Source organism: Poromitra crassiceps, assembly GCF_964638095.1.
Source record: "Poromitra crassiceps genome assembly, chromosome: 19".
In the NCBI taxonomy this organism is placed as follows: Eukaryota; Metazoa; Chordata; class Actinopteri; order Beryciformes; family Melamphaidae; genus Poromitra; species Poromitra crassiceps.
In genome coordinates this window covers 1,567,458-1,628,405 of record NC_139646.1, presented here as the reverse complement: position 1 = coordinate 1,628,405, position 60,948 = coordinate 1,567,458, and the positions used below count along the sequence as shown (strand labels likewise).

At 45.7% G+C, this 60,948-nt stretch overlaps 1 protein-coding gene across 1 annotated transcript; it reads left to right on the top strand.

The window, feature by feature from the left end:
- Positions 1–9,107: 9,107 nt before the first annotated feature.
- On the top strand, positions 9,108–31,134 carry LOC310793830 (DDB1- and CUL4-associated factor 15-like; the record flags this gene model as incomplete). Its single annotated transcript, XM_083655723.1, has 13 exons — positions 9,108–9,203; positions 9,888–9,985; positions 10,250–10,385; positions 11,119–11,225; positions 12,009–12,151; positions 12,335–12,496; positions 14,645–15,223; positions 15,355–15,446; positions 18,905–19,027; positions 21,559–21,641; positions 23,080–23,184; positions 25,626–25,741; positions 30,356–31,134. The coding sequence occupies 13 exons, from the start codon at positions 9,108–9,110 to the stop codon at positions 30,409–30,411; spliced, it is 1,896 nt and encodes a 631-aa protein (XP_083511849.1). The 3' UTR covers positions 30,412–31,134.
- Between the last annotated feature and the right edge of the window lie 29,814 nt (positions 31,135–60,948).

The following is a 60,948-nucleotide window of genomic DNA, read 5'->3' as shown; positions in this document are numbered from 1 at the left end:
CAGATTTGATGCTGCTCTGCGGACAGAGGCCCACTCCAAGTACGGCCCCTTCAAGTCTGCGCTGGCCGGGGCAGTGCTGGCCTACAACCGCCAGGACCTCCAGCTCCTCATCACGGCTGTCAGGGCCAGAGACCCAGCGACGATGGAGGTGGTGACGGACGAGGATGTGGTGCGGCGCTACATTTCCCGGGACCAGCTCAGGCATCACGTCCGGCGAGTGACCCTCGGTGCCCAGGAGACGTTTTGCCTCGTCCACCTCATCATTGAGGACTTGAAGGGTCCAGCAGGGCTTGACGAGAGCGGCGTCAGCCTCTTCAAGTCCCCTGGTAAGAAAAAAAAATACCCACTCTTGTGTACACACACACACTGAACACACACACACACACACACACACACACAAAGTAAATACTTGCTAAACGGCCACACCTCACCATATGCATGCATGTTTGTGCGTTTTGTGTTTACAGCTGCCATTGATGAGATGTGGGCCAGCCAGCAGCGACACCTGGAATGCATCCAGGACCCACCAGGCATGGCCATGTACCGGGTCGCCCGCACCACGACCATCAACGGTGTGGACGTCCCTTTCTATAAGGGCCTGCATGGGAGCAACAGCCTGGAGGGGTTCCACAAGTCGCTGCCCCATATGATTCCAGGTAATCTGTGGGGAGAAAAATGGTTTAGCTAGCAGCAAAAAGACAACACATGTCCCTTTTGTATCATTCCTTTAATACCTGTTGTTGTGATGTTCAGGTCCCCACTGTGCGGCGAGGCCTTACCAGGTCTATCTAATCAGTGGCATCGCGCGGTGGAACTCTGACCGGACATCAGACGCCGTGTTTGGGGGAAAAGGCCGGCACCACAGGGTGTACTCTGCACCACTCATCAACCGCCTCAACACACGCTGCCAGCAGCTGTTTGGGGAGACAGTGGAGGAGAACTTCCGGGTCCCAGCTGACGTCCAGTCAGATGAACTGCTTGGCCTGGAATATCTCTTCCGGCAGAGCACGGGGGAGTCTGAGCCCTTCTCACTCGAGGGCATCGTCAACGACGGCCCTGAGGAGGAGGTGGTCCAGCCTGGGCAGGCCGACCCAGAAGGCGAGGCAGACGAGGCATACCAGAGCGAGGAGGAGGATGATCCAGGCCACCTGGATGCTGCTGTCGAGCCCGGCATCATCTTGACCAGCCACGAGACTGCCACGGTCAACCCTCCTGCTTTTGTGAGTACCTACTGATAGGAGACAATACAGTGATAAATGTTACTGCTGAAAACCAAGACATTGTATGCTTTGGAACTTACCTACTTGTCTCTGTGTGTGTGTGTGTGTGTGTGTGTGTGTGTGTGTGTGTGTGTGTGTGTGTGTGTGTGTGTGTGTGTGTGTGTGTGTGTCAAGTCAAGTCAAGTCAAGTTTATTTATATAGCTCTAATTCACAAGCATGTCTCAGAGGGCTTCACAGAAAGTATGTCTAGCTGATTCTAGCTAACACACAGTAACAAGAATATACAGAATAAAGATAACATTTGAACATTTGAAGAAAGCAGGAGAGTGGAGGAGGGAGGGAGAGGGGGGAGGTGGGGAGAAAATAGGAAATGTGGAGAGGTGGGAGGGCGCAGGGGAAGGAGAGCAGTGGGAATGTGAGAGAGGGGAGAGGACAGAGAGGAGGAGAGAAACAGAGAAGGAGAGGTGGAAGGGTACAGGGGAGGTAGAGTAGAGGTAGGGTCTAGGGTGGAGGGAGGGAGGGGGGAGGTGGGGGGGAAATAGGAAATGTGGAGGAGGAGAGAACAGGGGAGGAGAGATGAGGGTGCAGGGGAGGGAGAGCCAGGGTAGGGGTAGGGTCTAGGGTTGGGGGAGGGGAGGGAGTAGGATACGGGCCCGGATTAGGGCGAGGGTGGGGAGAAATGGGAAATGTGGAGGAGGAGAGAACAGAGAAGGAGAGGGTGCAGGGGAGGGAGAGCAGGGGGAATGTGAGAGGGAGGAGAGGGCAGAGAGGAGGAGAGAACAGAGAAGGAGAGGTGGGAGGGCGCAGGGGAAGGAGAGCAGTGGGAATGTGAGAGAGGGGAGAGGACAGGGAGGAGGAGAGAACAGAGAAGGAGAGATGGGAGGGTACAGGGGAGGTAGAGTAGAGGTAGGGTTTAGGGTGGAGGGAGGGAGTAGGATACGGGCCCGGATTAGGGCGAGGGTGGGGAGAAAATGGGAAATGTGGAGGAGGAGAGAACAGAGAAGGAGAGGTGGGAGGGTGCAGGGGAAGGAGAGCAGGGGGAATGTGAGAGAGGGGGGAGGACAGAGAGTAGAGGTGCAGGGGAAGGAGAGCAGGGGGAATGTGAGAGAAGGGAGAGCAGGAAGTGGCAGGGATTCAGGAAAATAGGGGAGAAGAGGAGAAGGAGCAGAGGGGGGGGAGAATGAGGAGAGAGCAGGAGAAGGGAGGGGGGGCGGTGGGATGTGGGGGAGGAAAGAGCATGGAAAGAGAGGAGAACAAGAAGGGGGAAGAAGGGAAGAAGCGGGGAAAGGGGGAAAGAGAGGGGGGGGGGAGAAGATCAGACAACTGACTACTCTAAGCATTAACCAGAGCTAACTGGGACATAGTATCTAGCTAATCTACAGCCTAATCTGGCCTATCCTACCCTGCTCTAGTCTGATTTTAGCCTGAACACTAACAGGTCAGCCTTAGGCTGTAGCTAATCTATCGCCTACTTAAGCTGTTCTAAACCAACCGGCAGCCCTCGACCAGTGATGAAGAGCACCGATGCCCCCCGACCCGGCCCCCGCCCACATATGGCGTGGGAGGGAAGGCCAGGCCGGGACACAGCGGCACCCCCTCACCCCCAGTGAACGCAAGAAAACCTTTCCACCATATGGATCGCCGCATGGATTGCCCCAGTGACTTGGCTGAGGAGGAACCTTGTGAGGTCGTTGTGCTAGGGGCCAATTGCTGCGGCCCAGGCGGACCCAGCCCCCACGCGACCCGCCCCCCCAGCCCCCAGCCACCAGCATAGTGACTGAGAGCGTGAGAGCAGGCCACGCGGGGGACGGGCCCACCCACCAGGCCACAGCAGCGGACCCCCATCTGGGGACTCCCCTCCGAGACAGGCCGAGAGATGCCGGGCTAAACCATGCACAGAGTTTCCGATAATGAAACTCTGTGAATGGTTTAATATGGAAATAAAATGTACAAGAGAACAGAAAATTGAAAATGTAAAAAGAGTCCAACAGAAAGGATATAGAAATGTAATTTTTAAATTATCCTAAGATCAGGGAAGGGAGTTGAAAATCTAAAAAGTAGAGTCCAAAAAGAAATAGAAAATGCAGTCTTTAAGTGTTCGTAGGTTTAGAGAATACTAGTTAATTAGCTAGGTGACAAAAGGGTAACAAGATTGGGAGTTCCATGAGGATGATCTGAGGAATCCAAGAGTCCGCGTTGTTGAGGCTGGGGGGGGGGGGGGGGGGGGGGTCCCCCCCTTCCCTTAGGCAGGCAGGTGACCAGGATGATGAGGATAGGGGTCGGTGGTGGTGAAGAGCCCGGGGTGTCAGACAGTAGATGGAGTAGCGGGTAGATGGCCTAGGGTGACGACAGGTGGCTAGGGCGATGACGGCCGGACCTAGGGCTGCAGCGGCGGGGGTGTACGTCAGGCCAATGAAGGACACCTGAGGGGGAGAGAGAGAAGAGAGCGGGGGAATCTGCGCAGAGGTGGAACTAACTCTATAGACAACAATAAAATTAGGTCAAAACAAAATTTATTAGGATTTTTTAGGATGACTAATACTATACTGCTAATTCAGGTCTAGGTAGTCTAGGTCTAAGTTTAGACTGATACTGCTGGCTTGTGATAGCCCGCTCAGCAGTTCAGGACTAAGTTTATTCACCAGCTATTTGATTTTATATCTGAGCTACTGGATCGGCTGATGCCATATTATTAAATTAGGTCAAGTCTATGTTTATACTGATACTGCTGGCTTGAGACAGCCCGCTCAGCAGTTCAGGACTAAGTTTATTCACCAGCTATTTGATTTTATATCTGAGCTACTGGATCGGCTGATGCCATATTATTAAATTAGGTCAAGTCTAAGTTTATACTGATACTGCTGGCTTGAGATAGCCCGCTCAGCAGTTCAGGACTAAGTTTATTCACCAGCTATTTGATTTTATATCTGAGCTACTGGATCGGCTGATGCCATATTATTAAATTAGGTCAAGTCTATGTTTATACTGATACTGCTGGCTTGAGACAGCCCGCTCAGCAGTTCAGGACTAAGTTTATTCACCAGCTATTTGATTTTATATCTGAGCTACTGGATCGGCTGATGCCATATTATTAAATTAGGTCAAGTCTAAGTTTATAATGATATTGCTGGCTTGAGACAGCCCGCTCAGCAATTCAGGATTGTATGTACTCAAGAGCTAATAAATATTTCTAAAGAATGACATCATCAAGCACAACTATCAAGCACAGCCAAATGATTGGGAGAATAAATGGGTTTTGAGTCTAGTTTTGAAGATTTCAATGGAGCCAGCTTCCCTAACTGACAGAGGAAGCTGGTTCCAGAGATGTGGAGCACGGTAAGAGAATGCTCTGCTACCTGCTGATTTTTTCTTAATTTTAGGGACGGTAAGATAATTACCGTCCTGTGAGCGGAGAGTACGCGTGGGAACATAGGGAATGATTAGCTCAGATAAGTACGGAGGTGCGAGCCCATGCAGGGATTTATAGGTTAACAGAAGCACCTTAAAGTCTGATCTGGCCTGAATTGGGAGCCAGTGGAGGGAGATTAAGACCGGAGTTATATGATCAAACTTCTTAGTTCTAGTTAGAATTCTAGCAGCGGCGTTTTGCACGAGTTGTAATTTATTTGTGCTACAAAGTGGAAGGCCAGAGAATAAGACGTTACAGTAGTCAAGTCTAGATGAAACAAAGGCGTGTATTAAGGTTTCGGCATCCGTTGCATTTAGCAAGGGACGGATCTTTGAAATATTGCGGAGATGAAAGAAAGCTATTTTAGTGATATCCTTAATGTGAGCATCGAATGACAGAGTAGGATCAAAGGTAACACCTAGGTTTTTCACCTTTGAGTTTGGAGTAATTACGCAGTTCTCAATGTTCAGACTAAGATCAGTGAGAAATGGAAGTTGGGTTTTTGGGCCAACAACTAGTAGTTCAGTTTTGTTGGCGTTTAGTCGTAAGAAATTATTTGACATCCAGTCTGTAACAGCGATTAAGCAGGATTCAAGATTAGCGAGTTTAGAGCGATCGTCTGGTCTAATTGGTATATAAATTTGGGTATCATCGGCATAACAGTGAAAGTCAATGCCATATCTACGGAAAATTTCGCCAAGAGGCAGTAAGTAAACTCCAAAGAGTAAGGGACCCAGGACTGATCCCTGCGGTACACCAAACTTCACTGAGGAGAAAGTGGACATGATATTTTTATATGAGACACAATGTGTCCTATCAGACAAATATGACTTTAGCCAGGATAGGGCAGTGCCCCGGATACCTACGTAGTTAGATAAGCGGTCTAGGAGGATCTTATGATCGATTGTATCGAAGGCTGCGCTTAAGTCTAATAAAATGAGAAGAGAGGAGAAATTAGAGTCGGACGCGAGGAGAAGGTCATTGGTTACTTTTGTAAGAGCAGTTTCAGTACTATGGAGTGATCTAAAACCAGATTGAAAGGGATCGAGAAGTTTATTATGCGAGAGGTAGTCAGTTAATTGTGTTGAGACTACTTTTTCAAGAACTTTAGAGAGGAAGGGGAGATTTGAGATTGGCCTGAAGTTGTTAAGAACCTCAGAATCAAGGTTTGGCTTTTTAAGTAGAGGTTTGATCACAGCAGATTTGAAGGAGGCAGGGACAGTGCCAGAGGAGAGGGAGCTATTGATAATGTTAAGTAAGGGGGGGCCTAGTATTGGAAGGAGTTCCTTAATCAACTTTGCAGGGAGAGGGTCGAATAAACAGGTTGTGGATTTAGATGAAAGTACAATTTTTGAAAGTGCATTTAGGGAGATAGTCTCAAAATTCGAGAGTATAGTACTCTCGTCTAAGGTTCTAAGGACAGGGCTAGGAAAGGGGTTAGCACCCTTTGTGAGTAATAGAGAGTTGCTAATTTCATCTCTAATACAGATAATTTTACGGTTAAAGAAGTCAAGGAAATCATTAGCTGTAAATGGAGAGTTTGTATTGGGGGATGGTTTGCGAGTAAGATTTGCGACCGTGTCAAATAAAAATTTAGGATTATTTTTATTAGTGTTAATAAGATCTGATAGGTAGGAGGCTCTTGCAGCGGAGAGCATACATTTGTATTTTAATAGGCTATCACTCCAAGCTAGTCGATAGACTTCAAGCTTGGATGATCGCCATTTACGTTCTAGTTTTCTGCATATTAGTTTTTGTGCGCGTGTATCGTCAGTATACCAAGGCGAGGGTTTTTTAGGGCGACGGATTTTAGTACGTAGAGGTGCGATAGAATCAAGCGAGGCGAGTAGGATTGAATTAAATTGATTTGTGAATTCATTAATGGAGTCGATCCGCTCTGGGAGAGAGGAAAGCGGCCCTGATAACAAATCAGCGAGTTCAGTGGGAGTAGAACTATCGATACGCCGGGCGGTATAGGTATCAGCTAGGTTTGATTGCCGGAGGGGCAGGTCTATTTTAAATTGAATGAGATAATGATCTGACAGTGCTGGAGGGTAAATCATGACTGACAGATCTGAGACGTTAATCCCACGAGCAAGGACGAGATCAAGCGTGTTGCCGTTAGAATGCGTTTGTTCATGAACCAACTGAGCAAAGCCAAGGGTGTCGACTAAAGATAGAAAGGCTTTGCAGAGTGGGTCAGCTTTACGGTTAACATGAATATTGAAATCGCCAATGATAAGGATATTATCCGTGCGGGTTACGAGGTCAGAGAGAAAATTGGAAAATTCATCCAGAAAAGATGAATAGGGCCCAGGTGGGCGGTAGAGCATAACTAGGTAGAAGGCTCCGAGGCCAGCTATATTAGAGTGTCTCATAGTAAGTATCTCACAAGATAGGAGCTTATACTTTTGATCCTGTAGAAGACCTATATTTGAGTTATAAATTAGGCCAACGCCCCCACCATTTCTTGACATTCTGGCAACATGCGAATTGTCAAAGTTAGGGGGGGAGGCTTCAATGAGTGGAAGAACAACGTCCGGTTTTAGCCAGGTTTCGCATAATCCCATAACGTCAATATTATGTTCAATGATTAAGTCATTGACGAGGAGGGCTTTATTGGTGATTGATCTGATATTAATGAATCCAAATCGAATAGATTTATCATCAATATTAGTTAATTTAGAGCATTCGATACCAAGAGTAGATTTAATCTCAATGAGGTTGGTGTTTGACGTTTTGAGGGGTGGACGAGAGCGGCGTGAGGGGACGGAGCGACGAAGAGAAACTGTGCTAATTTGAGAGATCGTGGTATAATACGGAGACGGAGCGGCGGTGGTAATAGTCGGATTAATAACAATAAGATTTGGGTTAGGATATTGCAGAGCGTTTATGGGTCGGTTACTAGTAATAGTGCGGCGCGGACGGAGCACAGTCTGTATTGGATAGACTAAGTTAATTGAACTAGCAGACTCCATAACCGCACAAGTAGAACTAACAGGCTGTCTAGCAGCCTGTGGCCCTGCATGTTGTGGGTGAAACTGTCATTCAAGGATAATAGTCTGGGTTTGCCGTAGGCAACTATCCAGGTTTTTTGATAAGGTGCTAGCACCCAATGGGGTAGGGTGGATGCCATCCATCTTAAGCATGCCAGTCATGCTTCTAAAAGAGGGCCAGTTATCTAAGAATAGGTAGCCCTTATCAGCACAGTGTTTGGCCAGCCAGTTGTTGAGCCAAAACAGCCTGCTAAAAATGTCAGAGTTAAGTGTGACAGGGAGGGGACCAGAGACAATTAATGGATGCCACATGTGTGTGTGTGTGTGTGTGTGTGTGTGTGTGTGTGTGTGTGTGTGTGTGTGTGTGTGTGTGTGTGTGTGTGTGCGTGTGCGTGTGTGTTACAGGAGGATGTCTGCAGTGCCAACCCTCTGCCCGGCTTTCGGCAGCTGGAGACCTTCTGTGCCGCCCTGGTGGAGGTTGGCCTGACGGACAAGGAGCTGCTGCTGAACAGCCAGCAGAGAAACAGGGTGCTCGAGGCGTGGAATGCTGTGGAGGAGCATGACCGGCAGCCTCAAAAGTTTTCTATGCTTCCTCAGTTTGTTCCTACATGTACCCATCCCTCTTCTGTCCCACAGCTGTCGGGTGACTTTTCTCAACGCGTGTTCAGGAAGCTCCCACCTCGCGTGTGTGTCCCCTTGAAGAACATTGTCAGTGAGGAAAGGCACAAACAAATAAAACCCACCTCCTCCACAAGATCGTCACAGAAACACCTCAATACAAGCGCCTTAAGTCCCGACGCCCCTTTGCCATACACGCCCAAGATCTGGTCCACACAACACCAGCTGATATCCATGGGTCAAGGCAAGATGTTATTGTATGCTGATTTTTTACTGCTTGTTTTTAAATACTAAACAATAAAAACGTTCAAATACAGTCGTTTATTGTGTGGTCTTTGACAGCATTGTATTTCTTAGCTGCTTACTCTATGTAAGACCCATAACCCGGGGCGCTGCGCACGCGGCGACTTGACAGGGGAGCAGATGGTCTTTTGGAATCTGTACATATTGCAACAAATGGATATGTATTATAATATTGAAGTGTGCCTTATTACTTTTTCAAACTAGTAATGTTACTATAATTCTGAAGTGTGCCTTTATTACTACTCTCAAACTAGTAATGATGTGTAATAACCACTACTGCCTGATGTGAACCAAAGTGCCCGTCTGGGACATGTATTAAACTGATTGATTGATTGATTCTAAGTCATATCAGTCTGTTAAAATATCAATTATATACTGTGAAAGCGATAACATACAATAATTGCCTTTGTGGTCACTATAGATAGGAGATAGGATGTCGCCTCTGCTGTGCCCGCCTTTGTTTTTAGTGATGTGCCCACCAGCCAATGGGAGACGTCCTCTACAGACTCAGCCAATCGGCAAGGCCTTGTCTCCAACATTAGAAAACGGTGCAGTGGGAGATGGCGCCCAGCTCGAAATCAGAAAAGGACGATAAAAAACTGAAATCTCAAAGAAAGCATAAAGACAATGTCGTCAAGCTTCTCACGCGTGGGAAGGTACGCGTGAACCCACAAAATGTGGCGTAGCGTAATGCACGAGCCGAGCGAAAGACACTTGAGGAGTCCTCAGTGCCTCTGTAATGTTAGAGGCTAGCTTGCTAACTAGCTAACGCTAGGTAGATAACTCAAGATACAGTCGTAATAACCACGATTCTTGAGATGACTGATCGTGCGTGGCATGTGTAATTCATGTGACTAATTGTGAAAACCTGCATTTCGTCGTTTCCAGCGCTGTTTATTGGTGTCTGTGGCTTAGTGAGGTAGATTACTAGTTAGCTAGCCAGGCTCAGACAGCTGAGTGCAACTGGATAATCTTAGCTTGTTAGCTTTGCTAGCTAGTAAAGCTAATGTTAATAAATAACGTTCCGTTGCGGTATTTTGCTCAGTCGACGCTGGCTGCTCTCTGGCAGCTCAACAATCCAAATGTAGCCTTCAGACTGCACCTTTTTGACTTGATAAATAAGTGACTTCAACAGGCCCAAAACCTATTCGATGTCTTATTCTGCTGGACAGTGAATGGGAACTTCCTGTGTTGCTTAGCTGCTTGTATCAAAAACCAGGATCAGTAACGTTACTGAACTTATGCCAATATATTACCAAGGCCTTGTGTGTTCAGTTTAACCAATTTCTATGCTTCCTCAGTTTGTTCCTACATGTACCCATCCCTCTTCTGTCCCACAGCTGTCGGGGGACTTTTCTCAACGCCTGTTCAGGAAGCTCCCACCTCGCGTGTGTGTCCCCTTAAAGAACATTGTCAGTGAGGAGTTCCTCAGAGCAGGGTCAGTGTGTCTGTGTCTGTGTGTGTGAGTAGGTCTGTGGACACGAAGCATGCAGACCTACCTTGATTTGTCTTACATACTTATAGACAGTACTGTGATATGCTCTATGATGCACATTCAGTCCACTCCACTCGATACAAAACATGTCTTTGTCTTTACCGTGTGAATCAGGATTGTCTTTAAACTGCTTTGATATCCTATCATGATGTGAGCCTGTCATTCCTTTTATCACAGTAATGCATACTCTTACCTCTTTGGTTACAGGCACGTCTTTCTTGGCTTCACCAAATGTGGGCGCTATGTTCTGTCCTACACCAATGATTGTGGAGATGATGATTTCTCTTTCTATACCTACCATCTCTATTGGTGGGAGTTCAACCTGCACAGCAGACTCAAACAGGCAAGACATTTACACACTACCTGAAATGGCACCAGGGCCAGAGTGTATGTATTCAAGAATGGAAGACTCAAATTAGATGTATTACCATGCATGCAGCAGGATGCATGCATTATAATCATAGACGATTCATGTTTGTGCGACTGTTATGTAAGGGAACATTCACACCAAAAGTGTTTTTGGAGCTGCCAGCGTCTTTCTGCAATTCATTCTCTATGTAAGGACACGCTAGACGTGCTCCTCTTTTAATGAACGCACCTGGCGTTTAGCGCTGGTGGCGTCTTTTGTTTTTGGAGGAGCGCTGTGGGTGTTTTAAAGCTGAAAAAAGTTGAGCATTAGTGGAAAAGCGCCCTGCTCGTCTTTTTCACTCATCCTACCTTTTCTCCTCCTGAGGGATTTTCAACCTCGGCTGCTGCCAGAATTTGCAATAATCTAGCTTTCATGTTGACTGTGAACAACATCAAACAGACAAAACCAGCTGGCTACCGTCCTTGTGGTCGTTGAGTTCTGATCTGTACTGCACGCGACTACAGGGGAAAACAAACGGAGCGCGAAAAAAACGCTCCATGCGCTGTGTTTTGTGCACAATGGAAGCGCTCTCATGATTTTCATAGTGTTCTGACTGAAAAAAACGCTTTTGGTGTGAATGTCCCCTTAGAGGTGAGGTGAATGTAATGATATCTTGTCCTTTATCTCATCTGTTCTTCTTGCCTCTCTTTTTCTTTGTTCTCTCCAGGTCCACCATGTGCGACTTTTTGCAGGAGAGGAGATCTACAGTGACCTGTACCTTTCTGTGTGTGAGTGGCCAAATGACCAGTCCAAAATTGTCATCTTTGGCTTCAAGTAAGACATCATAAACTCATCCGATCCATCAATAGTCAAAGGAAGCTGATTTTGCTAGAACTGTGTTGTGTATAGACCTTATTCGATTGACGTCACTCACGTACAGGCACGCCCACTGCCGCCATATTGTCGACATAGCGCTGCAGCTCTATGTGACAACCTATGTGAGAGCAGTGTTTATAGGAAGCTAGCCGCCGGTAGCGTTACCTGTATCGTTCCTATTGTGTTCGGATGGTGACCTGCGTTAGGCATGGCTGTAGTAATGACAGCAATACAGTCCCTGTGGTTTGTTTCTATCTCTACCGTCCTCAGACACGAAGGGAGCAAGACTGGGGATACGTCAGCAGCACAGGAGATGTGTGTGGATAGTTGGGAGAGACGGGTGAAACTTTCTGACAGCTCCTCACAGCAAAGTCTGTTCACCTCGTTCTTTTGTTTATTTATTACAGGCATTAACGGCAGCATACAAACAACAACTCTTTATTGCTGTCATTACCATCGCTATTTTGTAATGGAACAGAAACGACAATAAGGCTGTTACTAGTTGTCAGCTGCAGCGCTGTGTGCGCACAGGACAGTATGTCAACAATATGGTGCCGTCCAGGGTTAGCGAATAAGGTCTATATAAAATGATAACTTATGAGCAAGGTTTGAGACTACACGTGTGTGTGTGTGTGTGTGTGTGTGTGTGTGTGTGTGTGTGTGTGTGTGTGTGTGTGTGTCTGTGTGTGTGTGTGTGTGTGTGTGTGTGTGTGTGTGTGTGTGTGTGTGTCCACCTGCCAGTACGCGCAGAAGCTCAGCCCTGATGGAACTGATCCTGAGTGATGAGAATGACAGAGACATCTATATCACCATTGCTTCCATGCCACCTCCTAGACCTTGCTCTCACTGCTGTCCCATACCTTCAGCCACTACTATACGCACAGGTAAACACAACACAAACACCACACTACACACACAACACAAACACCACACTACACACACAACACAAACACCACACTACCGTGTGGACCTAACAACCTCTACCATATGCAGTGGATCACACAAACATACACAGTACAAACCTGTGTCCTCTTCTCCGTCTTCTCTTTCCCCTGCTCTCTCTCCAGGAAGTGGTGAGTGTCTGGAGCATGGCTATGTGGTCCACAGCAGGTACCAGGTGGTGTATCCCTTCCCCACCTTCCAGCCAGCTTTCCAGCTGAAGAAGGACCAGGTCATCCTGTTAAATACCAGCTACTCTCTGGTGGCCTGTGGCATCTCCCTCTGCCCAGGTAAACACACACAGTAGTATCATCACATTTCTGTATCTCCCGCTGTTTGTATTTAGCTTACGACAGCAGTCACACTGATCCGTTGTGTCCGTCTGTCTGTCTCCATTAATTTTAATTCATTTTCCATGAGAGCTGTGTAGACGATGCATACGTCTCAAACAGATAGAGGGATGCAACAGTGTGGCAACACCGGTGTTAACAATTACACCAGGCATTTTACAAGAGAAGATATTTGTCGGCTCAATTCCTGTTTTTCCCCTTCCGTTTGTGTCTGTTTCTCGCTTTCTTCCACCGAGAAGAAAACCCAATCTCCTCAGCTCTCCTGACGGTTCAGATTTTTCATTTGACTGCTTTCTGTCTGAGTGTGGATGTGCATTGGACTGACTTTTTTAGCTACGAAAACTTAATTTATTCAGGTGGGGTCGTCGCGTTGTAGCGGACTTCTACCTAGGGTTTCTGTTAGAAAAAAACAGTGCCGGTCAACGTATCCTGCCAGATTTCAGTGTGTCGGACAAATGGGATAAATTCCAATCAAATATATCTGTTTATTGAGCTTAAAATATCTGAAGGTATGCAAATTTACAGTATACTGTAATAAAAAAATTTTAAAATGTAAAGTAGGCTACTTTATACATTATATTAGTTCCAAATAAGTCCCCTCAAATATAGACTTACAGCCCGAACACACCATACACCAGAGCTACGCTGAAGCAACACAGCGCGGAAGCAGTTTCATATCAGCATCCTTGTTAACAGGCGAGTCTGATCACGCCAGCTCCACGCTGAAGCGAAGCTGCATGCGTGCAAGGAACAGGGATCGATTGAGACTCGGCACGGGGCTGATGGCGTCTGGTGTGACTGGTGTCGCGTGGCACTCCAGCTTCCGTGAAGCGCTGCTTCTGAGTAGCGCCTGGTGTTGTTAACCGAGGCTTAGGGCTATAGGCGTGCGTAGGGCGTGCATTCATTGGGGCAATACCTAAACAGCCATTATAGCCAATTAGAGGCATTCTTGTGTTTTTTGGGGGGAAATTGCAGCGAACACAGAGGCAACTGCATGACCAAAACAAATATAAAACGAGCACAAGGAGAAATCTGGGTATAACTTTGGGATGATTGTAGGTGTTCAGTCTGTTTTTTTATTTAATTTATTCTGTATACTTTTCTTTCTTTCTTTCTGTGAAGTAGCACTCTTCAGAAATCTCTCTCTGTCAATATTTCTGTCCTTTTTCTGCTGGATCAGTGAGGCTCCTGCCTCGCCGTGTATCGGAAGCCCTTTTCCCACATGCGCTTTGTACCGCTAAATGACCGGAACGTGGTCTAATGCCTGCATGTGAGAAAGTCGTCGTGCCGGTATAAGCGCGACCCCGTCATCGCGGAGATTTCACCAGTTTCGAGGCAGTCAGAAGAGCGGTATGCGCGATAGCGGACTTAAGTGTAGAACGGGTCCAGTCATTTCCCGCGACACTCTCATGGGCGAGGTGTACACACGTTGCTTAATGTTCCAGCGGGCATAATCTAATCATTCGCGCACATTAAAGCAAACTGGCGAAATGATCTTGTGATAATAATGTGTGGGCGTGCTGATTTTCCCCTCTCTCCTCTCTGCTGCCTGCTCGCTCTCTGTGGCCACAGTCCTCCTCCTCCTTCAGTCACAGCCCGACAGGCACACAGACGAAGCAAATGCACGAAGCGAAATGTGGAAGTATTTTGCTTACGTTGCCGACAGCGAAGGCAAGCCCGGACACATCAAACGAAGCCAGTCTGTAAAAAGTGCTTCAACGCGACGCAGGTGAACGGATAAACAAGCAAACTTATTTCACCATTCGGAGTTTTGCCGACACGTCACTCCCCACCCGCTCTGTAGTGCCGCCCCGCCCCCCAACATACAGGCAAAGTCGCTGATAGATTCCCACATGCGCGAGCCGAAGTGTGAAGGGAAATGTCCGATATTGACTTACAGGTAATTTTCCGGTACGCATGTGGGAAAACGGCTTCAGTCTCTCACAGGCGAGCACGCTCAGTCCTCTCAGATCCTCTATCTCTGTCTCTCACAGGTGAGCACGCTCAGTCCTCTCAGATCCTCTATCTCTGTCTCTCACAGGCAAGCACGCTCCGTCCTCTCAGATCCTCTATCTCTGTCTCTCACAGGCGAGCATGCTCCGTCCTCTCAGATCCTCTACACAAAGGGAGCAGCTCCCCCGTCAGCTCCAGCCTCTGCGTCGTCCTCCTCTACCTCATCACCCTCGTTTTCCGTGCTACCTCAGGGATCACCCGGAACCACACCGCCGTCCGGCAGGCCCGATCCTTTCCCCCCGTCTCCCAGCCAGTCGCAGGCAGTCGTGCGAGCCCGGGAGTTTGCCGCCGACCTATTTAGGCGGGCCCAGGGAGGAGGAAGAGAAGATGACGAAGAGGGAGAGAGGAGAAGAGCGGACGGTGCCGTGGACAATGTGTCCTCTCGTACGTCCTCCTCACGTACGGCTTCGTCCCTTCTCCTTCCCCCTCGGAGATGGACTAGTTTACCACAACCCTCGACGTCGGGCGGGAGCCACAGTTTGCCGCAGGGCTCGGAACAGGTGACGACCCCGGCCTCCTCCTCGTCTTCGTCCCCTCCCACCCCATCCTCATCCTCGTCGCAGGAGGCAGGCCCCAGTGAGCCCGGGTATGTCAACTACACACGCCTGCACTACCGCCTCCAGCAGCCGGGGGCAACAGAGCAGAACGCAGGAGGTGAGAGAGGGCGTGTGTGAGGGAGGGAGAAACTGAGAAAGAGAGAAGATAATTGAAAAAAAAACTATATCAGGTCAACTCTAAAGCTGTCCGGTTGGTGTGTCTCTCTCATCCTCTACTTCTCTCTCTAGGCTATGAAGATGATAAGGTCCTGCTGCCTTTCACAGTCACTGATCTGAAGGGACGGAACCTACAGCTGGTCACGGGGCCGCACAACAGCCAGGTTTGTTTTGGTGCCAGGACTTGCTCGTTGGCATTTAGTTACAGTGTATCCCAAGGATAAGGCTGATGTTTTTAACGCGTTGCTTACCGTCAACAAACCCTATGAGAAATAACAAAATCAACATTGCGTTTACTTTACTCCCATTACATTCCGAGTTCCCACGAACCATTTTTAGCTGTCAAGCGGGAAGTAATTCACTCCAATTATAAGCCAAAAAAACCTTGAAATACAGCTCACAAAGACATTGCTTACATTTTAAAATCACTGTTTCACCACGAAAAAGTCAGGCTGTTGTAGTTATTACCAATCAAATTCAAATGGGAACAAATTCTTCAAAAAGTCAGCTGTCCCGGTGCATTGTGATGATGAAATGTGCTGCCCAGAGCAACGGCATGTCTCTTTGACGTGTTTTTGCTGATTTTGTTATTTTCATAGGATTTGTTGAGCAATGCATAAAAAAACACCACCCTCACCCTGTAAGTACATCATCTGTTTACTCTTGGTGAATCGACAAGGTGGTATTTAATATCGAACAGAGAAGTTGAATAACTAGGTAAAACAAATGTTAAGATGCAAGACAACAGTTTTGCTGCCATCTACTTGTTTTGAAGCAGTGCAGCTGTTTCTATATGAGACATGCAGCTGTTTCTATATGAGACATGCAGCTGTTTCTATATGAGACATGCAGCTGTTTCTATATGAGACATGTAGCTGTTTCTATATGAGACATGCAGCTGTTTCTATATGAGACATGCAGCTGTTTCTATATGAGACATGCAGCTGTTTCTATATGAGACATGCAGCTGTTTCTATAGGAGACATGCAGCTGTTTCTATAGGAGACATGCAGCTGTTTCTATATGAGACATGCAGCTGTTTCTATATGAGACATGCAGCTGTTTCTATATGAGACATGCAGCTGTTTCTATAGGAGACATGCAGCTGTTTCTATAGGAGACATGCAGCTGTTTCTATATGAGACATGCAGCTGTTTCTATATGAGACATGCAGCTGTTTCTATATGAGACATGCAGCTGTTTCTATATGAGACATGCAGCTGTTTCTATATGAGACATGCAGCTGTTTCTATATGAGACATGCAGCTGTTTCTATAGGAGACATGCAGCTGTTTCTATAGGAGACATGCAGCTGTTTCTATAGGAGACATGCAGCTGTTTCTATATGAGACATGCAGCTGTTTCTATATGAGACATGCAGCTGTTTCTATATGAGACATGCAGCTGTTTCTATATGAGACATGCAGCTGTTTCTATAGGAGACATGCAGCTGTTTCTATATGAGACATGCAGCTGTTTCTATATGAGACATGCAGCTGTTTCTATATGAGACATGCAGCTGTTTCTATATGAGACATGCAGCTGTTTCTATATGAGACATGCAGCTGTTTCTATATGAGACATGCAGCTGTTTCTATATGAGACATGCAGCTGTTTCTATATGAGACATGCAGCTGTTTCTATATGAGACATGCAGCTGTTTCTATATGAGACATGCAGCTGTTTCTATATGAGACATGCAGCTGTTTCTATATGAGACATGCAGCTGTTTCTATATGAGACATGCAGCTGTTTCTATATGAGACATGCAGCTGTTTCTATAGGAGACATGCAGCTGTTTCTATATGAGACATGCAGCTGTTTCTATATGAGACATGCAGCTGTTTCTATAGGAGACATGCAGCTGTTTCTATAGGAGACATGCAGCTGTTTCTATAGGAGACATGCAGCTGTTTCTATATGAGACATGCAGCTGTTTCTATATGAGACATGCAGCTGTTTCTATATGAGACATGCAGCTGTTTCTATATGAGACATGCAGCTGTTTCTATATGAGACATGCAGCTGTTTCTATAGGAGACATGCAGCTGTTTCTATATGAGACATGCAGCTGTTTCTATATGAGACATGCAGCTGTTTCTATATGAGACATGCAGCTGTTTCTATAGGAGACATGCAGCTGTTTCTATATGAGACATGGCATGTCTGTCTGTGTTTAGCATGAGGGGATGTAACCTAGGTCGCTCCACGAGCGAGCGGGAGAGAAAGAGAGAGAGCGCTTCGGTGGGCGGCCGAGGTCGACAGTGAATGGATGGAGAGAGCCGCTCAAATCCGGTGAAACACGCGCGCACACACAGAGAGGGGCAGCTCATCAGTGCGACACACAGATTAGCCGATTAGCTAAAGCGTTTAAACACATAAATCTTCGCTTTCAACACGGTTTTGCACCATTGGAATCAGCGTGACTTGCACTTGTTAATGAAGCTCAGTGGCACATTGATTCCGCAGTTGCTTACATACATAGCCTAAAGGCCCAATTATGCTCAACGTTAAATACAGATACACATACAGACAGAGCTTTCTGATGTCTTTATTTTCGGACAAAAATGGAGCATAAATGAGCTCTAGTGTACTAAACCTGCACAGCTTACTTCACCACCTGGGTGTGATTTTTATAACTTACACCAGGGGTTCCCAAACTTTTCAGACCAAGTACCACTATGTACCAAACCAAATTTCCCAGGGACCACTTCCACTGCAGATTCCCCCCGCCCCCCCCCCCCATAAAATGTACTTTGCTGATTTAACAATGCAATAGCATCAGAAAGGCTAAATAACAACATAAGGCTACTGGTTCAAAACAGACACACGCGTGCGTGCGCCCACACACAACTGCCAACATTAGGCTGTGAAAAAATAAAATGCAATGCTCTGGTGGACCACCAGGCGGAGCCCCGCGGACCACAGTTTGGGAACTACCAATCTGGGAACCCATCGGTTAAACAAAACAAAACAAAATCTCTAACCTCTGGGGGCAGCACTGTTTCAATGTGGTGCAACAGGAAGTCAAGAGGCGCGGTCGGCAGCGGAAGAGAATCCCTTTCCGCTCCCTGCAAGCTCTGCCATTGGCTCCAACCGACCGGCTCCGCCCATTAATGGATTTATTTTCCGCTTCCTGCGTGTTGCTCTCAAATCCGTCCGTCGCTATGAACAAACAACAATAACAACTCTAGCTCGTTGCTAGTAGCAAGTAGCAACTTGCTATACGTTGAAAATGGTCAGTTTTGACTACACACCGGTCACGTTCACTTCATATTGATCGGGTAAAGCGCAGCATGCGTGCGAGCGCTGTTATACCCCTTTTGACGGAGCCTGCAGACAGATTTTTGATGCAAGTCGAAAGTCCGTCTCGAGAGATTAGGGAACCACTGACCTACACAAATAACCGTAGACATTAACTGCAATAAAATTGTGATAAAAGTTTCAGTCAGTTACAGTAAAGATAAGGAAGGAAAAACCATACAAGTGATCTAATATAGGTTTGGCTCCTACATTTTGCATGGGAAGAAACTGTAAAAGATGAGTGTGTGTGTTTTCTCCTGATACTGGTGGTGCTGGAGAACAGGTGTGAGTTAGGGCCATGTGTTTTTGTCTCTTGCAGAGTGTGCGTGTGGAACAGTTGACTCTGGACTTTGAGTATCTCATCAATGAGGTGATCAGGAGCGACGCTGCCTGGGCCCCCCAGTTCTGCTCCTTCAGCGACTATGATGTTGTGATATTAGAGGTCAACAACACACACACATACCCAGACATTCACACACACACAATGTCTCTCTGTGTCATAGTACAGTTCTCTTTTGTCTTATTATCTTTATTTGTATTTGTATTTGTATTTTTTTTACGATCAATCAGAATCAGAATCAGAATCAGAAAGACTTTAATGATCCCCGGGGGGAAATTGGGACAAGTTACAGTAGCTCGCTCACAGAACACACATAGCATAAAATAAACAGTAGTAAATGCGATATTAAGCAAAATAAGCAGAATAGGAACACAACATAGCATAGAATAACAGTAGTAAATGCGATAGAAGCAAAAATAAGTAGAATATGTCAAAGAAGAAAAATACATAGAGTAAGTATACATTCCGTGCCAATTATCATTATTGCACCCTGGACTTATATTAAGTCGGCTTGCCCTATACGTTACACGTGGCTCAGCCAGGCACAGTTAACCTATCGGCTGGCTCAGTCTCAGGGAGACTGAGCGTGTCCGAGGTGCTCTTTTAAGAGAGGCATTAAATAGACCAATGGCCACAGGCAGGAATGATTTCCTGTGCCTCTCCGTATTGCATCTAGGTGGAATCAGTCTCTCACTGAACGTACTCCTGTGTTTGACTAGCACGCCGTGGAGTGGGTGCGAGTCATTGCTCAATCTGCTCAGATCTGTCCACATTCCCCCCCCTCACACCTTGCTCTGATTTGATTAATTTCTTCATATTTAAGTGTCCACTATAATTATGTTTCACACAGGCGCCAAGCTTGGGCTCGGGCAGAGGAAAGCTGTGGAAGTGATACTGAAACCTAGAGTTCCCCAAATGGCCACTTGAGGGCTGGCTCCAAAAGGGAGTCGTTCCCCGTTCACCCCATGTTAAAATGCCCGTATTTACAACAGGATTAAGCATGTTTACAGCCTGGTTCAAAACAGTTTTGGTCTTCCGGTATATAGCTTATTTCACTTTTCACAACAACTGTCCAGAGGGTGAATTTTTATATAACTCACTAGGGGTGTCACGATACACTAATTTCACGATACGATACACGATATTGGGTTCATGATAACGATACGATATGATATTTTAACAATATTTTTTTAACAAAAGTAAATAATTTTTATGTATTTATTTATCATTTATTTAACCCTGTGAGTCCCGTTGAAATCGAAACCCCTTGTCAAGGGAGCCCTGGGAAAATACTGGAAAAATAGTCTTTCATTTGAAATACACAAAATACAAAACAAATGCTGTTTTTGGAAATTGTTATTATAATAACTAGAAAACAACATGGAAGATAATGCTTCTCTTGCACTAGAATGTGTCACACTGTCACAAACTAAATGTTTGTTGCATGGTGAAAGAAAAATAAAGTATACAATCTATTTCTTAAATAACTCATGCTCAATGGTCCCTAAACTTATGTAATCTTATGTACCCCTTGAGCTGTTTTGCCATGCCAGTAGTAGTCTACCCCCTCACTCATGCGTGTTGATTCTGCTAAATTTGTTCTATTATTATTCAGGAGCAATTTTTTTTTTTTTACGATATAATTTTTTTCTGACGATATCGATATTGTGACGTTTCCATATCGCGATATATCGTGCGACGAAATATCGTGACACCCCTATAACTCACCCATTTAGTGTAAAATAGACAATAGAAAAGACAATGTTTTGGGCGTGATTGACAGGTCGTCTGTCAAGTGATCATGCAGCGTGCCGATCACGGCCCACCACCAGGTGGTGCTGCGGCTCCACCTGGTCTCGTGCCGTCTCGTGCGAGCTGCACAAGAAGCCCAATATGGCGACGGCCACACTCGACTTCAAAACAGGAGTCCAGAAACCAATGGGTGACTGTCCATCTGTCTATCTATATATAGGTTCACCTCGATGGAAAATGTAGTGTCTTACGGCCTTGACATGATAAGCCAGTATTATCTGTCTTTCAGAACAACATACATTTTGTTTGGACTTTTATCAAAGTGAGAAAGAAAGAAGAAAAATCTATTAAAGTAATCAGACCTGCAGTAGTTTTTTCAGTTAGCTACACACACACAACCACACACACACACACACACACACACACACACACACACACACACACACACACACACACACACACACAATGATTGCGATCGGTTATGAAATGTCTGTAATATCATGGTACATTCCAGACTGAGAAAGTTGGAGGCAATTTGATCAATTCTCATGGGACGTTCGGAAATATCAAGGAATGTTACAAACCAGTCAGTCGGTCACTTTACTACAGGATGTATTTTCAACTTGTTTGACACATTCATTGCATTAGATTGTTTTCAGCTGTTTTTGTATATTGCAGTGCAGTCACTTCTCCACAGTAAGCCCAACTGTAGCGGAAACCAGACTGGTTGTTCCTTTTCTAACTGAGCTGGAAACATTCACATGTTTAGGTCATGGAAGCACTCGGACTTAGTGAAGGAGAGTCATGGGGAAGTCATGGGGTTTGACATCAGGTCCCCGGTGCAAAACCCTGCAGTAATGTGTGTACTTGGTGTGTATCAGGTGTGTGCGGAGACCAACACTGTGATGATCAACATCGGCCTGCTACTCCTGGCCTTCCCCAACGCTGACGAGGAGCACTTCAGGTACCCAACGCTCCTCCACACTGCTGTCTGTCTGTTACCCAACGCTCCTCCACACTGCTGTCTGTCTGTCTGTTACCCAACGCTCCTCCACACTGCTGTCTGTCTGTCTGTTACCCAACGCTCCTCCACACTGCTGTCTGTCTGTCTGTTACCCAACGCTCCTCCACACTGCTGTCTGTCTGTCTGTTACCCAACGCTCCTCCACACTGCTGTCTGTCTGTCTGTTACCCAACGCTCCTCCACACTGCTGTCTGTCTGTCTGTTACCCAACGCTCCTCCACACTGCTGTCTGTCTGTTACCCAACGCTCCTCCACACTGCTGTCTGTCTGTCTGTTGCCCAACGCTCCTCCACACTGCTGTCTGTCTGTCTGTCTGTTACCCAACACTCCTCCACACTGCTGTCTGTCTGTCTGTTACCCAACGCTCCTCCACACTGCTGTCTGTCTGTCTGTCTGTTACCCAATGCTCCTCCACACTGCTGTCTGTCTGTCTGTTACCCAACGCTCCTCCACACTGCTGTCTGTCTGTTACCCAACGCTCCTCCACACTGCTGTCTGTCTGTCACCCAACGCTCCTCCACACTGCTGTCTGTCTGTCTGTTACCCAATGCTCCTCCACACTGCTGTCTGTCTGTCTGTTACCCAACGCTCCTCCACACTGCTGTCTGTCTGTCTGTTACCCAATGCTCCTCCACACTGCTGTCTGTCTGTCTGTTACCCAACGCTCCTCCACACTGCTGTCTGTCTGTCTGTTACCCAACGCTCCTCCACACTGCTGTCTGTCTGTCTGTTACCCAACGCTCCTCCACACTGCTGTCTGTCTGTCTGTCTGTTACCCAACGCTCCTCCACACTGCTGTCTGTCAGTCTGTCTGTTATTCACCTTCAGCTGACGAGGAGCACTTCAGGTCCCCAACGCTCCTCCACACTGCTGTCTGTCAGTCTGTCTGTTATTCACCTTCAGCACTGGATCTGCCATTCCAGACTGCCTATCATCTGCCAATGGCTGTGAATGCCTTTGTTCTTTGTCTCTACTTGATAAACAACCATACACACCATTATTCTGCCCTCAGTACATCTTTTAATTGAATTTTCCCATATGTCCATATGGACACAAACTTATAAAACAGAGCTACTGTAAAGTTCTCACATATGACATATTAGCAGGTAAAAAAAAGCATACAAAATAAATAAGAGTAAAAAGTACAATAGTGCAGCAATGTAATAGTTGACTGTACATTCTCACCTTCAAGAAACTCCATATTCTTGTAAAGTCCATTCCATTGACAAGATGGCATTTCTTTTACCTATACGTGTATAGAAGGCACGTCCATCTTTTCCCCCCAAAAAAAGAGCTTCAGCCGTGAAGTTGATCAATATATAATAATATATATATAATATATAATAAGTCCTTTTTCCCCATCCTTTTTTGTTCCCAGGCCAAACACCTACCATTCCAACCTGCAGGTCAGCTGGGACCTGAACACAGGAGTGTGCTACACTTTTGGTGTCGGTGACCTTACGGAGGTCAAGGGTCAGACTAGGTGAGGAACCCCCCCCCCCCCCCTCCCCTCCTGCTACACTACAGTTCATCCTGCTGAAGCTGTGTCTCTACACGCTGTTCAGTTCATCCTGCTGAAGCTGTGTCTCTACACACTGTTCAGTTCATCCTGCTGAAGCTGTGTCTCTACACGCTGTTCAGTTCATCCTGCTGAAGCCGTGTCTCTACACGCTGTTCAGTTCATCCTGATGAAGCTGTGTCTCTACACGCTGTTCAGTTCATCCTGCTGAAGCCATGTCTCTACACACTGTTCAGTTCATCCTGCTGAAGCCGTGTCTCTACACGCTGTTCAGTTCATCCTGCTGAAGCTGTGTCTCTACACGCTGTTCAGTTCATCCTGCTGAAGCCGTGTCTCTACACGCTGTTCAGTTCATCCTGCTGAAGCCGTGTCTCTACACGCTGTTCAGTTCATCCTGCTGAAGCTGTGTCTCTACACGCTGTTCAGTTCATCCTGATGAAGCTGTGTCTCTACACGCTGTTCAGTTCATCCTGATGAAGCTGTGTCTCTACACGCTGTTCAGTTCATCCTGATGAAGCTGTGTCTCTACACGCTGTTCAGTTCATCCTGCTGAAGCCGTGTCTCTACACGCTGTTCAGTTCATCCTGCTGAAGCCATGTCTCTACACACTGTTCAGTTCATCCTGCTGAAGCCGTGTCTCTACACACTGTTCAGTTCATCCTGCTGAAGCCGTGTCTCTACACGCTGTTCAGTTCATCCTGATGAAGCTGTGTCTCTACACACTGTTCAGTTCATCCTGCTGAAGCCGTGTCTCTACACGCTGTTCAGTTCATCCTGATGAAGCTGTGTCTCTACACGCTGTTCAGTTCATCCTGCTGAAGCCGTGTCTCTACACGCTGTTCAGTTCATCCTGATGAAGCCATGTCTCTACACACTGTTCAGTTCATCCTGCTGAAGCCGTGTCTCTACACACTGTTCAGTTCATCCTGCTGAAGCTGTGTCTCTACACACTGTTCAGTTCATCGTGCTGAAGCTGTGTCTCTACACGCTGTTCAGTTCATCCTGATGAAGCCGTGTCTCTACACACTGTTCAGTTCATCCTGCTGAAGCCGTGTCTCTACACACTGTTCAGTTCATCCTGATGAAGCTGTGTCTCTACACGCTGTTCAGTTCATCCTGATGAAGCCGTGTCTCTACACGCTGTTCAGTTCATCCTGATGAAGCCATGTCTCTACACACTGTTCAGTTCATCCTGATGAAGCCGTGTCTCTACACGCTGTTCAGTTCATCCTGCTGAAGCCGTGTCTCTACACGCTGTTCAGTTCATCCTGCTGAAGCCGTGTCTCTACACGCTGTTCAGTTCATCCTGATGAAGCCGTGTCTCTACACGCTGTTCAGTTCATCCTGATGAAGCCGTGTCTCTACACGCTGTTCAGTTCATCCTGATGAAGCTGTGTCTCTACACACTGTTCAGTTCATCCTGATGAAGCTGTGTCTCTACACACTGTTCAGTTCATCCTGCTGAAGCCGTGTCTCTACACACTGTTCAGTTCATCCTGCTGAAGCCGTGTCTCTACACACTGTTCAGTTCATCCTGATGAAGCCGTGTCTCTACACACTGTTCAGTTCATCCTGCTGAAGCCGTGTCTCTACACACTGTTCAGTTCATCCTGCTGAAGCCGTGTCTCTACACACTGTTCAGTTCATCCTGATGAAGCTGTGTCTCTACACACTGTTCAGTTCATCCTGCTGAAGCTGTGTCTCTACACGCTGTTCAGTTCATCCTGCTGAAGCCGTGTCTCTACACACTGTTCAGTTCATCCTGCTGAAGCTGTGTCTCTACACGCTGTTCAGTTCATCCTGCTGAAGCTGTGTCTCTACACACTGTTCAGTTCATCCTGATGAAGCTGTGTCTCTACACACTGTTCAGTTCATCCTGCTGAAGCTGTGTCTCTACACACTGTTCAGTTCATCCTGCTGAAGCCGTGTCTCTACACACTGTTCAGTTCATCCTGCTGAAGCTGTGTCTCTACACACTGTTCAGTTCATCCTGCTGAAGCCGTGTCTCTACACGCTGTTCAGTTCATCCTGCTGAAGCTGTGTCTCTACACACTGTTCAGTTCATCCTGCTGAAGCCGTGTCTCTACACGCTGTTCAGTTCATCCTGATGAAGCTGTGTCTCTACACACTGTTCAGTTCATCCTGCTGAAGCTGTGTCTCTACACACTGTTCAGTTCATCCTGCTGAAGCCGTGTCTCTACACACTGTTCAGTTCATCCTGCTGAAGCTGTGTCTCTACACACTGTTCAGTTCATCCTGCTGAAGCCGTGTCTCTACACGCTGTTCAGTTCATCCTGCTGAAGCTGTGTCTCTACACACTGTTCAGTTCATCCTGCTGAAGCCGTGTCTCTACACGCTGTTCAGTTCATCCTGATGAAGCCGTGTCTCTCTGTCTTCTCTGTCAGTGGGAGTGTGTGGAGTTCTTACAGGAAGTCCTGTGTGAACACAGTGATGAAGTGGCTGCTTCCTGAGACCACCGCCCGCTACATACATCGCATGAGCAACGAAGCTCTGCACAAAGGTGGGTTTTACCTTTACACACACACACACACACACACACACACACACACACACACACACCCACCCTCCAATAAAGCCCTGGGACGGTTTGCACAAAACATCCTAAGTTAAGATTTTCCTTAAAGTCCAAGTTAAGGTTTCCATAAAGGAACAGGAAAAGACTTAAAGTCCCTGGAAACCAAAATCCACAAAAACGTTATAACTATGTTATTTAGGGTCTTATGCTAGTAATTTTGTGCCTCCGAAATTATTATACATTACTTTCAACCCAAAGCCTTAAAATCGCCACTTTTCTACAAGATTCTACAAAGTACTTCCTCATTGAAGACAGCAGTGCGTGAGGTGCTAAAACGCAGGAGCTTATGACGTCATAAGCTCTATATAACCTTTGTACACGCGCGCAATCCGCACCCACCTATGGCAAGAGAGAGAGAGAGAGAGAGAGAGAGAGAGAGAGAGAGAGAGAGAGAGAGAGAGAGAGAGAGAGAGAGAGAGAGAGAGAGAGAGGGCAAAGAACGGACAGAGATCTCTTCCTCAGAGCCGCGGAGCAACACACACACACACACACACACACGCACACACACACACACACACACACACACACACGGTGTGTGCACTCATCTCTCTTTCTTTCTTTCTCCGTTTCCCTCCCCCCCTCTCTCTCGCGCTCTCCGAGAGACAGAAATTTCCCTGCTGTAGACTGGACACGCCCACACATTCCGCGGGAGAAAGTACACTCTAAAAAATAATGAAATCTCATGAGTTTTGCCATGGCTGTCAAACCTAAATTTATATACTTTGCGACGTTCATCATCGTTCAAATTTGGCTGGTGGCTTATTAACATAGGGTCCTGTGATGTGATTAACTCAAAATGCTAAATAATAAAGAAATATTTCTGGTTTCCAGGGACTTTAAGGTTGTTTTGTGCAATCGATTTTATTTTATGGAAACCTTAACTCGGACTTTTAAGGAAAATCTTAAGTCAAGGTGTTTTGTACAACCGGTCCCAGGTCTCTAAAATAAATGTCAGATTTACCAAAAATGTGTCTAAATTTGTGTATTATTCATAGCCTAAATAATATTAAAATAAGCCCTTTTCACAGCTACCGTTTTGTTTCGAAAAGGCAGGGTAAACACAGGTGCAAGCAAAACATTAATGAATTAATGGAAGTTTCCAACTTCCATGATTGGAGGGTTGGAAACCCTCGTTACTGTTTTGCTTGCACCTGTGTTTACCCTGCCTTTTCCACACAAAATGGCCACCGTGAAAAAGGCCTATTCTTACAATATCACACAATACATGTATATATATATATATATATAATACATGTATATTACCAATATTATCTGGTTGCCATACAGGCACGGTTGTGAAAACATAACTGTACTCCTTGGATCGCTGTACAGCATTGCTCCTGTTAGACAATACAGGAAAGTGTTTTCTTCCAGGGTATCCACGGGGGCTTCAAAAGTATCAAAAGTTGATAATCAATTTAGGGAAAATTTAGGCCCTAAATAGTCTTAATCACCATTTGATGGGGTATTAAATTTTTTAGCTATTGTGCCGATTGTGTTAAATGGGCATATGATATCGTCTCATATCGATCGCAGACCCCTGAAGCAAATGCAAATCGTATCGTGGCAGACTTTGTGATATCAGCAAATATCCTATCGTTTTCCAAAGAAACTATATATCATATCGTAATGAAACTTATGATTTACACGCCTATCGCTGATGTGACAGAAGTGGCATTGAGGTATTGGAAAAGGTCTTCAAAGGTATTGAATCTAACTTCAGGACTCCTGCATATACCCTGTATTAAATCTTGTAGCTGATTGTCTTAAATTAACATATAAAGATAAAGTAACGCACACCAAAGGTTGTAGTGAGGTGCTGATGGAAGTAGACTTGAGTTGAACACTCTGGCTCCATATGCATTTCTTTTAATGGGTGACGTGTCGGCCCTCCGGCCTTCTTCAAGGTCAACAATAGTATGACAACAGGCACTGGGGATATTCTATAGGCTAGGCCACACCCTAATCATCTGATGGTGGTTAGAGTCAGGGTCAGGCAAACAATCAAATAGCCTTTAGCCAATTAAAACTCTTCAACAGTGACAGGTCAAACTACAGCCAATCAAATCACTTCAAAGTTTAAACAAAGTGACAGAACATATATCATACCATACTGTAATAGACTTTACAATTACAAAGTCAAGTATAAAAATATACATTTAGGTTTCTAATAGAAAAAGTTTCAACATCAGCTCTAGATGAACATCATAAACAACTCAATCTAAACATCCAATAAAGAGACTACTTTACAGAAAACATGTTAAGTCAAAGTATATTCAGTCCATGAGGGGACAGGCTTCTCAGGCAGTGAATCCAATAGAGCTCAACAGTGACTGCCCGCTTTTTCTCAAGAGAATTCCCCATTCATTTTCTCCATCTAGACCAGGAGGAGTGGGCTTTTTTTCTTCCAGAGGGCCATACTGACTTACATCAAGTAAGCGAAGGGCCACCCTGACTTACATCAAGTAAGCGAAGGGCCACCCTGACTTACATCAAGTAAGCGAAGGGCCATACTGACTTACATCAAGTAAGCGAAGGGCCATACTGACTTACATCAAGTAAGCGAAGGGCCACCCTGACTTACATCAAGTAAGCGAAGGGCCATACTGACTTACATCAAGTAAGCGAAGGGCCACCCTGACTTACATCAAGTAAGCGAAGGGCCATACTGACTTACATCAAGTAAGCGAAGGGCCACCCTGACTTACATCAAGTAAGCGAAGGGCCACCCTGACTTACATCAAGTAAGCGAAGGGCCACCCTGACTTACATCAAGTAAGCGAAGGGCCACCCTGACTTACATCAAGTAAGCGAAGGGCCACACTGACTTACATCAAGTAAGCGAAGGGCCATACTGACTTACATCAAGTAAGCGAAGGGCCACCCTGACTTACATCAAGTAAGCGAAGGGCCACCCTGACTTACATCAAGTAAGCGAAGGGCCATACTGACTTACATCAAGTAAGCGAAGGGCCACCCTGACTTACATCAAGTAAGCGAAGGGCCATACTGACTTACATCAAGTAAGCGAAGGGCCACCCTGACTTACATCAAGTAAGCGAAGGGCCACCCTGACTTACATCAAGTAAGCGAAGGGCCACACATTGGACATCATTCCTGCCATACACTCCTGATTTTCACTGGAGTCTCCCTATTTTTAACCCACTCTCCCTCTGTGATTGATTATTTCTCCTAATATATACTGTGATACAAATCCAATGGCTGTAGCAGATGAGATTTATTAACAGAATTCTGCCTTTTATTTAGTTTTTGGGGGTGGTTGTTTTTTTTCTTTTGAGGATGTTGAGGGCCGGATTGAGATGGTGCAGGGGCCGGGTCTGGCCCTGGGGTTACCGCGACACGCAACTCTTTTCTTTTCTTTTATAATATTTTTTCCCCAAATTTTTTTATCCCATTTTTATCCCCCATTAGTGCTAATTTAATTTATTTATCCTGGTTGCTACTCCACCCTCTGCCGATCTGGGGAGAGCCGAAACTGGCTCCATGCTTCCTCCGATACATGGGCAGTTAGCCAACCGCTTCTTTTCACCTGACAGGGGAAGCTTCACCGGTAGGACATAGCACGTGGGAGGATCACGCTATTCCAACCAGTTCCCCTCCCTCCCTCCGAACAGGCGGCCTTAACGACCAGAGGAGGAACCACATTAGCAACCAGGATATTGCATGTTTTGGTGAAGCGGTTCCTATATAAGGGAAACCCCCGGGAGGCACGGGGAGAACATGCAAACTCCACACAGAAAGGCCCTTTTGACGACCCCACCCGGGCGGTGGGCACTCGAGGACATGCGGCCGGGCACGCATTCCTTCAGCGTTCACAGCGTCCCAGGTGGGAATCGAACCCAGGAGCTTCGAGCTGTGAGGCGACAGCCGCTTACCACTGCACCACCGTACCCCCTTGCGACACGCAACTCTAAATGGATTCTCCTTTAGAGTTGCGCACGGCTTGCCCTTCTCCGTGGAAGTCAGACCCAAAGCAAGCCTGGCTGGCTTCAAACATGCACGAATCACAAAGACAAAAGTACTCACACATAGCCACGGGTGTCTTCCCTCACGCCGGTCTGGCAACGCTGTTTGTTAACTTTCAGTTTACGAGTACGATGCTTATTTGTGTAGCCGGAAACTGTATCTTTCCCTTTTCAGAGAGTGGGTCTGACTTCCACGGAGAAGGACAAACCGTGTGCAACTCTAAAGGAGAATCCATTTAGACTTGCGTGTCGCGGCTAGCCCTGGGGCAGCATTTTGCCCATGTGTGATCTAGACATTTAGAAAAACCTTATATAATGAGTTTTTTAAGCCTGGAACCAAGCCAACCAGCCACCTACTGAATCGTGAGTGACCATAAAACATTTCACTAGGAGCAAAAATAAAAAATGGTCTGGTGCTATGAAGATTTGTGCTCAACTGGCCCCAGCCATTAACTCACTGTTGTATGGCATTTGCAAACATACACCAGCATTTGTGGCGTATGTAGATAAGAGTGAAATCTGATTCAAATCTCACTCCTCTTCTCATCTGTAGGCTCGTCCCTGCAAGTGCTAACGGACCACGACCGATGCACCTGGATTGTGTTATGAAGGAGGTCGCCAGACAGCAGCAGGCCACAACGGTCAAAGAAATTGAAACAAGCGCGCACATGTGTGTGCGGCTGTGCGCGCGCACACACACACACACGTACACATCGACACTGCCTCATCTTTGGTGCAGAGCATGACCTTAATTTGGGGCAAAACTAATGTTGAATGACACGTGATAACATGTTTATTACACGTGTCAAGACAAATCTGTACAACTGAGCGAACAATGCTCTCAGAGGAATACTGTAACAAAGTTGTAGAGGTGATCTGTGTTTAATCTTTGAGGTTAAATCTTTTTTCTTTTCTTTTTTATTGTGTACTGTAATATAGTATTGCATCCATCAACCAATAGCTGGACTGAACAAAAATTTCAGATTTCATTTTTGTTTTTATACATAAAGGTGTACTGTTAATCGAGTGTGTGTCTTTTGTGTAATTGATTGTATGGACTATATCTGCACCTGTGTGGTGTTCACAAGGCAATGTCACCCAGTGTTTGGATGGGTGTGTCCATGTGTGTTTAATATGTATGAAAAAGTTCACAGATTCTGCTGCTTCTGGACAAGTGGTTTTCTTGTCTGGCCTGGACCAGTTAAGTCCAGTATTGATTTATATCTCCATGGTATTTATCAAAATGAAACCGTACTGCATCACTTGTAACGTTGTCCATTTTTGGGGGGTCTTTTTATGTCATGAATGCAGTGGGGTCTTGCAGTCACCTGCTTAGCCAGTCAATTGACATCATGCATGGCAGTGAGACCATGTTCTATTGGGCTATTTTTGTTAAAATAAAATGTTCAAAAGATTTGTTTAATTTTGTTTAAAAAGGCTTTGATATAACCATTTGCACAGACAATCTATCACATGTAGGTGATCTGGCAGACCAAGAAAACGGTCCAAATAAATCAGTCGCATGAAGAAGATCTAGAGGTTTAGAGGGAGCAAAGATAATTTTCGTCATTATTGAGAATAAAGCTACAAACTCAGATTTCCAGGGTTCCTACGCAAGTATGGAATTTGATTTTAGTATTTTCCAGGTCTGGAAAAGGAAAAGGGTATTATTAGGGTTTTAGTCACATAAAACCCAGGCGTGTTCGTTGAGTGGGAGGAAAACACAGCGAGACTGGAGACAAGGACACATTCGACAACAAGACAGGTGGATAAGGTTAAGTGCACAGTGTCACATGTTTATTTAAGACTATCAGACATGAATAATTATATCAAAGCATTATAAAATTGGTACAAGTCAGAAACAATTGAATAAACTCATCGATACATTTACCCAAAGAGGATAGAATGTGAAGTTCTTCCCAGCTTCCAACGATCGTTGCAGCAGTGACCTGTCATTCCTCAACACCAAGTGTCGGGATGAAAGGATACCGCACCCCTCTCACTCTGATATGTTATACAGTAAATGTGACTTTCTGATTGGTCCTGAAGTGGAAAGCAGGAGGAGTCTTGAAGCCAAAAACATCATTTCCCAGAAGCCCTGAGTCTTGAGGCAAAGCCACGCTTGCCGCGTGATTTCTAACCCCACATAGGATAGGCAATAACCACGCCCTGTGCCCGCCTACGCAGCAGTCAAGCGCCGGGATTGGCCGCTCACGTGAGCCAATGGGACGATGATTACTTGACAGCTCAGCGTGCTGCTTAACCTCGCGTCACCAGGCTCTTCTCGGCGAGAAAGAGCCTGGCTCCCGCCCACAATTGATTTTGTCACCCTACTGGTTCCCGCCTAGAGCCCGCCCTAGACCGGATGGCAGCGTTTCTAGCTCGTCAACTTTCACGTTAACTTGACAATTTGACCCAAGTATCAGAATCCTCTTTCACCGTTTTGACCGGTGTGTCAGGCGGTGGTGGCGGAGATGCCATATTGCATAAACGTTTTGTTTTATGTAACGCTAGCTTTGTTTTGATCAGACTCTAGTTTAGGTAACATCACCGCGTCAAGCTAACGGCAACAAAGACGTTGTTAGGCGCATTGCCATCCGGTGTTAATTCTGGGTCCGGGGTTTACGCCCCCATGACAAAAAGCGGGGTGGAAGGTGCCCAGACTACGTGCTGCTACAACATGAACAAAGCCAAAGTGAAACGTCATGTCCCAGGAAGTGACGTTTCACTTTGGCTCTGGCACCCACAGAGTCCCATAATCCAATCACAGCCCTAAAAAAAACCCCGCGTAATCTGAAACCAACCTCCCGGAAATTACTACAAAGGTGAGCGAGCTCGAGCTGGCACAGCTGTGGACCATTGAGATATAATTATGATGTCGATGCGGTGGACTGTGCTGTGGAGAGGAAAACTCATAACGATTGTTACGTTCATGCGTGTAGTCCGCGTCATGTAGCCAAATCGTGTGGAGATTGAGCTACGTCTTTGTCGTCTGCTCTGGAGAAGGATTGGAATGTCCCTGCAGCCTGCCAGTGGACTATATTTCCCCTCGGAGTTCCAAGAGGCGCCATGGCGGATCTAGACCGCAACCCCCTCCTTGACTACTGACTGAGTGAGTAGTTGTCGCTGTGACAATACGTGAGTAGTTGTCGCTGTGACAATAAATTAGAGATACTGGCCTATTTAGCTGTACTCGTACTTGCCCGATACTGACACGGCCGCGCGCCCGATACCACTTTACACCTAGGGCATGCAACGTGACATTAACCTACATTAACCTAGCAAGCCAGCGTCAGGCTCACACAGCTGTTAATGCATGCAGAGAAGCTTCACTATAACAGCCTGTTTGTTTGCATCTCTACCTGGAGTGCTTTGTGAGGAGAAATAAAAAGCTATCAGGTCAGTAATCAGCTGAGTGAGCTACAGCCTGCACCGCTTCGCTTGCCTATTCACTGTGACTGATTAGCTCTGCAGTTAGCCGCGTAGCTTGCAACAAGCTAAAAACACTTTCTGTTAAACTTACAGGTTAACATTAGTTGCTCTTCTAGCAGACAACACAGTGCTGTGGAACAAGCAAAGGCTTACCAGATCGTTGTAATACGTGCTACGTGTCCCGTAATCCATACTGCCTTAAAGTTTAACGTTTTAAAAGTGGAACGTAACGTTAATGCAAATTTAGCAACAATTGTCACAATTTCATTTCGGTTTTGCCTTCAAAATAAAAGCACGATAAAGTTTGTTTTTACAATAAACATTAAAGTAGTAATCTAACTACGAGACCCAACATAATGAACACAAGGAACCTCTATTTTAATGTTTGAATGAAAATAGACCAGCATAACAAATACAAAGGAGATACAGCTATGTGGTTTAAAGGTTGATTCATAGCATACGTCTTTATTTAATTGGAAACCTTATTTCCTTATTTAATGGGAAACTTTTGTTTCATAAGGCATCAAGAGAAGAGACTATGAAGTATAGGTGATACCCATTATGCGAAATTTCTGTGGTCTTGCGAAAACTAGGTAGCCTACTTCTGCAGATACTAAAGAAAATCACTAAAACCCATAATCTTGAAAAGTTATCTTTTAATTAACCATACGGTAGGGATGGGCATTTCTAGCAAAAACACTATTCGAAATTCGCTGGCCAAATTCGAATTTAATTCGAATTTCGAAAAAAAAAAAAAAAATGTAAAAAAAGAATTTTTTTTTTTTTTTTTTTTTTTTTACATTTTTAATTTTTTTTACATTGACATTTTCGAAAATAAAAAACAGTTTTGACAATCATGAGTGGTTGTGGTTCATTAAATATTTAGTAGGCTCAGGTCTGAGTGCCAAAGGGGTGCCAAAGTCACCCCCTCTCCCTCTTCATGGGATTTCATCCGCCATTCATTTTTCCATAAACCTTGCTTAAAATGCTTATAGCGATTTGACTATACTTAGAATCAGGGGAGACAATGCAACATTTCACTCAAATTTTTTTTTTTTTTTTTTTTTTTTTTTTCGAATTTCAATAATAAAAGTCGACCTTGATAATAACAACGATTATTCGAAAATTCGAAATTCGATGCCCATCCCTACCATACGGTGTAACAAAAACACGTTGTCGACCACGAATTAAGTACCGTACTCTGTATCGGTATTCGGTATCGGCAAGTACCCAGATGTCAGTACTCGTACTCGTACTTGGTCAGCAAAAAAGTGGTATCCTTCTCTTCTCTGTTTCTTTGCATTTCACACTGTTTTCACGGGTGGATCCGTGGGATCCGCTGGTGTTCCTTCACCAATATGTTTTCATTTCTGGTGCGAAAATGTATTGCAATTTGCCTGTCAAGGTGCGCCGTCACCGAATGTTATAGTTGTCATCTGTTATGGTGCGCCGACACCAGGTTTTGTATGTATGAGCAGGGCCCGGTTTGACCATTTTGCATGGGGCCGGCTGGTTCTGACTCGTTACGCTGTTGTGTGTGGCTATTACTAGCCACCGAAACCGTTTAAACCTGTGAATTGTTCACAGCCTGGGCTGAGCTGGCCAGCCACTGTGAATAAGACTGTAGCTGAGAGAGGGTATGTTGCCCTGGAGAGGTGTGGTTGCAGACCTGAGATTACTCAGCGCTTCCTGTAGGTGATTAGGGGTGGGAATCGTGGAGTAACTCACGATACGATATGGTCACGATACTTGGCCCTCGATAACGATATTATCACGATACAGCGATAATCGATATATTGGAAGAAATTTAACCTACGATATATCACGATATCTGTGTAACTGAAGAGAAAAAAATACCCCTAAAAGGCAAGAATCAGGTATTATGTATTTATTAGCAGAATTGACATGAACTCTCTCAGAGTTCACTCACCCACTCATACCATTTTCGATACCACGGAGGAAAAGTTACACATTAAGTCTTTTTATTATTATTATTAAAACAAGAAAACCTATATAACCTACCTACCTATATAATTTCTAAAAGTAGATAATGATCAAACATTTCCATTCATGTAGCCTACAGTATTTATGTTTTTGTTTCAACTACAAACATAAACTTCAACTTGAAACTATGTTTCAACAACCACACACAGCATAATATTTTAGCCTGTTTATAAAAAAAAAAAATTAAATAAACATATCGATACTTTGTGCCAGTGTATAACGTATCGCAAGTGGAAATATCGCGATACCGTGAGTATCGATATTTTGTCCCACCCCTATAGGTGATCCTGAGCAGAATTGCACAACAATTATCCAATGATCAGACCTGAGATTACTCAGCGCTTCCTGTAGGTGATCCTGAGCAGCAGCCTGCATTATGTTAGTCTGATAAACTATTCAAAACAAGGAGAGCTGCAGCTGTAATCCCCCTCACCTTGTGCACAAAGTATTCCTAAAACTGTATACAAAATCAAACGGATAAAATCCACCTTAAAAACAAACTTAAGGGTCTGTAGCTGAGAATGCACCTTAAAAACACAAACTTAAGGGTCTGTAGCTGAGAATCCACCTTAAAAACACAAACTTAAGGGTCTGTAGCTGAGAATCCACCTTAAAAACACAAACTTAAGGGTCTGTAGCGGAGAGCTCCTTCAAGTCACATGTTATTGCAAAGAGCCATGCAAAAAGACATATGTTCATCAAGGAACAAACAACAAACCAAGGTACTTATATTGTGCAGTGCATTGTGCTGTATATTTCATATTCGCTTCCATGCAGTGCATTGTGCTGTATATTTCATTGATGACTTCTACCAGCTAAATCTAACACTGTGCATTGATGACTTCTACCAGCTAAATCTAACACTGCATTGATGACTTCTACCAGCTAAATATAACACTGTGCATTGATAACTTCTATCAGCTAAATCTAACACTGCATTGATGACTTCTACCAGCTAAATCTAACACTGTGCATTGATGACTTCTACCAGCTAAATCTAACACTGCATTGATGACTTCTACCAGCTAAATATAACACTGTGCATTGATGACTGTATATTTCATATTCGCTTCCATGCAGTGCATTGTGCTGTATATTTCATATTCGCTTCCATGCAGTGCATTGTGCTGTATATTTCATATTCGCTTCCATGCAGTGCATTGTGCTGTATATTTCATATTCGCTTCCATGCAGTGCATTGTGCTGTATATTTCATATTCGCTTCCATGCAGTGCATTGTGCTGTATATTTCATTGATGACTTCTACCAGCTAAATCTAACACTGTGCATTGATGACTTCTACCAGCTAAATCTAACACTGCATTGATGACTTCTACCAGCTAAATATAACACTGTGCATTGATGACTGTATTTGAGGTGGTGTACTAATGTAACTCCCTCTTATCTCACCTCAGTACAGAGGAAAGAGCGTATTTGAGGTGGTGTACTAATGTAACTCCCTCTTATCTCACCTCAGTACAGAGGAAAGAGCGTTTGTATTTGAGGTGGTGTACTAATGTAACTCCCTCTTATCTCACCTCACTACAGAGGGAAGAGCGTTTGTATTTGAGGTGGTGTACTAATGTAACTCCCTCTTATCTCACCTCAGTACAGAGGAAAGGGTGTTTGTATTTTGAGGTGGTGTACTAATGTAACTCCCTCTTATCTCACCTCAGTACAGAGGAAAGAGTGTTTGTATTTGAGGTGGTGTCCTAATCTAACTCCCTCTTATCTCACCTCAGTACAGAGGAAAGAGTGTTTGTATTTTGAAGTGGTGTCCTAATGTAACTCCCTCTTATCTCACCTCAGTACAGAGGAAAGAGCGTTTGTATTTGAGGTGGTGTACTAATGTAACTCCCTCTTATCTCACCTCAGTACAGAGGAAAGAGCGTTTGTATTTGAGGTGGTGTACTAATGTAACTCCCTCTTATCTCACCTCAGTACAGAGGAAAGAGCGTTTGTATTTGAGGTGGTGTACTAATGTAACTCCCTCTTATCTCACCTCAGTACAGAGGAAAGAGCGTTTGTATTTGAGGTGGTGTACTAATGTAACTCCCTCTTATCTCACCTCACTACAGAGGGAAGAGCGTTTGTATTTGAGGTGGTGTACTAATGTAACTCCCTCTTATCTCACCTCAGTACAGAGGAAAGAGTGTTTGTATTTGAGGTGGTGTCCTAATCTAACTCCCTCTTATCTCACCTCAGTACAGAGGAAAGAGTGTTTGTATTTTGAAGTGGTGTCCTAATGTAACTCCCTCTTATCTCACCTCAGTACAGAGGAAAGAGCGTTTGTATTTGAGGTGGTGTACTAATGTAACTCCCTCTTATCTCACCTCAGTACAGAGGAAAGAGCGTTTGTATTTGAGGTGGTGTACTAATGTAACTCCCTCTTCTCTCACCTCAGTACAGAGGAAAGAGCGTTTGTATTTTGAGGTGGTGTCCTAATGTAACTCCCTCTTATCTCACCTCAGTACAGAGGAAAGAGCGTTTGTATTTGAGGTGGTGTACTAATGTAACTCCCTCTTATCTCACCTCAGTACAGAGGAAAGAGTGTTTGTATTTTGAGGTGGTGTACTAATGTAACTCCCTCTTATCTCACCTCAGTACAGAGGGAAGAGCGTTTGTATTTTGAGGTGGTGTACTAATGTAACTCCCTCTTATCTCACCTCAGTACAGAGGGAAGAGCGTTTGTATTTGAGGTGGTGTACTAATGTAACTCCCTCTTAGCTCACCTCAGTACAGAGGAAAGAGCGTTTGTATTTGAGGTGGTGTCCTAATGTAACTACCTCTTATCTCACCTCAGTACAGAGGAAAGAGCGTTTGTATTTGAGGTGGTGTACTAATGTAACTCCCTCTTCTCACCTCAGTACAGAGGAAAGAGCGTTTGTATTTGAGGTGGTGTCCTAATGTAACTCCCTCTTCTCACCTCAGTACAGAGGAAAGAGCGTTTGTATTTGAGGTGGTGTCCTAATGTAACTCCCTCTTATCTCACCTCAGTACAGAGGAAAGAGTGTTTGTATTTGAGGTGGTGTCCTAATGTAACTCCCTCTTATCTCACCTCAGTACAGAGCAAAGAGCGTTTGTATTTGAGGTGGTGTACTAATGTAACTCCCTCTTATCTCACCTCAGTACAGAGGAAAGAGTGTTTGTATTTTGAGGTGGTGTACTAATGTAACTCCCTCTTATCTCACCTCAGTACAGAGGAAAGAGCGTTTGTATTTGAGGTGGTGTACTAATGTAACTCCCTCTTATCTCACCTCAGTACAGAGGAAAGAGTGTTTGTATTTTGAGGTGGTGTACTAATGTAACTCCCTCTTATCTCACCTCAGTACAGAGGAAAGAGCGTTTGTATTTGAGGTGGTGTACTAATGTAACTCCCTCTTAACTCACCTCGGTACAGAGGAAAGAGCGTTTGTATTTTGAGGTGGTGTACTAATGTAACTCCCTCTTATCTCACCTCAGTACAGAGGAAAGAGTGTTTGTATTTTGAGGTGGTGTACTAATGTAACTCCCTCTTATCTCACCTCAGTACAGAGGGAAGAGCGTTTGTATTTGGGGTGGTGTCCTAATGTAACTCCCTCTTATCTCACCTCAGTACAGAGGGAAGAGCATTTGTATTTGAGGTGGTGTCCTAATGTAAATCCCTCTTATCTCACCTCAGTACAGAGGGAAGAGCATTTGTATTTGGGGTGGTGCACTAATGTAACTCCCTCTTCTCACCTCAGTACAGAGGAAAGAGCATTTGTATTTGAGGTGGTGTAACTCCCTCTTATCTCACCTCAGTACAGAGGAAAGAGCGTTTGTATTTGAGGTGGTGTACTAATGTAACTCCCTTATCTCACCTCAGTACAGAGGAAAGAGTGTTTGTATTTTGAGGTGGTGTACTAATGTAACTCCCTCTTATCTCACCTCAGTACAGAGGAAAGAGCGTTTGTATTTGAGGTGGTGTACTAATGTAACTCCCTCTTAACTCACCTCGGTACAGAGGAAAGAGCGTTTGTATTTTGAGGTGGTGTACTAATGTAACTCCCTCTTATCTCACCTCAGTACAGAGGAAAGAGTGTTTGTATTTTGAGGTGGTGTACTAATGTAACTCCCTCTTATCTCACCTCAGTACAGAGGGAAGAGCGTTTGTATTTGGGGTGGTGTCCTAATGTAACTCCCTCTTATCTCACCTCAGTACAGAGGGAAGAGCATTTGTATTTGAGGTGGTGTCCTAATGTAAATCCCTCTTATCTCACCTCAGTACAGAGGGAAGAGCATTTGTATTTGGGGTGGTGCACTAATGTAACTCCCTCTTCTCACCTCAGTACAGAGGAAAGAGCATTTGTATTTGAGGTGGTGTAACTCCCTCTTATCTCACCTCAGTACAGAGGAAAGAGCGTTTGTATTTGAGGTGGTGTCCTAATGTAACTCCCTCTTATCTCACCTCAGTACAGAGGAAAGAGCGTTTGTATTTGAGGTGGTGTCCTAACTTGTATCTGCTCATCCTCAGATCCTGATCTCTGTCCTTCATCCGAATCCTCTGACTCATGTACATCATCCTCTTGTATTTCTTCCAGATTCTCCTCGAACACAGGTGCATTTTCAGGTTCCTTCCTCTGTACCTCTGTCCTGGGATGAAATTCCTCTGCTTCGACATTGAGGTGAGGTCCTTCTCTCCTCTCTGTTGTCCAAATGCTGTATTCATCTTCACTGCAGCTGTCTGTATTAGTCAGGTTAGTATCATGTTTTTGTCTCTTGTTTTTTCTCTCTTTCTCTTTCAGGTGAGTATTGTTGGTGTTTGGCTTGTCAATCAGATAGGGGCAAGGTAATAGAAGATTTCAATGCAGCACTCGTGTTCTCCCTTTCCCTTCCAGAGGTTCGACCACGTATACCGGACTATCAGGGCCTCTTCTTCCTTTGATGACATGCGTCTGGTTTTCCCAATAGCTACGCAGCTTTCCTGGGCCGCCTCTAGCTGATAGGTTCCTTACCAGAACATGATCTCTGGGTTCAAGTACAGAGCTCCATACACGCTGGTTATAGTTTTTCTGTCCCCTCACTGCTGCTTTCTTTAGGTTTCTCATTGATATAGAGTACGCCTCTTGCATGGTTTCTCTCCATGTCTCTGCATATCCAGCATGTGAGCGTTTTCCTCTTGCATCCTTTGATGGGAACATCAGATGAATTGGCAGGGTGGGTTCACGACCAAACAGAAGGAAGAATGGTGAAAATCCTGTCGCCTCGTGCACAGTTGAATTGTAAGCATGTACCACTTTGTTAAGGTGCTCTTTCCAGGTTGATTTCTGAGTCTCTTCCAGTGTGCGTAACATACTCAAAATTGTCCTGTTGAAGCGTTCCGCAGGATTTCCCTGAGGGAAGTGCGTGAATGCTTAATTCCACTGTAGCTCTGGAGTTTGTGAAAGAGGTCATTTTCAAATTCCCTTCCTTGATCGTGATGTATCTTTGATGGGAAACCAAAGCGCATGATGAAATCATCAAAGATCTTCCTGGCTACCGTCTTTCCTTATTTATTTCTGGTTGCATATGCTTGGGCATATTTTGTAAAATGGTCCACAACCACGAGTATGTATTCTTCACCCCCTCTGCTTTTCTCAATAGTTTTCTCTCACATAGTGCTCCATTTCCGCACCCATTTTGGGCCAGAAGAAACTCTTCCGGGCGAGGTTAATCATTCGATTAGCACCTAGGTGTCCCATTTCCTCGTGCAGGTGTGTGTAGATGACATGTTTGAGTGACTCAGGAATCACTAACTGGTTTCTCGATGCTGCTTCTCTCGGCGCGTTTTGCGGTCTGAAGAGAGAACCTTGTGCAAAGCAGCTTGTTGTTCCAGGACTCTTCCTACCATTTTCTGTGTGGATCCCCACCGTGTTTGGCAGTCTGTCACCAAGGCATGCTCTGGAAGCTTCTCCTCAATCTGTGCCGACTTCAAGGCTACTCTTTTCTTCCAGCTGTGGGAGAAGTGGCCTACAATCTTCCTGCATATCCCAGTAGCTCTGTGGATGCGTTCGCCCTCATCTTTTACAGCATTTTCTGTGAATGAGATGAGTGAAGAAAAACAACCATAAAAAGAATGAAAACTTGGTCCATGGTAGGTGTTGTTTCTGAGTGTGAAGTGTGTGTGTGTGTAAGCAAGCTTTGTGTATTTTATCTTGCAGGTTTACAGGTTGGGACAAACATGCCAAAATATCTGAAGCAAGCTGAAAAGAAGCATAAATATGAATAAAGATGTTTTTAACCGTGTGTGTGTGTCTAAGCAAGCTTTGTGTATTTTATCTTGCAGGTTTACAGGTTGGGACAAACATGCCAAAATATCTGAAGCAAGCTGAAAAGAAGCATAAATATGAATAAAGATGTGTTGTTTTTAACCGTGTGTGTGTGTCTAAGCAAGCTTTGTGTATTTTATCTTGCAGATTTACAGGTTGGGACAAACATGCCAAAATATCTGAAGCAAGCTGAAAAGAAGCATAAATATGAATAAAGATGTGTTGTTTTTAACCGTGTGTGTGTGTCTAAGCAAGCTTTGTGTATTTTATCTTGCAGGTTTACAGGTTGGGACAAACATGCTAAAATATCTGAAGCAAGCTGAAAAGAAGCATAAATATGAATAAAGATGTGTTGTTTTTAACAGTGTGTGTGTCTAAGCAAGCTTTGTGTATTTTATCTTGCAGGTTTACAGGTTGGGACAAACATGCCAAAATATCTGAAGCAAGCTGAAAAGAAGCATAAATATGAATAAAGATGTGTTGTTTTTAACCGTGTGTGTGTCTAAGCAAGCTTTGTGTATTTTATCTTGCAGGTTTACAGGTTGGGACAAACATGCCAAAATATCTGAAGCAAGCTGAAAAGAAGCATAAATATGAATAAAGATGTGTTGTTTTTAACTGTGTGTGTCTGTCTGTCTGTATTAGTCAGGTGAGTATCATGTTTTTGTCTCTTGTTTTTTGTGATTTTCTCCGCCTTGTTTTTTCTCTCTTTCTCTTTCAGGTGAGTATTGTTGGTGTTTGGCTTGTCAGTCAGATAGGGGCAAGGTAATAGAAGATTTCAATGCAGCACTCGTGTTCTCCCTTTCCCTTCCAGAGGTTCGACCATGTATACTGGACTATCAGGGCCTCTTCTTCCTTTGATGACATGCGTCTGGTTTTCCCAATAGCTACGCAGCTTTCCTGGGCCGCCTCTAGCTGATAGGTTCCTTACCAGAACATGATCTCTGGGTTCAAGTACAGAGCTCCATACACGCTGGTTATAGTTTTTCTGTCCCCTCACTGCTGCTTTCTTTAGGTTTCTCATTGCTATAGAGTACGCCTCTTGCATGGTTTCTCTCCATGTCTCTGCATATCCAGCATGTGAGCGTTTTCCTCTTGCATCCTTTGATGGGAACATCAGATCAATTGGCAGGGTGGGTTCACGACCAAACAGAAGGAAGAATGGTGAAAATCCTGTCGCCTCGTGCACAGTTGAATTGTAAGCATGTACCACTTTGTTAAGGTGCTCTTTCCAGGTTGATTTCTGAGTCTCTTCCAGTGTGCGTAACATACTCAAAATTGTCCTGTTGAAGCGTTCCGCAGGATTTCCCTGAGGGAAGTGCGTGAATGCTTAATTCCACTGTTGCTCTGGAGTTTGTTGCTGCTTGTATGCACAGATATTTCTGTGCTAGTTTGGACAGCCAAGGGAAGTTTATTTTGTGGCACTTCCACCATTTCAGTGGATCTTCTTCCTGGTCGATACAGGGCATGTAGATGTAAGTGTTGAGTTTAGTAGCCACTGCTTCTCTACACTGTACCATGGGATCAAACTGTTGACGATACTGGTGCCGCTGATGTTCCTGCTGCTGTGTCTGCAGCTGCACTGCCCTTGAAGAAACTGGCCAACGTTTTCTTCTTGGCTTTAGCTGCAGGTGGACAGTCCACATCCAGGCTAGCCGTCTCCATCGCTGTGCTGCTTCGCGCTGCTGCTGCTGAATTTCCATCAACTCAGAGGTCACTCGTTCCCTTATGGTCTGGGTCTCTTCTGCACTGATGTACTGTGTTCGGAACCTTGGGTCGAGGAAGGTTGTCATGTTTAGCAGGTCCTTCAAGGCTTCATATTTCGTGTTGAGGTAGTCCAGGATTTTTCCTTTCAGTGATTTGGTCAGGTCAGAGTCTCCTTCCTTTTCAGCCAGCGTTGAGGTGTTAAAAAGATGGAGAACAGGTTTCAGGTAAGAGATGCGCACATGCTTTTCACCAGACAGGGCATCTGTGAATTCCTGGAGTCGGCTGAGTGCTTTGTTCACAGCTTCTAGGACCTCCAGGTCCTGCCATGAGGGCAGTAGGTGGCGCGTTTTGCGGACTGAACAGAGAACCTTGTGCAAAGCAGCTTGTTGTTCCAGGACTCTTCCTACCATTTTCTGTGTGGATCCCCACCGTGTTTGGCAGTCTGTCACCAAGGCATGCTCTGGAAGCTTCTCCTCAATCTGTGCCGACTTCAAGGCTACTCTTTTCTTCCAGCTGTGGGAGAAGTGGCCTACAATCTTCCTGCATATCCCAGTAGCTCTGTGGATGCGTTCGCCCTCATCTTTTACAGCATTTTCTGTGAATGAGATGAGTGAAGAAAAACAACCATAAAAAGAATGAAAACTTGGTCCATGGTAGGTGTTGTTTCTGAGTGTGAAGTGTGTGTGTGTGTAAGCAAGCTTTGTGTATTTTATCTTGCAGGTTTACAGGTTGGGACAAACATGCCAAAATATCTGAAGCAAGCTGAAAAGAAGCATAAATATGAATAAAGATGTTTTTAACCGTGTGTGTGTGTGTGTGTGTGTGTGTGTGTGTGTGTGTGTGTGTGTGTGTGTGTGTGTGTCTAAGCAAGCTTTGTGTATTTTATCTTGCAGGTTTACAGGTTGGGACAAACATGCCAAAATATCTGAAGCAAGCTGAAAAGAAGCATAAATATGAATAAAGATGTTTTTAACCGTGTGTGTGTGTCTAAGCAAGCTTTGTGTATTTTATCTTGCAGGTTTACAGGTTGGGACAAACATGCCAAAATATCTGAAGCAAGCTGAAAAGAAGCATAAATATGAATAAAGATGTGTTGTTTTTAACCGTGTGTGTGTGTCTAAGCAAGCTTTGTGTATTTTATCTTGCAGATTTACAGGTTGGGACAAACATGCCAAAATATCTGAAGCAAGCTGAAAAGAAGCATAAATATGAATAAAGATGTGTTGTTTTTAACCGTGTGTGTGTGTCTAAGCAAGCTTTGTGTATTTTATCTTGCAGGTTTACAGGTTGGGACAAACATGCTAAAATATCTGAAGCAAGCTGAAAAGAAGCATAAATATGAATAAAGATGTGTTGTTTTTAACAGTGTGTGTGTCTAAGCAAGCTTTGTGTATTTTATCTTGCAGGTTTACAGGTTGGGACAAACATGCCAAAATATCTGAAGCAAGCTGAAAAGAAGCATAAATATGAATAAAGATGTGTTGTTTTTAACCGTGTGTGTGTCTAAGCAAGCTTTGTGTATTTTATCTTGCAGGTTTACAGGTTGGGACAAACATGCCAAAATATCTGAAGCAAGCTGAAAAGAAGCATAAATATGAATAAAGATGTGTTGTTTTTAACTGTGTGTGTCTGTCTGTCTGTATTAGTCAGGTGAGTATCATGTTTTTGTCTCTTGTTTTTTGTGATTTTCTCCGCCTTGTTTTTTCTCTCTTTCTCTTTCAGGTGAGTATTGTTGGTGTTTGGCTTGTCAGTCAGATAGGGGCAAGGTAATAGAAGATTTCAATGCAGCACTCGTGTTCTCCCTTTCCCTTCCAGAGGTTCGACCATGTATACTGGACTATCAGGGCCTCTTCTTCCTTTGATGACATGCGTCTGGTTTTCCCAATAGCTACGCAGCTTTCCTGGGCCGCCTCTAGCTGATAGGTTCCTTACCAGAACATGATCTCTGGGTTCAAGTACAGAGCTCCATACACGCTGGTTATAGTTTTTCTGTCCCCTCACTGCTGCTTTCTTTAGGTTTCTCATTGCTATAGAGTACGCCTCTTGCATGGTTTCTCTCCATGTCTCTGCATATCCAGCATGTGAGCGTTTTCCTCTTGCATCCTTTGATGGGAACATCAGATCAATTGGCAGGGTGGGTTCACGACCAAACAGAAGGAAGAATGGTGAAAATCCTGTCGCCTCGTGCACAGTTGAATTGTAAGCATGTACCACTTTGTTAAGGTGCTCTTTCCAGGTTGATTTCTGAGTCTCTTCCAGTGTGCGTAACATACTCAAAATTGTCCTGTTGAAGCGTTCCGCAGGATTTCCCTGAGGGAAGTGCGTGAATGCTTAATTCCACTGTTGCTCTGGAGTTTGTTGCTGCTTGTATGCACAGATATTTCTGTGCTAGTTTGGACAGCCAAGGGAAGTTTATTTTGTGGCACTTCCACCATTTCAGTGGATCTTCTTCCTGGTCGATACAGGGCATGTAGATGTAAGTGTTGAGTTTAGTAGCCACTGCTTCTCTACACTGTACCATGGGATCAAACTGTTGACGATACTGGTGCCGCTGATGTTCCTGCTGCTGTGTCTGCAGCTGCACTGCCCTTGAAGAAACTGGCCAACGTTTTCTTCTTGGCTTTAGCTGCAGGTGGACAGTCCACATCCAGGCTAGCCGTCTCCATCGCTGTGCTGCTTCGCGCTGCTGCTGCTGAATTTCCATCAACTCAGAGGTCACTCGTTCCCTTATGGTCTGGGTCTCTTCTGCACTGATGTACTGTGTTCGGAACCTTGGGTCGAGGAAGGTTGTCATGTTTAGCAGGTCCTTCAAGGCTTCATATTTCGTGTTGAGGTAGTCCAGGATTTTTCCTTTCAGTGATTTGGTCAGGTCAGAGTCTCCTTCCTTTTCAGCCAGCGTTGAGGTGTTAAAAAGATGGAGAACAGGTTTCAGGTAAGAGATGCGCACATGCTTTTCACCAGACAGGGCATCTGTGAATTCCTGGAGTCGGCTGAGTGCTTTGTTCACAGCTTCTAGGACCTCCAGGTCCTGCCATGAGGGCAGTAGGTGGCGCGTTTTGCGGACTGAACAGAGAACCTTGTGCAAAGCAGCTTGTTGTTCCAGGACTCTTCCTACCATTTTCTGTGTGGATCCCCACCGTGTTTGGCAGTCTGTCACCAAGGCATGCTCTGGAAGCTTCTCCTCAATCTGTGCCGACTTCAAGGCTACTCTCTTCTTCCAGCTGTGGGAGAAGTGGCCTAGAATCTTCCTGCATATCCCAGTAGCTCTGTGGATGCGTTCGCCCTCATCTTTTACAGCATTTTCTGTGAATGAGATGAGTGAAGAAAAACAACCATAAAAAGAATGAAAACTTGGTCCATGGTAGGTTGTGTGTGTGTGAGCAAGCTTTGTGTATTTTATCTTACAGGTTTACAGGTTGGGACAAACATGCTAAAATATCTGAAGCAAGCTGAAAAGAAGCATAAATATGAATAAAGATGTGTTGTTTTTAACCGTGTGTGTGTGTGTCTAAGCAAGCTTTGTGTATTTTATCTTGCAGGTTTACAGGTTGGGACAAACATGCTAAAATATCTGAAGCAAGCTGAAAAGAAGCATAAATATGAATAAAGATGTGTTGTTTTTAACAGTGTGTGTGTGTCTAAGCAAGCTTTGTGTATTTTATCTTGCAGGTTTACAGGTTGGGACAAACATGCTAAAATATCTGAAGCAAGCTGAAAAGAAGCATAAATATGAATAAAGATGTGTTGTTTTTAACCGTGTGTGTGTGTGTGTGTGTGTCTAAGCAAGCTTTGTGTATTTTATCTTGCAGGTTTACAGGTTGGGACAAACATGCTAAAATATCTGAAGCAAGCTGAAAAGAAGCATAAATATGAATAAAGATGTGTTGTTTTTAACCGTGTGTGTGTCTGTCTGTATTAGTCAGGTGAGTATCATGTTTTTGTCTGTTGTTTTTTGTGATTTTCTCCGCCTTGTTTTTTCTCTCTTTCTCTTTCAGGTGAGTATTGTTGGTGTATGGCTTGTCAATCAGATAGGGGCAAGGTAATAGAAGATTTCGATGCAGCACTCGTGTTCTCCCTTTCCCTTCCAGAGGTTCGACCACGTATACTGGACTATCAGGGCCTCTTCTTCCTTTGATGACATGCGTCTGGTTTTCCCAATAGCTACGCAGCTTTCCTGGGCCGCCTCTAGCTGATAGGTTCCTTACCAGAACATGATCTCTGGGTTCAAGTACAGAGCTCCATACACGCTGGTTATAGTTTTTCTGTCCCCTCACTGCTGCTTTCTTTAGGTTTCTCATTGATATAGAGTACGCCTCTTGCATGGTTTCTCTCCATGTCTCTGCATATCCAGCATGTGAGCGTTTTCCTCTTGCATCCTTTGATGGGAACATCAGATCAATTGGCAGGGTGGGTTCACGACCAAACAGAAGGAAGAATGGTGAAAATCCTGTCGCTTCGTGCACAGTTGAATTGTAAGCATGTACCACTTTGTTAAGGTGCTCTTTCCAGGTTGATTTCTGAGTCTCTTCCAGTGTGCGTAACATGCTCAAAATTGTCCTGTTGAAGCGTTCCGCAGGATTTCCCTGAGGGAAGTGCGTGAATGCTTAATTCCACTGTAGCTCTGGAGTTTGTGAAAAAGGTCATTTTCAAATTCCCTTCCTTGATCGTGATGTATCTTTGATGGGAAACCAAAGCGCATGATGAAATCATCAAAGATCTTCCTGGCTGCCGTCTTTCCTGATTTATTTCTGGTTGCATATGCCTGGGCATATTTTGTAAAATGGTCCACAACCACGAGTATGTATTCTTCACCCCCTCTGCTTTTCTCAAGGTGCAGATAGTCGATTGAAATCATTTTGAATCGGGCTGATGTCTCAATGCTCTGTATAGGTGTTCTGGTGACACGGTTCGGTTTCTTTTGTTTAACACAGCGACACACCTTGGTTACATAGTGCTCCATTTCCGCACCCATTTTGGGCCAGAAGAAACTCTTCCGGGCGAGGTTAATCATTCGATTAGCACCTAGGTGTCCCATTTCCTCGTGCAGGTGTGTGTAGATGACATGTTTGAGTGGCTCAGGCATCACTAACTGGTTTCTCGATGCTGCTTCTCTCCGTAGGATTCCATCTCCATCTATCTTTAAGCGGGGCCATTCTCTGAGGAGTTGTCTGACAGTTACTGACTCCATTAGCTTATCTTTGTGTCTCAAACGATTGTGATTTCTTTTCAGGGTCATCACTCTGCTAATTACTGGATCTGTGTTTTGTGCATTTCTGATGCTCTCCACTGTCAACGGTTGAATTGGGTCTCTGACACTGTTCTCTTCAGGCAGTGCATCCATGTTGCATGTCACTGCTGATATCCAGTCTATTTCTCCTCTCCTTGACACTTTCAGCGCTTCTCCCACAGATTCCAACTCATCCGGCTGACACGCTCCTGTGCAATCCTATTTCAGTGTGAATCGGTAATCTGCGAGCTCAAAACCGCTCCCAGGTCCTCCTCTGAGGCATCAGTGTGTAACACGAACGGCTTTTCTAGGTCAGGATATGCCATGACAGGTGGGCTTGACAGTTGGTCTACTAGATTTCCCACGATCGCTTTGTGAGTTTCAGTCCATTCAACTGGATAAGATGGTGGTAGTTGAGCTGACTGACGACCACACTTTTTCTTTACATGCTTTTTTTGTTCAGTCTCTGGTTTTGCTACAAGTGCATATAGCGGTTTTGCTAGTCTGGAGAAGTCAGCGACATAGGGCCGATAATAACTGAGAAAACCCATTCATTTTCTCACCTCACGAACATTGACTGGTGTCTCGTGTTTCAGGGCTTGCACTGCTTCTGCTTCCTTGGGGTTCATTCTGTAGCCTTCTGCTGAGATGACACGGCCAACATAACAGACCTCGTTTGAAAAAGTCACACTTTTTTGGTCTCAGTTTGATACCACACTGCTTTTGTCGTATGAGCACTTTTCCAACGTTTTGTACGTGTTGGTCAAAACACAAGCACATCATCAAGATAGGGAACGCAGATTTGATCCCTCAGGTCTCCGCCGCCGGCGCATTGGTAAGGCCGAACGGCATCCTGACCCATTCGTATAACCCCCATGGTGTTATAAATGCTGTACATGCTCTGCTTCTCTCGCTCACAAAGCCCTGATGATAAGCCTTGCCCTGGTCAAGGACTGTGAACCAGGAGTTGCCCCCCAAGTTGTCAAGCATCTCCTGTATTCTCGGGATTGGATGTCGATCAGGTATTGTCTTCTCGTTCAGTTTTCTGTAGTCTACACACAAGAGCAAACTTCCATCTTTTTTTCTGACACACACTACTGGTGAAGAGTATGGTGAGTTTGATTCCTGGATCAAGCCTCGGCTTAGGAGGTCATTTATGTGACTTCTTGGTAGAGGTGTCGGGGAATGGCATTGTATGTTCTCTGAACAGGGATGTTATCTTTTAAATTAATGTCCATTCAGGTCAGGTATACATCCTGTGTCCCAAACATTCTTAGCAAACACGTCACACTCCTTTCTAAGCATCTGTTGTACCTGCTGTTGTTGGTCCTCTGACAGATGACTCAGGTCCACTGGAGGGTCCCATGGCTCCTCTCCTGTTGCTTGGCTGGGCTGTTCTGCTTGGACGTCAACACTGCAGTCTGCTGGTTGAGGCTCCTCTTCCTGCAATTCTTTCATTTTTAATGGATAGATTGCATCAACACTATATAACCATCCTAGCACAGTACGACCCCAGAGTGTGATATCATTGTCCGTCATATTTTCTACAGTCACTGTTACTTTCTGATTGTCTTCTTCTGGGAGCTGAATGAGTTGTTCTCTTACCGTTAGTCCTGTGGGCCATGGTGCATCTTGATTTGGTTCGAACACTACATGTGATCCACTCAGTACTCTTATTCAGTCGTCCACACACTACATTTATTTCTTTGTGTTTAGGAATGACAACAGGTTGTCTGCGGAGTCTGGCTATGTGGGAATTATTGTCAGGCATTTCTTTTTTTAGGACATAACACTGCTCTCGCTTTTTTACGTCCCACCTCCAGTGCTGAGCACAGTCTTTGTACTAAGTAGCCTGAAGGAGCTTTTTCATCAGATGCCTCTTTGTGCCAGTTCTTCGATCACATTAAAGCCAATAATTGGGCGTTCGAGTTCACTGCTAGCTACCAGGATCGGTACCAGGAGTGGTTTTTCACTCATTCCAGCCACTGCATTTTTTGACAGGCTGAATTCAACTCCAATCCATCCTTCGTAAGGAATCTCAGTTCCATTGGCTGCTGAAAGATCAAGTCCTCCCTCCTCAAGCAATTCTTCCACTGGCCTCACCTCCACATCACGTAGGTACTGTCTTTTCCAGCTAGAGCTCACAATCGACACTTGTGAGCCTGTGTCCCACAGTACTGTTGTATTCACGCCACCCATGGTGCCTCGAACTAGACATCTCTTTCCCACGAGTCGAGCTGTTTGTTGCTGCTTACCAGAGAGAGGTGGTCTAATGTGGAGCAGATCCATTGAGCCTGTTTGTTCTTTGGTAGGGGAGCGAATTTCAATTTTATTTGTGCTGGCTGTGGTCATTGTTCTCTTACGACAGCTGCCACACTTATAACAATGGTTACACCTTCCTTCGGGATTTGACAACTCACATTGCTGACATCGTCTGATGATTGCACCAGGCCTTGGCTGGTATTTTCCGTTAGACTGATGGGGCACTCTCATTGGTGATGGTGCTGGTGGTGTTGAGGTTTGAGTTAGGCTTGCTATTTGGGTGGTAAGGCCCTGGATTGCCTCGCAAAGCACTTTATTGTCCTTATCCATCTTTTCCATCAGTGTGTCACGTTTTGTCGTTTCCTTCTGTTTTGTTCCACTGTGTCTTGTATGGGCGGAGCCGTTTTGCTCTACTTCCCCATGTTGTTCGTCACTTACTGCTGCTACCTTTACCATCCTGGATCATGTAGTTGACAATTTATTTCGCCTTTCCATTTCCAGGCTGTAGACAGCATTCATTTTCTCCAGCAGAATCTCATCCTCGATCAGTGGATCTTGTAAGTATTGTTTTAGGTCTGCGCGGATAGTGTCGTCATGGAGACCAGTCAACTGTCTGGAGGAACTGATTTTGAATTAGCTCCGGGCTGTATTTCAGTCCTGTCTTTGCCCTTTCCGAGGCGAAAAGAACTTGTTGTCTCAGGTCCATCGCTCGCACTAGAAACTGAATGGGCATTTCTTTTTGTTCCTGAGCAGCGCGTGTCAGTGAGTGGTACAGCTCTGTAGCATCTTTCTCAATATGAGTTCTCAATATCTGTCTCAAAGCCGATAATTTGAGATCAGTGTTGTTTCTTCAACACCCATCCTGCAGGTTCTCACGGACTGGTATGTCGGCTGTCCAAGCTGATCGTACGTATACATACGTCTGGGCTGTCTGACTCTTACAGGTCTCTCCCGCCTTCAGCTTCTATCTGCTCATCCTCAGATCCTGATCTCTGTCCTTCATCCGAATCCTCTGACTCATGTACATCATCCTCTTGTATTTCTTCCAGATTCTCCTCGAACACAGGTGCATTTTCAGGTTCCTTCCTCTGTACCTCTGTCCTGGGATGAAATTCCTCTGCTTCGACATTGAGGTGAGGTCCTTCTCTCCTCTCTGTTGTCCAAATGCTGTATTCATCTTCACTGCAGCTGTCTGTATTAGTCAGGTGAGTATCATGTTTTTGTCTCTTGTTTTTTGTGATTTTCTCCGCCTTGTTTTTTCTCTCTTTCTCTTTCAGGTGAGTATTGTTGGTGTTTGGCTTGTCAATCAGATAGGGGCAAGGTAATAGAAGATTTCAATGCAGCACTCGTGTTCTCCCTTTCCCTTCCAGATCAGGTTCGACCACGTATACTGGACTATCAGGGCCTCTTCTTCCTTTGATGACATGCGTCTGGTTTTCCCAATAGCTACGCAGCTTTCCTGGGCTGCCTCTAGCTGATAGGTTCCTTACCAGAACATGATCTCTGGGTTCAAGAGTTAAGTGCTTGGCCACACTTAAACTCTGTGGAAATTCCAACTATTGATGCTGAGGTGGAACTGCTAATTGGCACCAACCTTTCAAAAGTAATGGAGCCATGGGAAGTGGTACACAGCAAGGGTGAAGGGCCTTATGCTGTCAAGACCCTACTTGGATGGGTTATCTATGGACCACTGAGAGGAGGCATGGAGACTGGGAGCAGCTGTCCTAGCATTACTGCCAACCGAATATCCATTGCTCGGATAGAGGAACTGTTGGTGAAGCAATACAACCACGACTTCAATGAGAGATCAACAGAGGAAAAGCCAGAAATGTCGAGAGAAGATCTCAAGTTTATTGAAATCATGAACACTTCAGCTGAACTAGACAATGGGCATTACTGCTTGAGGTTACCTTTCAGAGAGCATAATGTCACCATGCCCAATAACCGCCATGTTGCTGAGCAAAGGGTCCTCTGCCTGAAAAGGAAAATGGAGAAAAATGCTACATTTAAAGAGGAATACACCCAGTTTCTTGGTGATGTCATAAATAAAGTGTCATGCCCTCAACCTCTGCCTCCTAGTCTCTCTCGCCCCCTCCCTTCTGTTGTGATTACAGGATTGGAGCCAGGTGTGTGGAGCTGGGTTCCAGCTATCACAGCTGCCAATCATCACCAATCAGCAGGCTTCATATACCCAGCCCAGACTCCAAGACACTGTCAGATTATCAATCCAGCTACACGGAGAGGAACGTCTGCTGTCCTGAATCTGACTACTTGCGCCAATCCTCACCTGTCTGTCTGCCTACTCACCACCTGCCTGGACTTCAGCCTGCCTGCTCTCTGCCAGCCTGGACTTCAGCCTGCCTGCCCGTTTACCTACCTGGACTCTAGCCTGCCATCTTTCAACCTGGGTATCTAGTCCAGCCGGACCAAGCGAATAACATTTAAATAAACAAACATTGTTAACTTGATATTCTGTCTCTGTCTCTGCCCTTTGAGTCCAACAAACAACACCCTAACAGTATAATCTGACCATTATGGACTCGGCAGAGGCAGAAGCCATGAGACAAGCCTTGCTCAGCAGGGCCAATGGCTGCGAGGCCAGGAGGAGCGTCTGCGGACCCTGACCACGGAGATGCAGAGGCTTGGTGTGACCATCACGGGCCTCAACGAGCGTCTTACACCAGCTCCAGCTGCCGCTCCGCCTCAGCCCGACCAGCCAGCGCTGCCTGCTACCACAGCTCCGGAGCCTCACATCCCACCTCCAGCAAAATACTCAGGTGATCCACACACCTGTCGTCAATTTCTCACACAGTGTCACTTGTCTTTCAACGCTCAGCCCATCCGCTTCTCTACTGAAGCTGCCAAAATTGCCTACCTGGTTAACCTACTGGAGGGACCCCTGCTTAACTTTTTTAATGCTCTCTTTGAACAGGGCTCCCCGCTCACCCAATCCTTTGCGGGATTGGCTGTCAAGCTCAAACGAGTGTACGACCACCCAATACGAGGGCAACAGGCGGGGCAGCGCCTGTTGACGCTTCGACAAGGAAGACTCCCAGTCCGTGAGTTCATAAGCCAGTTCCACAGTTTGGCTGTTGAGTCGGGGTGGGATAATGTGGCCCTCATTGCAGCGTTTCAGAGCGGTCTGAATAGAGAGATTGGACGGGAAATAGCACTACGGGGGCAACTAAATTCCTTAGACGCCGCCATTAGTCTGGCCATTAAGATTGCGGATCAAATCGCCCGGTGGCGTACTGACACCCCCGTCTCTCTGTTCTCGTCACGTCCCGATACTCCAAACTTTCCAGAACCCGAACCCATGCAGCTCGACCGGGTCCGTCTGTCCCCGGAGGAAAGGGCTCGTCGTCGGGCTACAACACAGGCCTGTTTTTACTGTGGAAACCCCAGCCACCGTATTTCAGATTGCCCCGTCCGTCCAGCAAAAGGGCCGGCTCGGCAATAGTTGGAGAGGTATTGTCGAGTCGAGCAGCCACTTCCTCTCTCCCTGTCCGTCCACAGCTCGATGCCGCCATCGTGTGGTGCCAGCAATCCATTACACTCTCTGCGCTCATAGACTCTGGAGCAGATGAGAATTTCATTCATAGTGGTACGTGCCAGCAGTGGGGCATCGAGACTGAGCCCCTCGATGTCCCACTAAATACCACAGCCCTTAACGGGGTACTGCTGGCCCAAGTAGACAGAAAAAACGTTCCCCTGCCCCTTCACATGTTTGGAAATCATCAAGAAAAAATTCAGTTTCACGTCATTCATTCTCCCAATGTTCCTCTGGTGTTGGGCTTCCCCTGGTTGAAACTCCATAACCCCCAGATCAACTGGACCACCGGCACGGTGGGGTCATGGAGCTCATTCTGCCATGGCAACTGCCTCCGTTCCGCCCAGACACCTTCCTCTGAGCCTCCACCAGTACCAGAACCTCCAGATCTGTCGTCCATCCCAAAAGAATATCATGACCTCGCTCCTGCATTCAGTAAGCAACAGGCATTAACACTCCCTCCGCACAGACCGTACGATTGTGAGGTAAAGCTTTTGCCCGGAGCTCCTCTTCCATCTAGCAGGCTCTACAACCTCTCTCTGCCGGAACAGCAAGCCATGGGGAAATACATCCAGGACTCCTTGGCAGCGGGGATCATCCGACCTTCATCCTCTCCGGTGGGTGCAGGTGCCTTCTTCGTGGGCAAGAAGGATGGGTCTTTGAGACCATGCATAGACTATAAGAAACTAAATGACATCACAGTTAAAAACAAGTACTGCCTGCCTCTGATTGACTCTGCTTTTGTGCCCCTTCATGACGCCACAGTGTTTTCAAAACTGGACCTCCGGAACGCGTACCACCTGGTGCGCATCAAAGATGGAGATGAATGGAAGACTGCTTTCAACACTCACCTGGGCCATTTTGAGTACTTGGTGATGCCTTTCGGCCTCACTAATGCGCCCGCAGTCTTCCAGGCACTCATCAACGATGTACTCAGGGACATGATTGGTCATTTTGCGTTTGTTTACCTTGATGACATTCTGATTTACTCCCAGTCTCTCCAGGAACACCAGAAACATGTGCGGGCAGTGCTGCAGCGTCTCCTGGAAAACAGATGTTTGCTAAGGCAGAGAAGTGTGAATTTCATGCATCCACAGTGCACTTCCTGGGTTTCGTCATCTCCCCGGGGAAAATGGAGATGGAGCCGGCCAAAGTGGCAGCAGTTCTGGACTGGCCTGTGCCTACTAGCCGCAAACAGCTGCAAATGTTTCTAGGATTTGCCAACTTCTATCGAAGGTTTGTCCGTAATTACAGCACCATAGCAGCCCCCCTGACTGCACTCACTTCCACCTCCATCTTGTTTCGATGGACACCTGAGGCTGAGACCGCCTTTGGGGAGCTCAAGCGCAGGTTTGTCTCCGCTCCAGTGCTCGTCCAGGCAGACCGGACCCGGCAGTTCATTGTGGAGTTGGACGCTGCTAATGTAGGGGTAGGTGCAATCCTCTCTCAGCGCACACTGGCTGATGACAAACTGCATCCCTGTGCCTTTCTATCCTACAAACTTCCCCCCGCAGAAAGGAACTACGACGTCGGCAACAGAGAGCTCCTGGCTGTGAAGGTGGCGCTGGAGGAGTGGCGACACTGGCTAGAGGGGGCTGAGCATCCCTTCGTCGTGTGGACAGACCACAAAAACCTCACCTACATCAAGGAGGCGAAGCGGCTCAACTCACGCCAAGCAGGGTGGGCTCTGTTTTTTGGCAGGTTTGATTTCACACTCACCTACCGCCCCGGTTCGAGGAACGTGAAGCCCGATGCGCTGTCACGCCAGTTTGCGGTGGAGGAGGCAAACACGGACCCAGAGCCCATTCTTCCATCTTCATGTGTCATCGCTGCCGTTACCTGGGAGATCGAATCCAAGGTCTGCCAAGCCCAGAGGGCCCAGCCCGACCCAGGTAATGGTCCTCCTAACCTCCTGTTTGTACCTGATTCTGTCCGCTCCCAGGTTCTGCAATGGGCTCACTCATCCCGCCTTACCTGTCACCCGGGGGTTCGTCGGACAATGGCCTTCCTTCGGCAGAGTTTCTGGTGGCCCACAATGGACCAGGATACACGGTCATTTGTGGCAGCTTGCTCTGTCTGCGCTCGCAGCAAGACCTCCACAAAGCCCAGCTCTGGCCTGCTCCGTCCCCTGCCTGTCCCCAGCCGGCCATGGTCACACATAGCGGTGGACTTCGTCACTGGCCTTCCCCCATCTGGAGGTAACACCACCGTTTCGCCTTTCCATTTCCAGGCTGTAGACAGCATTCATTTTCTCCAGCAGAATCTCATCCTCGATCAGTGGATCTTGTAAGTATTGTTTTAGGTCTGCGCGGATAGTGTCGTCATGGAGACCAGTCAACACTGTCTGGAGGAACTGATTTTGAATTAGCTCTGGGCTGTATTTCAGTCCTGTCTTTGCCCTTTCCGAGGCGAAAATAACTTGTTGTCTCAGGTCCATCGCTCGCACTAGAAACTGAATGGGCATTTCTTTTGGTTCCTGAGCAGCACGTGTCAGTGAGTGGTACAGCTCTGTAGCATCTTTCTCAATATGAGTTCTCAATATCTGTCTCAAAGCCGATAATTTGAGATCAGTGTTGTTTCTTCAACACCCATCCTGCAGGTTCTCACGGACTGGTATGTCGGCTGTCCAAGCTGATCGTACGTATACATACGTCTGGGCTGTCTGACTCTTACAGGTCTCTCCCGCCGTGCTTCAGCTTCTATCTGCTCATCCTCAGATCCTGATCTCTGTCCTTCATCCGAATCCTCTGACTCATGTACATCATCCTCTTGTATTTCTTCCAGATTCTCCTCGAACACAGGTGCATTTTCAGGTTCCTTCCTCTGTACCTCTGTCCTGGGATGAAATTCCTCTGCTTCGACATTGAGGTGAGGTCCTTCTCTCCTCTCTGTTGTCCAAATGCTGTATTCATCTTCACTGCAGCTGTCTGTATTAATCAGGTGAGTATCATGTTTTTGTCTCTTGTTTTTTGTGATTTTCTCCGCCTTGTTTTTTCTCTCTTTCTCTTTCAGGTGAGTATTGTTGGTGTTTGGCTTGTCAATCAGATAGGGGCAAGGTAATAGAAGATTTCGATGCAGCACTCGTGTTCTCCCTTTCCCTTCCAGAGGTTCATCCACGTATACTGGACTATCAGGGCCTCTTCTTCCTTTGATGACATGCGTCTGGTTTTCCCAATAGCTACGCAGCTTTCCTGGGCCGCCTCTAGCTGATAGGTTCCTTACCAGAACATGATCTCTGGGTTCAAGAGTTAAGTGCTTGGCCACACTTAAACTCTGTGGAAATTCCAACTATTGATGCTGAGGTGGAACTGCTAATTGGCACCAACCTTTCAAAAGTAATGGAGCCATGGGAAGTGGTACACAGCAAGGGTGAAGGGCCTTATGCTGTCAAGACCCTATTTGGATGGGTTATCTATGGACCACTGAGAGGAGGCATGGAGACTGGGAGCAGCTGTCCTAGCATTACTGCCAACCGAATATCCATTGCTTGGATAGAGGAACTGTTGGTGAAGCAATACAACCACGACTTCAATGAGAGATCAACAGAGGAAAAGCCAGAAATGTCGAGAGAAGATCTCAAGTTTATTGAAATCATGAACACTTCAGCTGAACTAGACAATGGGCATTACTGCTTGAGGTTACCTTTCAGAGAGCATAATGTCACCATGCCCAATAACCGCCATGTTGCTGAGCAAAGGGTCCTCTGCCTGAAAAGGAAAATGGAGAAAAATGCTACATTTAAAGAGGAATACACCCAGTTTCTTGGTGATGTCATAAATAAAGTGTCATGCCCTCAACCTCTGCCTCCTAGTCTCTCTCGCCCTCTCCCTTCTGTTGTGATTACAGGATTGGAGCCAGGTGTGTGGAGCTGGGTTCCAGCTATCACAGCTGCCAATCATCACCAATCAGCAGGCTTCATATACCCAGCCCAGACTCCAAGACACTGTCAGATTATCAACCCAGCTACACGGAGAGGAACGTCTGCTGTCCTGAATCTGACTACTTGCGCCTATCCTCACCTGTCTGTCTGTCTGCTCACCACCTGCCTGGACTTTAGCCTGCCTGCTCTCTGCCAGCCTGGACTTCAGCCTGCCTGCTCTCTGCCAGCCTGGACTTCAGCCTGCCTGCCCGTTTACCTACCTGGATTCTAGCCTGCCATCTTTCAACCTGGGTATCTAGTCCAGCCGGACCAAGCGAATAACATTTAAATAAACAAACATTGTTAACTTGATATTCTGTCTCTGTCTGTCTCTGCCCTTTGAGTCCAACAAACAAAACCCTAACATAAAGGCTATGCGGAGAGGGTGCCAGAACACCAACTAGAAGGAAAGGTCTGGTACATCCCGCATCATGGCGTGCACCATCCTAAAAAAGGAACTTTGAGAGTGGTGTTTGATTGCGCTGCAAGCTTCAAAGGGATGTCACTTAACAGTCAGCTCCTCCAGGGGCCTGACTTGACAAATTCATTGCTTGGAGTTCTCACAAGGTTTCGTCAAGAAACTATAGCAGTGATGGCTGATATTCAAGCAATGTATCACCAAGTTAAAGTGGCAAAACAAGATGTAGATTTTCTTCGCTTCCTGTGGTGGCCAGACGGTGAACTGTCACAACATCTCACTGAATACAGAATGACTGTTCATCTGTTTGGCGCAATATCATCGCCCAGTTGTGCCAGTTTTGGTCTAAAAAAGACTGCTGAAGACAACAGAGCAGAATTCCCAACACATGTGATCGACACCATCAACCACAATTTTTACGTGGACGATTGCTTAAAGTCCCTGCCCTCAGAGGATGAAGCTATGGCCTTGGTGAGAGACCTGACAGCTCTATGCCAGTTGGGAGGATTTCAGCTGGTGAAATGGACTAGCAACAGCAGGTCAGTGTTGGAATCCATTGATGTGGAAAAAAGAGCCAAGGAAGTGAAAGAATTGGATTTCGACGGAGACAACCTCCCTGTCGAGAGGACATTGGGACTGCAGTGGTGTGCAGAAACAGACACCTTCAGGTTCAAAATGGCTGTCCAGGAAAGACCACTGACAAGACGGGGCATCTTGTCCATGGTAAGCTCTGTTTATGACCCCATTGGATTTTTGGCACCCTTTACCTTACCTGTCAAGTTGATGCTTCAAAACCTCTGTAGGTTGAGCTACACTTGGGATGATCACATTCCTCAGAACTACCAGCTGCAGTGGGTGGGGTGGCTAGAAGACCTAAAAAGGCTCAGCACATTTAGCGTGCCAAGATGCATCAAGCCCAAAGACTTTGGACAGCTCATAAGTGCCCGACTACATCATTTCTGTGACGCCAGTGAGGATGGTTACGGCACAGTTTCGTACCTCAGGCTGCAGAATGACAAAAAGTAGGTTCACCTAGCCTTCATTCTAGGAAAGGCACGAGTTGCTCTAGTAAAGAAAGTGACAATCCCAAGGATGGAACTAACAGCCGCTGCGCTTGCAGTGCGGGTTGACAGGATGCTAAAATCAGAACTGCAACTAGAGCTGGAAATTTCAACCTTCTGGACAGACAGCACAACAGTGCTAAAGTACATCAGGAACGAAACAAAGCGCTTTCACACCTTTGTGGCCAATAGGATTTCTGCTATAAGAGAAGCCACTGCCATCACAATGGAGGTACGTTGATACAAAGCAGAATCCGGCTGATGAGGCCTCTCGCGGGGTGAAAGCTGAGTATCTTCTCACAGCCAGCAGATGGATCCATGGCCCAGATTTTCTTTTCAACAATGAAGGAGAATGGCCTATTAACATTGTGGATTCTGCTTCTATCAGCAGTGACGACCCAGAGGTCAAAAAAGAGGCTACAGTGAATACTGTGCTCATCAAGGATGCACCAAAAGCAACAAATACCATCAACAAAGAGGCACAGAATGCAACAAACCAGCTCATAACCCATTTCTCTTCATGGAAAAGGCTGAAGATCTCTGTTGCTTGGTTTCTCCAACTGAGAAAGATGTTGCTGCTGTTGAGTCAGAAGAGGAAGGAAATACAAGCTTCTGTGTCCAGCAGTGGACTTGACATAGCTCAACAGAAGAAGAAAGTGGAAAGGGAGATGCAAAGTTTCAGAGCCACACTTAGTGGTCAAACTGTGTCTCTTGAAGATATTGACACCACTGAAAGTGTCATAATTCAGTACTGTCAATTGGAAAAGTTCAGTGATGAAATAACTTCTTTGAAAAGGGGAACATCTGGAGTGAAGAAAGTCAGTTACATCTACAAACTGGATCCAGTGCTGGAAAAGGGGCTGTTGAGAGTGGGAGGAAGGCTTAACAAAGCGGCTATGCCTGATGACATGAAACACCCAGTCATTCTTGGTAAAGATCAGCACATCTCCACTCTCATTTTACGCCACATTCATGAGCAATTAGGACATTGTGGTAGAAATCACCTGCTTTCCAGACTTCGTCAACATTACTGGATCACCAGTGCAAATGCTGCTGCCAGAAAGATCCTCTCTTCCTGTGTTATCTGCAGGCGGTATAGGGGGAAATTGGGCGAACAAAAGATGGCAGATTTGCCGAAAGAAAGACTCCAACCTGACTTCCCACCATTCACAAATGTGGGCGTTGATTACTTTGGCCCTTTTGAGGTGAAGGCAGGCCGCAGCTTCGTCAAACGCTATGGGGTGATCTTCACTTGCATGTCCAGTAGGGCAGTGCATTTGGAAATGGCATACTCATT